Source organism: Vidua chalybeata, chromosome Z (genome assembly GCF_026979565.1).
Source record: "Vidua chalybeata isolate OUT-0048 chromosome Z, bVidCha1 merged haplotype, whole genome shotgun sequence".
NCBI classification, from domain to species: Eukaryota; Metazoa; Chordata; class Aves; order Passeriformes; family Viduidae; genus Vidua; species Vidua chalybeata.
In genome coordinates this window covers 24,712,999-24,778,251 of record NC_071570.1, presented here as the reverse complement: position 1 = coordinate 24,778,251, position 65,253 = coordinate 24,712,999, and the positions used below count along the sequence as shown (strand labels likewise).

General features: G+C 40.9%; 1 long non-coding RNA gene across 1 annotated transcript; it reads left to right on the top strand.

The window, feature by feature from the left end:
- The first annotated feature begins 41,908 nt into the window (after positions 1-41,908).
- Positions 41,909-53,608, top strand: LOC128782546 (uncharacterized). The gene is made up of 3 exons (XR_008428839.1): positions 41,909-41,996; positions 46,750-46,790; positions 53,473-53,608. It is a non-coding gene; the product is annotated as an uncharacterized LOC128782546 (long non-coding RNA).
- Positions 53,609-65,253: the final 11,645 nt, after the last annotated feature.

The following is a 65,253-nucleotide window of genomic DNA, read 5'->3' as shown; positions in this document are numbered from 1 at the left end:
TGTGCCTTGGGACTTGAAGTCTCATCTAGACCCTCAGAGTTCCTCTTGTTCTCCGTGCACAGCACCCTGAGTGCACCCTCACCCAGGACCATATAAGCAGGGTTCATAACTCCCCATAGTACTACGGCTATGATATCCAGTATGTGATGTGCCTTCATCGTATAATGCCCACTGGAGAGGACAGTAGGAAAAATCTGAGAGACTGGAATTTATTTAGCACAATTATGAGTTATTTTCATACAAGCAGTATTTGCTGACAAGCATGTTTTCTGCTGCTGTTGCTTACTTTCTTCCTAAAGTTCATCAGACACAGGACAAACACAAAAAATTGCTTTTGCAGAAGTGATTGGGAGTGTGGGAATGTACACAGACCTCTAAAACTTGTTAGGAACATAGATAAAACCATTCACAGCCATCTTTCTCTTGTATTTTTAGATCAGCATGGGACGTGTCTTGAATTTCAAGAGCCACAGCTGAAGCAAAGTTATTACCTTCCATTAGTTTTGAAAATTTGGGATGAGAAGGTATTGATAAAATTTTATTAGTGACTGATCCCTAACTGATTAATTACTTCAGTTTCAAAAACTGGGAGCTTTGGAGAAGAACAGAGGGATCTTGGAAAGTACTGTTTGAAATGCATAGTCAGAGGGTTGCTGAAGGTGTAGGAGGCTGTTCTCAAATGCAGAACTAGGCTATTGCGTGCATTGGACACGCTTACAGCTTTGTGAAATCTCAGCATCTTTCCAACTAATATGGCACATATAATGAGAAAAGATCATGGTGTCTCTTTACCTTCAACAAAAGCTCATGAAGATTTCTATAACAATTGTGCAATTCCTGTACACTGCTCATTGACCTTTGTATTTGCTTGGCAGAAGTAGCAGCCCTGACTGGAGTAGAGGTGCTGTTCAAATGAAAGCTAATCACAATACTTGTGTGTATGGAAAACTTGAGCACCAGCAGCAAGATATAAAACCCTTGATAGTAGTTTTCAGGCATGAACTCATGCTAGATGTTTAGACTGCACACATGGTCCTGGTGGAGAAAAGCCTTCTATAAAAAATCAACTCCTCAAGACAGGAAAAAAAAAATCACTTCATTCCCCATTCCAGCAGAATGTGAATATCATGTCAGCTTCCTGGACCTGCATGCCAGATATGAGCATGTCACAACTGCTCTGTATCCTGTTTGATGTTGCCTGTCAGAAATGAAAGCCTGTCAGGTCCTCATTTGAGCAGGTATGTGTGAGTGTGTGCAGTGTGTGCATGCACACATATGCAAACTTTTGCTGGACACATGCACACATTGCGTTTTTAAGTCCACCAGAAATGTTTCCAGGGCAGAAAGAAAGCAAGCCATTTTCACTTGAAACACTTGTCTTCATGTGTTTTCATCTTTCTGAATTAAATGCAATTTTGTGAATATTTCATGGTCAGAATCTCATATCAGTGGTCTTCTTTTCCCCAGATATGTTAGCAAGATTCCACAATGTTCAGAAAATTATTTCGCAACATTTAAATATTCTCTTCAGATTATTTTTCCTGTTGACTTCAGTTAAATTTAGATTGTAATTTGCTTTCAAAAAGATGAATTTACCTTTGTCACTGAGGATGAATTTGGGCTCATCAATGCTTCTATACATCAGGGCTCCAGCCCCTTTGAGGAGGCTACAACAAATTCCCTAAATTCAGTGCTTATTAAATAAATGCATTTGTTCCTAAGGAAAGGACACTGAAAAACATGAAAGAAAAGAAAAGAGGGGCAGCAATGAGGAAAGGACATCCACAAGTCATGGTCTCAGGAACTTCCACTGTTACCTGTTGTGGGAAATTAGAAACATGGGATGGCAGCATGTGCTTGCCTCTCTGTAGACACACTTATAAATGTGTGAAAGTGATTTTCTTGAAAGAAGTGCCTGATTAAAGCAGAATATCCCAGGGCTTTTAAAAATAGTTTTAGGCTGGGATTTTCATGGCTCAAGAGAAATAGACAAGTGCACTCTAGATTTTGTGATTCTGATAGGGTAAATTTAAAAAAAAAAAAGGAATTACATTTTTGCTTTTTTGAAAAGAGCATTCCATGTATCCACGCATTAGTTGTGTGAAACCTTCATACTGAATTCACAATATTTTGAACTTAGAAGATGCAACATGTTAGTGCAAAATACATTGTTAATCAGTCTGTCCTTGGCATAATTTATGTATCAGTTGTGGATGCTATACCACACAGGTAACCTCTCAGAAATCATGGCTTTACTAATGTATGTGGATAATTGCAGCCTTTATCTCCTCTGACAGGCATTATGTTGTCAGGCCAGGCAGCAGCTTGCTGATGAACTCATAAAAGAGCAACAATATGTAGTCTCAGATGGCTATGAGATCCAGCCCCACCATGCATTGCCAAGTATTATTTAATAGACTGTTAAACACATTTTGAATTCTAGCTACAATTGTGATTTAAAATTTATTTTACTAATAAACTTTTGTTGCTAGTCTCTCAACTAAAAACTTCAATTTTTGTTTCATCAAGGAAAGAACCAGCACTTCATCTGGGGTTCCTGGAGAAAGGTGTACCAAGATGCAGGGAGCACACCCTGTGTACTCTGCCTCCATCAGGGCAGTGAAGACACATCCCCAAAATACTGTCAGGAAATGGAGGGGCTGGGGCCTGAGACCTGGTCGAGAGCAAAGGACTGGAGGCAGAATATCTGCAAGCGCTGACTTTTCAGTAGGATTTCCCCCAGGCAATCATCCACCTTACTGGAAGCAAATAGCCAAGAAACACACTTAAAGTCCAGGCAAGAACTGAAATATCACACTTGGTTCTAATCTCTTCATAAAGAATAAAATATGCTCTCTGGTCTAATCTAAACATACACATAAATATATCAGTAAATGCAGATGATTAAAGTGGGTGTAATCTTAATACAAATGAGAACTACCATTCTTTGTGCAAAGCCAAACATCCCTGTCATGCTGCAGTTATGTAAGGTTTACCTCACAGTTGGTGGGGGATGAGGGGGGAGAGCATGTGTGAGAGCTATCCACAAAAAAAATTAAACATTTTGTCTGTGTCAAATAAATAATAGCCCAATACTACAGAATGAAGTATGCCTAACTAGCTATCAGAATAGTACTTGAAAACAAACGTCAGAGAAACAGTAGTATATTTCACAATGACAAAGATGGCATGAAGCTCATTTGCTTTAAATAATAAGATGTATTTCTGAATAACACCCTTTCAGCTGCCCGCTGTGCCTATGCAGACTCAGATCAGTGATCATGAACCTATTTTCCCAGGAGGTTACTTTTCAGTAAGTCACTTCTGTGTGAAATGTCACTTGTAAATGAGGAATGGAATCTATTTAGCAATACATTTGATGGGAGATAAATTGCTGGGGGTGTTATTTTGGTGGTTGCTCTCTCTACATAGCTCAGGTAAGAGACAAAGCATGACATATCTCTTAGAGACTCAGTGCAATTAAATGTAAATTATTAAAAGTTTTTTTATATTATCCTGTCTTCTTTTAGAACATGTCTTCAATAGTTCAATTTTTTTTCTCTGAAGTGTTTTGTTACACATCTTCAGTATCTTCCATAGTTTTCTTGATTAACCTTGGGATAATCTATACATGCATGTTCATTGCTGTGTTACTGTTTGTATGCTGGGGGAATTTTCCTCTCCCGTACTCATAATTTTCCACATCACATGTGAATCATCACATCTTCTGCCTCTATTAGCCACTGTTAGCAGCAATAGGTAACACAATTACAGTGTTCAGTGTTTTAAGTAGGATTAAGACTCAAGACCTGCAGTTTCTTCCTTCTGTTTACTGAGTGTGTCCTTGCTGTCCCTGAAGAATTCAGCCTGCCCCTCTGGGTGCCACACAGCATAACTTCTGTGATTCTCAGGTGATGTATCATATAGGTAACATCTTTCATGGGACCAGACTACCCCAATTATTAACCTCTATGACCTATTAAAAACAAAACTAAACCAAAACAAAATCAAAAAACTACACCACACCATCCACCACCCCACCCCTTGCCCCCCCCACCCCCCAAACTTTTAAAAGGTTTATTGTTCTTCTTGTAAAATGTTATCACATTTTAAACTTAGAGATTTTGGGGGAGAGCTTTTCTAGGCTAGAAAACTAATTTCTGGCTAAAAATGTCCCATGTATTGTCTGTAGAAATATGCATTTCCTTCATTCATCTTTATGGCTTGATTTCTATGCCTGTTTCTGCTCTTATTTTGGTCACCAAATCTACTGCTTAAACAAATAATAGTGGGCTCAAACCCTGAAAGTTTCATTTGAAACACTTCTATTTTTAGGCTATTTTTACTATATTTTTTATGCCCATTAATTGATTCAGTTTTGTGTTTCTTTGGATAGAAATGTTTAGTACTTCAGAATGAGTTTCTTTTGCTGAAGCCTTCTTAATCTTAAAAGACAGTTTCCAAAAAACATGAAGGAACAATACTGAAGAGGGTAATTGTGGAGACAGTAGATAGGAGGCTCAGAGTAAAAATGGTTTCAAAATAAATTCTTTAAACCATTGAAGGAAATTGATTGCTCCTCACACTTCGTAATTAACACTTCACTAACCTTTGGGAAAAACAGACCCAGAGCAAGGCAGGATTCATATTCCAAAGACAGAAATAGAAAACATTAATGATTTCCTATAATGTCTCATTTACATTTTTGCTGTATTTCATAACATGCATTGGATATTTCTGTTATAGTTTGCCATTGCAATAATTCTGCCATATTATATTTGGTAATAATTTCTAATAATATAAATAGTATATTATATTTATCTACCTAGATCTGTCTGTGTGCTTGAGTGTGATCCTGCTTGCTCAGGTACTTTTACATGTCTAAACACAATTCTGAAGTCTGGCACATGAGATAGAAAATACATGGTTCATTAAGTAAGTACATATTAAGCTGACTAAAAAAATTCTACCAATCCTTACAAACCTATGTAGTACATATGTTTCTGACACCTGTATTTTTTCTGATTTGTCACATTTGTCCAAACTGATCAACTGAGACAGACAGTAATATCTTTCTTTCATTATCTTTATGGAGCCAAAAGGATTGATATTTCAGTATTCATCCTGTAAACTGGTATGTTTAATATATACTTCACTGAATATATACCTATTTATGAGCAGAGCAGGAGGGCCACTCACCTTTGCTAAATTTCTTCCAGACTGACACTTTATTTACTAAACTCAGACTGAAATGCATAATTAGTTTTCAGTAAGATCTCCCTGACTGTGAATTTTAAAACACTTTGAAATGTACACTCTGGTAATGTTAGCTGATGTGCCTGTACCAATGGGTATATGTTATTCAGCACACAGGTATTTCTGTACAGCTGAACATATTCATGAAATGTACCAGCCTAAACACTACATATATGATTTGCTCAGTGAGGGCATCATTCATGTAGACTTGACTTTCTTTCCTTAACCTGGCATATTTTCTAGGTCTGAGGTGGCTCCTGCCATGTGTCTGAAATGCCTACTGTTTCTATAAACCAGTAATAGTAACATCACTAAGTAAAACGCTTCCTGGCATATATTAGTACAAAAGATTGAACAAGACAAAGCAGTAATAGTGAAACAAAGAGGGCGAAGAAAATCTGTGTATATATAACATCAAAATGGGGCCTGCACTCCAAAAATTTTGTACAAGCTGGCTTCATCTTGGATCCAAATGAACTTGTTCACACATCATATAGTCCTCTACAGAGCCAAGATGAAATGCAAAACAATTTTGAAATGGTCTATTTTTTTGCATTTGCTGTCTAAAAAATCTGTATTGGTCTTACATAGCGAACCTCAATAAAAAAACGTAAGCAACACCCACACCAGATGGAATCAGGTCATTTACCCTCTTTCTTTAAGCAGCACATGGCAAAGGGAGAGCAGTGATTGATTCTGCTTTTGTGTGGCCAATTACATTGACTAATAATGTATCATGAGCAAAAAGGATGGCACTCAGTCTCACCTGTTGAGCATCCAGAACAAAGCAGGTAATTTTGAAGGAAAAGTCAGCAAGAAGAGATAGAAGGAAAGAAAGCAATTGTGCTAGCAAATCCACCTCACTAACCAGAGGACTGAGGATCTTTGGGGCTACATGGCAGTCTTGGCTTTGAATTGATGCCATTTTGGAAAAGATCATCAGGCTGAGCCATCACTGGTCCAAGTTTCTCTGCACTGTTGATAAATAGACTCATTTTTGGCATCAGATCTTCAGGCTTGGTGAGGAGGGAAAGGGGTATTAACTTCATGGATATAGTTAGCAGTCAGCATGCTTTAGGTATGCTTCAGAAGTAGTCTTCCACATTGAACAGAAATGTTTCCACACAAAGTTTCTTCCCAGTGTGATGGGGAAGGGCCCCAGAGGAAGCCTCCCTGTTAAGGTAAGCACCTTGCATATAGCAGCTACCCAAACTCAACATCAGGTATTTCACATTACATGTTTATGTGAAGTTTGTATAAGAATGAAACCTACAGGGTTTATAAGAAATAATTAAATGTACAAATGGGACTTCTAACATCAGATCATAGTGCTAGGAAAGGCCAGGGAGAAATAAAAGCAATAGATGTATTCACTAATTGAATATAAAGACATGAAGCAGAAATGCCTGTCCCAGCATCCAGACAGCACAACCAGTGAGAAGGAAAATAGGAACGTGAAATGCAATTCTGAGTGAAGGGAGCTGGTTTGGAAGCAACCCAGGATGAATGATGTTGGGTTACCCCTGCCTGCCCTCCCTCTAGATATGCCAGCTCCCTGGACTTCCTCCGGCAGGGAGTCACCTTTTATCACCTTGGGTAAATAAGGTGGTGGGAAAGGTCCTTCTTGATAAGAATGGAACTGATGATTTTCTGTTTTCATACCTTTTTCAGTAATTGCCAGCATAATATTTGACCCTTTTTGATAGAAAATAGCATACTTAATATTTTCTTTCATTTGACTCCAGGAAACTGAATACATACTGCTGCTCACTCAGAAGGCATCAAACATGTCAGAAAGAGGTGGATGGCTTGTGAAGTGCTGTGCACTCTCTTCAGATTAGGGCGATTTAGCAACGCTAAGGGCTGTTGTCTACTAACCTGAAAGGCATTGAACACCATGACTGTAAGGAAATCTTCAGGTTTGTCATCATCACGTTGTCTAACAGAAATAAAACTTGTTTTTACATTGCTAAGGGTCTCTGGGCTTTAAAAGCAAAACCAAGAATTTTGCTTGCACATCATGCAGTTCAGAATGAAAATACAAAAATACCAACCCCCAAACTAACCAAAAACACAAAAACAGCCAAAGATATACTGTTCATTGTACTTAAAAAGGATATGTTTGATAAATAGTTTGCACATGTAGAATCACAAATTACAGTCAAGACTGCAGATGTGGCAAAACAGGCCACTTGCCTTTGCTGGGTGCTCCCCAGAGGATCTGGATGTGTACTGTGGAAAGCTGCACTTGTCCTCACCTTCCAGCTGACTTCCAATGTGACCTTGGGCAAGTAACTCATCTGTGCCTCAGATAGCTGGCCATAAAATTGTGCTCTCATTCTACATCTTCGACTGGCCTTGTTTATTTACACAGTATAATAGTCAGAATAGATTCTGTTACTTACTCTGTGCTTGTACAACAAGTAGCAGAGACCCTAACCTTGGCTGGAGGTCACAGGTGACCCACCATGTTGTGAGAAATGTCAGGATGTCAGAAACAAAAATAATGCTAATCTTTCTCTTGTCTCAGCCTCTACATTAAAGAATTTGAAACAGTATACAAAACAGTTCAACAAGACTTTAGATATGCGTGGATGGCATGTTTTTTCCTATGACTTTCTAAATTTATGTCTAACATGGATAATGGAAGACAGTGGACTTGACTTCTCCAGCATATGGGGATATTTTTGCATTCAATTCTTCTGCTTCAACAGCAGATTCATTTTGGCATGACTCCTCAATTACATGGCTTGTCTCAGTTCAAAGAGATGTAAAGAACTAGTACTCCAGGTGCCTGTGCTAAATTTAGAGAGGATATTCAATAATTCAATTCAATAATGTAGTGTCATTTTCTTGTCAAAGGCAGAAAAAGATCTCCAAGTAAAACAGAATGCTGCCAAGCTTGTGTTTGTTAATTCACCTAAAGATGGAGGCAGTGAGTGGCTTCTGGCAGAGGACATCAGTGGGATAGCTGGTGACAAAGTAGTTTGCAGCTCCAGAGAAACAAGTCCCACCACTAAATAAGGAATGCTTACATGTAGACACACATAAATTGCTTAGTTTTGGAACTTTTACTGAAGTGGTCACTGCACTGTGTTTCTTAGCATAGGTAGCAAAATCCTTTCTCAACTGCAGAGTCCTGCAGAGTCCTGCAGACAGCATGTCCCAAGCTAAGTGCTGTTCCCCTTTTCTGTAAGAGATCTGGCCTAATCTCACAAGGCCAGAGTATGCTTTGCTCTCTAGACCTATGTCATGGTTTGACACTGGCGCAATGCCAGCGCCCTCATGAAAATGCACCTTCCCCAAATAAATGCTGTGAGGTGTTATCAGGAACAGAGCAGAGCAGGCCCAAGCTTAATAACAAAGGGAAAAAAAACTTTATTAAACTACTGCTACTACAGAAAACACATAAACTAAATCCAGGATGAAGACCTTTTAAAACACCCCTCCTCCTCCCAATTCCTAAAACACCCACCATGAAACATCACCCGGGATTCCTGATCAAATTACCACCCTTCAGATAATCAATACTCAAGCTATCAAGGGAGAGGGAAGTCTCTCTTGCACCACAGACCCCCCAGGAAACACAGTTGCCACCTCCTGTGTTTCCCTGTCACACATGGCAACCGCCCGGAGAAAATCTGCCAGTGTGACACTCTCCTTTCCATGTCACAGTGCTCTCACCACCGTGCATGGACAGACTGCCCATAGGGCTCCTTTAAGGATGCTTTGCCACGGACCCAAAGATACAACAGTTCAGTTTCTCATCCTGGGACTACAGTCCCCCCCATTTTCCCCTGGGGCCAAGGGTCCAAGAACAGAGATCATCTTCTTTCCTGAAGACAGAGGGCATCACCATTCCCTCCTCAGCTTTCTTCTGTTCTTGCCATTCTTGTGCTTTTAGAAGCTGAAGCACGTCTCCTTGGGTCACCACTGCATCCCCCTAAAATGCAGTCTCTATTGCAGGAGATTTTGGTTCAGTCCATGGCTAACAAGAAAAGTCCAGCCAAAAGCTACTTCATCATCTCCTCCCACCTAAATATTTCTTCTTCTAACATGTCAGGTCCTGGACTGTCTCTCTTCCACTACAAATCAAGGAGGAGTAATATTTTTCAAAGCCCTCATTTCCTGGAAAGGGTTAAAAGTTCAGACTCCCTGGACGGCTGATATCTCGGTCCAGCGTTCCGTCTCCCATGCTGGGCATCATCCCCTCCCCTTTCTCCTTCTCCTCTGCCGGCAAATTTCCAGGTGCTGCCAGGCTCTCTGTCACTTTCCCTCTGTGGGGGGGGAACAAAGGCATCTCCACTTCTCTCCACCCTTCCGTCCGCAGGAGCTGGCTCGGTTCCAGACCCTCAGCCCCTCGGCCTACCTGGACAAGGCCGTGTGGCTTCCCCTCCCCCACCCAGCCCATGGCTGGGCAGGGAACAGTCTGCACTCTCTGACGACCGGAACCAAAGAGACAGCTCCCCTGGGAGTTCTTGCTTTTAACCCCCTGTGTTCTCAGAGGCGTGTCCATACTTTGAGTGGTCACTCCAGGTGCCAATATCCAAACCTGACCACTGATTGGTTTGACCCAACTTCCTGGAAAAAAATTCACTTCCATGTCAAACCACGACAACCTACTTTTGCCCCCTCACCTCTGAGAGCATGAGACAAACCTTGAGATGCGTCCACTCTTGTTTCTTCTACAAATTCAATTACTAAATTGAATTAAATAAAACAATTATTTTCCCTAAGGGTAATTTTTTCATTACCTGTAAATTTACCCTTTATTAAGGGTAAATTTATATTACCAGAAGGAGTTGTTCCTTCAGAGCATCCCTAGGTCAATCTCAAAGTTACAACAGGCCATGCCAGACTCATCAGGGAAGGCAAAGCTTTTAACTTTCCTCTGTATCAAAATAGTGGTACTCTGCCCTGTAGCAGGACCACACAACAGAAGCAGGGAGAGACACAGGCATGCTCAGGGACCAGATTTGCATTAGGGGAAATAAGGATTAACTTTACCCTCATGCCACAGAAGCAGCAAGGAAATGCTGGAAAGGCTGGAAAGCAAAGAACAACAGGAGGTGGGCCAGATCTCTTCAATATAAAAAATAGCTTTGAAAATGTATTGAAAACAGTATAACTGGGTTCACTGCAGTGGGTAGTTGAAATGTCCACGTTGTAGGTTTTGTGTCATGCAAGCTCAAACATGCAAAGCAGCTTAGTTGGAGATGCTGAGGATTTTCACCAGGTATAAGCTGCCAGTAGTGTTTACCATGCACTTTCTGCAAAGTCTGCTGATCTTTCTCTCTCTCTGATCTGCAGTAGAGAGTTGAGCTTTGCAGCTATGATGAAAATTCCTCTCCCTTTTGGGATAATGATCAAAACCCCACCCAAATTCAGCAGACACATCCACCCATCCCAAGCAGACCAGCTCTGTGCAGAAAACATGTTTGCTCTGTTTGTGAATGAAACCAGGCAGAGGCAGGGGAAGACCCGATGAAACCCATTCCTCTCTTCTTGCACGGTCCCCCTTCTGCTGTCCCTGAAGCTGACAGGAGAACTCCACTAGAGCTCCTGCTCCTACTGTGGGCGTATCCTGCCTCAGGGAAACCACTTCTCTCTAAGCCAAGCCCCCTGCTCTTTAGCATGGCCATGGTTTCATGGGAGCCAGTCAGTGTGCAGCCTGCTCTATGCCCATGAACATACCTCTCCACCCAGATGCTCAGCCTCGCTTAGCTTTAGCTTCACTGGACTTTGAATATTGCAATGCCAGGCTTCCCAGCAACATCTGGATGTCCAGTGTTTGCTACCAGCTGTACGTTATACAGTGTGATGCTGTGGCGAAGATATTTTAGAACCAATAAGGTCTGTCCTGGAGGGCAAACTTCACCTTTACAAGTGGCCACTTACAGAGCAGGATGCCATGTCAAAGAAAAATCAAAGAAGGTTCTCTTTCAAAAAAATTCAGGGAAACAAAAATACAATGGAAACATAGAAATGCTAAAGCAGGTCACTGTGGGTTCAACTCCGGCAGACATAAGACATCAACGTATCAGAAGGAAACCCCAGGAAAAGCAGTGCAGGCAGCAGGGCTGCAGACAGCCTTGCCAGGGGTCATAGGGTGCCCCCACCCCTGTCATTTTTCCCCACAGGCATCTGACTCATTTGGCAACAAGAGGAGGAAGCAGCTCCAGGCCCAGGCAGGCATCCAGGGAGCCCTGTCTGTTTGCAGCCAGAGGCTAAAGCTCATTGAATTATTGTGTGAAGCTGAAAGGCAGTTATTCTTCTGTCTTTATTTTTTAAGACAAGGAAAGCATGGGTCTACAAGCTGAACACTGCTGTGCCATGTTGACAGCATTTCTTGTCCATGACCTCAGTATTTGCTCATTCTGACATCACTGTCAGGAGCAATATAACTCAGGCTGGTGTCCTGTGGAATGCTCCCTGGGCAAATTTACAAGAGAATGAGAGCCAGAAGATGTGCCCTTCTGGACAGCAAGCCACTATGTACTTACCTTTCAAAACAGACTGTGAATAGTAATGAGGGAGGTTTGGAACATTCCCTCTTGTCCACTAAAAAGTCCACTGCTGATCACTTCCATTGCACTGAGAAATGAGGGCTTAAACCCTGAGGCCTTCACAGCATTTTCAGCAGACTTTTGAGGAAGAACATTCTAGTATAGAGGTAGTCAAAGAATTTCAGAGCAATATCCATCTTCTGCAGAATTAAAATTCTGTGTTCAACATAACATTTTGCTGGGCAAAAGATATACTGGTTGAAAAAGAAGGCAGAAATGGCTTCATAAAAGTCAATAATTGTTGGGTTTTGTTTTTTTTTTTCTGAAATGAAAGGTTTGGCCTGAACTCTGGATCTCCCTTTAAATCCCAGGAATAGCCTTGTCGTCTTAAATAAATCCCATCTTCTCATAGAAATTTCCATTCTTGTACAAGTGAATGTTATGTCAGCTAAGAAATGAGCACACCAGAAGCCAGACTGAACTGATCCATACAGTACAACAAACATACTGCCTGAGCACATGTGCTAGTTAGCAGATCAGCATTCATGCTATTCATAGGAACTGCCCCGCGCTCTTTGTTATCAAGCACTGAACCCAGTTCAGTACTGTACCTGTGTTTCAGACAATGTGAGATCGCTAATTGGATTTTGATGACATTCAACTGAAAAATCAGGCAGTCTAGGTCCCAAGGACTGCATCCTGGCCAAGGATGCCATACCAATTTATGCTGGTGCTACGTTACAGTTGTGTCTTCTTCCCTGTGAGCAAAAGGCAGATACCATAAACTACATGTAGAAGCCAATGAGGAGAGGAGCCTAAATTGTGGCAGGGCATCTCTGTTGCAATTATTTGACATCACTCTGCAACAAGAAAGGGCTAGTAATGGAGGCAAAGACCTCTCCAGCCACTACTGCTTAGGGATACATGCTTGTGACTTGATTACTTCCTTTTTTTATTTATTGATCCATCCTCAAGATGTCTTTTCTCCACAGTTACCTCCAGCAAAAATGTACAGACAAGTAAAGCATATAAACAGTGTCCTAGATGACTATTCAAAGGTGTAGCAAACACATGACTGCCATTCAACTAGATGCCCTTCATCCAGATCACTGGTTATGATATTAAGGATGAGAAAGGCATGGAATTCCAAAATTTCTGTGATCTTTCATCCTATTTTCAAGCTTCCAAAGACTTACAACACTCTACCAAGTTATTTACAATCTCCTTCTAAGTGGGCAAACTTTTTGTGGTTAGGCACAGCATGTGATCTGCAACATGATTTCTTCAAACAGGATCCAAGACCTATACATTGACTTATTCTATACTGCTGTTGTTATTGCAAAATGAAAAAAGATAATCATCAGTCAGGTTATAGTGGCTTCAAAACTGTACAATTATTATCTACTTATGTAGCTCAGTGGAGGAATTTTATTAGGGAGCTTTATCCACATACATATTCTGCCTAAAGGGTTGTGTTCAAAAAGAAATTTTGCTTTTACATCTCTGCAGCATGTACTCAGAAGTCATTTGCTACTCAGTATAACTATAAAAAAGCCCATGTAAAAATTCAAAGGTGAAATTTCTTGAAAATTATCAGCTAAAGCAGCTGATATATTTTCCTGATGCTGTATTTTTTTTTGCCATGCTTGTTATACCCCAGCAGTACTGCAGCACTGTTAAAAGGCAAAAGCTATAGTCTTCCTATAGTGTTAGTTTTTTATTGACTGTGGTGGGAGTGATGTTTGAAATTAAGTGGGGTCTTAGATAAATAAGAATAGTGAAGAATTTCATCATGGGGCTTAGGGGCATGTGACACATTTGCTTTGCATAGGTTCCCAGTGGGAGCTTAGGGAATAAGGGCAAAACTTCCTCCCTGCCTGCTCATTCATACCACAGCGAGGCAGACAAGGACTCAGTTATCTGAGGCTGACCTCAGGCACAAGATAAGTTGTAAGAGATATTTCTGGGCAGGAAAACAGAAATGGGTTTAAACAAACACCCTGTTGTTTTGCCAGTGTTGAACTGGGTGCAGAAAAAATCCACTTCCCACATGAAGTTGATCTACTATACAAAGGAACAGCTCTGGTTCTCATCATTCCAGCATAGCACAAATTCTGCCACCTGTGATAAAATAAGAAAGAAATTTCACTTCAGTTAATTTCTCTTCTCTCCTGTAAAAGGTAGTTATGAGCCTCCTTCCTATGAAATATGGTTTCATAAGAGGCTTTCATACATTACTTTGATTCTACTGTGAGTTTTTGTGTAAAAGGATAAGGACAGCACAACCCTTCTTTCCTGCCTGCATGCTGGCATTATTACCAAACAGGTCATCAACAGGTCACCAACAAGGGGAGTGCTGGCAGAGCAGGCTGGGCTGTTTCTCACTCCTGTTCAATGGATGAGGAGGTTTGGAACATGACACACTAATTGGTTCCAGAGCCATCTTTGCTCCTGGGTGGATGGGATGCTAGAACAATGGGACAAGGAGTAATTCCTTCATTTTCAAACTTTTAACAATGCTATAGCTTTCTCCAAGGCAAAAATAAAATCTTATCACCTTCCCCAAACTGCAACTCCAGAAAAAAAATTTATCTAGGTCTTTTTCTAACATTGTATATTCATTTCCATTTGTCTTTTACCTTTTTACTGCAATGAAATAAACAAGACTCTGCTTCAAAACAAAAAAGAAAGGTTTGTGTTTTTTTTCACTTGACAAATTGATGATAAACACTATTTCTAGGGGAGAAAACAGCCCAGAGATCTCCTTTCTGTGATCTCTCTGCAATGCACCAGTGAAGGTCATCAACACATTGCAGTCCTGTGGTAACATCCAGTTGTCCTCCCCCAGTAAATCCCACTTCTCTGAAGTCCTAGAGGTTCACTTCTGGTACTGGGTACAAGATCAGTTGATGTGAAGCCATTCATTCCTCACTATGTGATTGATCATGGCTGGCACAGGACCTGGCTTCATTTCTCTGGCAGAAAGTAAACTTTAAAACAGGTTATTAACTAATCAGTAAGTCTGGAACTGGAAATAGGGAACGTTTGAGCATGAATTTTCAGATGGATGTCACTGATGCTTGGCCTTGTAACATTTCTCAGTTCTGCCTACATGGCTATTTATACAGCACCTCAGCCTACTGTGCTTATGGTAATTGTACACAAAGCAGTCAAGCTGAATTGCTGTCCTTAACTTCCAGAACACTTTGAGGATACCATTTTACAGTATTTGAATTAGTAGTCCTGGCTCAGATTTGGCTGATTAAGGGTGGCTTTCATTTTCCTTACCTTAATGGTCATCTGTGGCTTCAGGGTTGAATTACATTTTATTGTTTCACATCTGAAGGGAGCAAGTGAGCAACCTGGAGAAAAAAGAAAAAGAACTGAGAGGTCTGCGTCTACAGCCAGCACCAGTGCCCTCCACAGAGACAGGAATCAGACATCCCAACTTGGTTCATTCCCACATCAATCCAGATGGAGGTGTTAAAACATGGCACCTGCTTCTGAGCTGCAGTGGAAAGTTTAAAACTTACTGAAGTTCAGAAGTGGCAGAGACAAAAGCACATCTGCCCTCTCCATGTGTTGCCCAGCCCAAGCACCTCTGTGTGTCAGTGCAGATGTGGTTGCCACCAATAACTCCCATATATTTCATCCAAGTGGATTCAGTCCTGGCAATCCCCAGGAACAATCCTGACAGCTGACATTCTTCCTTAGCTTTTGCCATTTGCCTGATGGTGAGACACGAGAGTGCATGAATATCTTTGGGATGCCCAGCAACCTTCAGTGTAACTTGAACATAATGAAAAGTCTATTTTGCAACATGGTACAGTTACTGAGTGGCTGAAATTTTTCATGCAAATTTCATTGCTGTAGACTTTCAGGGCTATTGCTCTGCTTATTTTAAAATGTGAAAACAGTTTCAAAGATACTACTGTAGCTCTTTGCAAAAGCCCTGCTGCCACTGCTGTCTGTACTTTCATTCATTCCTCATCTACTGTGATTGCCTTATTCATCTGTTTCATGTCAGGCATTTCACACAATTCAGTATCTTTTAAAACAGCTAGAATTTGCTCTGCAATTATGTGTAATGTTCATTTCTTAATCCAAAATAACTGTAGCCTTCATGGGATCAGATTTCTGCACATTGCTTTCTATTAATATACGATCTAGCTGTTGCTGATGCAGTCACACTTCTAGGAGAAGCAGAATTTGCAGAATCCACTGATCATCTGTGCGCATGAAACAAGAATCAGGCTGATTAATACACTTTGGGCTGCTGCCCTCTGGGATACAAGCGAGCAAAGCTTTCATGACTGAGGAATTTGCACATGCACTATTCAATCCACAATAAAGGAAACTGCTTTGAAATAGCAGCTCTCACTCTATGGAACTTAGTGTAGCAGAAAGATTTCCTTGAAACCTGTGAGGATTGAGGAGTATAAGAAGAATCAGCCCTAAGAACAGTCAGAGATTAAACATTGGTAAGAGGACTGTCTGTTGAATTCTTATAAACTGCTTCCACATAGAAACAAAAGAAAAAATATCAAGATCTGCTCAGACCTGAAAACCTTTTCACACTTCGGAGATGCACAGCAAACTCTTCAACTTTTTTTCTTCCCTGCTTACCTCTCTTTAAAGGAGCAGAGCTCATCGCAGCAGTATGTTTTAAATGTTTTAAGGATTTTTTTCCTACAGTGTACAGACATCTCTTGCTGTAGCTATAGCTGCTTGTGACAAGCACACCAATGCTTTTACTGCAGAACGGGGGCACGTCACAGAATCAATGTCCATGAGCAAAGCAACTCTCCAAAAGCACACTTATGACTTTCATCTTCAAACAGACATTTTGTTCAGGTTGAGTCCAGCTGGAACTGACTCTATGGTGACTCCAAGTCACCAGGACACTAGTAAAAGCCCAGGCTTGAAAATAAGCTGTTTTTCTATGAACCAGTGCATGAAATAAAACCTCCTTCCAAACAGAAAAGATCACATTTGCAAATGATTCTGAATGATATCTTTGATTCTGAAACAAGGATAGCAAGGCTTTCTCTTCAGATTTCTAGTAAGTTCAGTACTGCAAAAAAATTACACTAATTTATTGTACTTTAAATGCAGTTTTCCAATGCCAGTAACAAGGTGATTGCATGGCAAGGGCAATCTGAAGCAGCCCTATATATACAGGTTGCACATAAAGTTCATGTTGGCCTCATTTGGTGGTGTTGCCACAAGCCATAGAAATCCCTGTAGTAGCAAAGTCTGAAAGCCATAGCTATAGCTATGAGTTCTTTGCAAAGCAGAATGAAAGCAGATGTTTCAAATAAGACTAAGTCCATGTTTAAACTGTGTCAAATGTAAAACAATATGAAAACACAAAGAAACCCCTCCTGGACTGCAGTAATCAAACCCCTGGTGTCACCAGGACTGTAGAGTCAGCAAAATTCCATGACAGTTGGACTAATGCCAACACTTTGTGCAAGTCTCACTTCTGAGTTCAGGTGGTTTTCCTCAAATGACTTAGGTGAGAAGAATAAATATCTGCAAAGCTTGCAAAATTCATGCAGTGTTGTTTGACAAATTTGCTTTCATGTTTCCTTTCATTTGCTCAGATTAGACGAGGGAAGAAGAGGGGTCACCTGGTGATTCTTGGCCTACCTCCTAGCTGAGCACTGGGAGCACAGATGCTGTCCTTTTCAAATTGAAGATCTGCTCCTCCTACAGCATGCTGGGTTTGGTGGACTTCCAGTTTCCTGTGGTGGTGATGCACAAACTGATTTCCCTATTCCAAATCTCCAGAGGTAGTGAAGAAGAACCAGATCATCTGACAAGTAGAATTACATGATGGGGGAGACCAGTGACTATAAAAAAGTTATTTGATTAGAAGGAGAGTCATGTTTTCAGGAATGAACAAGATGTATCAAGCAAGCAGAAAAAAAATTCCTCAGGAAAGCATTTGAGACACCTTAGACATATTTGACCTATGCCCAAGGAATATTCTGGAACTTTAAGAAAACTGTGTTTCTTGTACTGGCTAAGACACTCAAGAAGCAGGTTAGAAAGTCTTGACAAGCCCTTCCATTATATGCTTCAGTAAGACTAAGTTTCTGATAAAAGAAAAATAAAAAGAAAAAAGAAAGAAGAAAATAAAAACAAAGGAGAAAATAGAACAATTTAAAGGTGTTTCCTCTGTTCTAGGTGAAATAAAAGGACCCCTCAAAATGACAGCCTGAAAATGAAAGTGTTGACTAGAATTTCCTGGCTGGGTCGTGATCATGGAGTGTTCACCAGCCTTCTCAGTTCTTCCATGTGAGATATGAGACAACCAAACCACGTTGCCCATGGGAAACTTTACCCTATTCTTTCTACTCTCTCAGGCATCTTCAGGAGAGTTATTTTTGCCTTGGCAAAAATACTATCTGAGAGGCACCAAGAAGAGGCATCAGACAGCTGCTGGATCTCCTAGATGGTGCCTGGGCTCACTTTCAGAAGAGTCAGAGGGGATTTACTGGCAACAAGACCTCAACCACACTCAGGTTGCCAGATGTGCCTTTGGCTAGGAGGGACTTTATTGTGGTACCTGGTTTTCTGGTGAACAGGTTCTACCTTTCCCTGCAAATGTCAGGCAGTTGGACAGTTAAGGAACATGCAGTAAAATCAGGACATGAAATACAGTCCTTCCTTACCAGTACACCTAACAATTAGTAATTTCTGTAATATGCTGCCACAGGGGTCTGGGATAGATGTCATCAGCATGGTGGGAAATGTTTTAGATGGATAGATTGACTGCAGTTCTACAACAGGATATAGACAGGATGGCTCAAAGATATCTTCACCGACGTATCTCCTACCAGAGTCACTGAAGGAGAAGAGAGGGAGGGCTAAGGCTTATACATGCACCCCATAAACTTCTCCTATCACTGTGGCAGGACAAAGACTTCAGGCAGGATCTGCCAACCAGATCCCACCAGGAAATCCTTCCACCCTTTATGCATCCTCATGTCTCTGTGCAGTAAGGCTTAGCACACCTGGGTCTCAGATGGGCTGCTGGAAGTTTTTTTTTGTTTGTTTGTTTTAAGACAATAGCTTCCATGTACCTCACATGCACCCTCTTAATCCTCTTATGGCACAGTAACATATTAGGCATTGATTTGCAAGCAGAGAATTGAGAAAATGAGAGTGAATCTCTCACCCGAGGACATGCAAGCACTCTGCAGTTTCGCTTAGAATTGAACACTGGTATCATTATTTAAGTGCCCCATTTTTCAGACAATTTCAACTAAAGGGATATTCTAGAGGTAGGCTGGATGCAGTGTGTAAGGTACACTAGAAAGAGGGGAGATGTTCTGTAAGCTCCAACACCACATGATTGTACTACACACACTGAAAGCCATGTACTCTGACATTCAGGACAATCAGTTGTGCATCCCCAGCCAACAACGTGCTGTTCTAGAGGGAATCCCCATCGACTTCAGATGCCACATCATAGCACATTTTCTCTAACAGAGAAATTTTCTGGTGCCTGAGCAGAAAGAGCACAGAGCCGCTGTAGATATTAATCTTCAAAATTATGCTATGAAGATATTTACAGTGCTGTGTCATGGCAATGATGCACCATTTGCTTCCTCAGAAAATGTAACATCTCTGCTGTGCTCACCACAGGGCTCACTGGCTGGGCACACTCAGATGTGACTCAGGACTGTCTGACTCAGCAGCTCTCCAGACAGCAGGTCATATGCCAAAGGACTGTCACTCTGCACTCTTACATGGCAATACAGAAGCAATGCAAGTAATCAACATATGAGCTGTTATCACTCAGCTATTAATCACCTGGGTGCATAGAGCTCCCAGGATAAGATATAAATTGTGGTTCAGCAGAAAAATGTATGCTCCACTTTTTGGCTTTTGAATTTGTGATCTTTTGAAATCTGTCTTCCCTCACTCACCTTACCCTGCAGTAATTTTTTAGCCTTGTGCTTTAGAAGGATGATGCTGCCTGGCAGGGTGTCAGGAGCCCATTTGCCTAGCTGTGTGAACCTTTATGGCACTGACATTGGGCGGATCTTGTCTTGTGGGACCATCAAGTACACATCTGATCCCTCTGAGTGAATATAGCATGCTTACCTTGGTCTTCTAGGAGCAGGCATCATTTTGGGTGTCTTCCTCAAAAATGAGTCACCACTGTCCTATGCAATATCAGATCTCTGGAATCTGTGGAGATGGACAGCCATCTGTGGAGATGGCACCCAAACTCACAAGCCCTTTGTCAGAGTTTATGGTAGTGCTGACTCATTTGCCTGCACAATATCTGCATCAAGAGATGTGGGGAGAAGTTCAACCAGTCCCAGACATGTTTCCTATTGAAGGCAGTTTTCAGAAACCTTTATAATTCCACTAGGCTGGGTTCTTTTGCATAAGTATCACTGATATCTTAATGCCTTCACCTTCTAACAACTTTCCTTGCTATCTCTTCATTTATTTGTTCAGCATTAACCATTAATTTGTTCAAATACTCGTCAGTGTAACTGCACAGCTGAATCTCTGTAGTCTTTTGTTTACCCTGCCTAGATTTATTTCATACAGAAGATTGGCACAAATCCCAAAAGACACAAAACTAATGGTGACAATTCCTTGCCTGTCCAAGTTATAAAGGAAGAAAACCTGGCATGTAGATGACACTGGGTGAGACTGTTTACAGTAAGTGTGTGCTTCAGTCTGGTGATTTAATGTAAAACTGTGATAAACACAAACAGAATTAATTTTTTTGTAACAGTGAGGCTTCAATTGCAATATTCTTGTCAAGGATAGCTATTCTACCCAGCAGTGCAACAACTACACCAGTCCTATGGTCCTAAGAAATTAGTGGAATATTTTACCTCCCTTAGCTCAATTCCTTCTGAGAACTATGCTACAAATATTATGTCCTTCCTTACTTGCAATTATTTCCAAAGATAACCTTATCTTCACATGTAAGTAGCTTTAAGTAAGTCAGAAATCAAAGAGAAAATGTCACAGGGTTGCTGTAGATAAAGCTGCCTACACATAAGAGACTTACAGACTAAATGGCAAGAAAGATGTGGTGTTGATTATTGTTACCATATAAGAAAAATTGTAACAACCAGATTAAAATTCATCAGAGTGATATGTCATCAAATGCAGAACTATTCTCCACTGAGGCATAAACATTAGCTACTACAATGATGACAACCTATTTCTAGTGATTTTTGAATACCTAATGTCATTCAGTCAAACCACGACATAAATATAGCAAAAAATGGCTGATATCCAGCTCAAATATCAAAATAATGCACCCCAAGGCAAACCCAAAGCTCTGCTGGGCTTTACTGTTGCTAGCAAAGGCGATGATATTTCCTAGTGCAATGGACAAAAGAGAAAATATGTGGGCACTTCCTGCATGTTCCCATGCTTGGCTGTGTTCCTAGTTCACCAGTGCATCCCAGCTTGGAAAGGGCAATTGCAAAGCTCATCATCTACTTTTTGAAGATCAGAAATCTTTCCACTGCCAGCTCCTCCTATTTTCTGCATCCTGTCAGAGCTGCCAAGCCATTGCTGAAGGTGCCGAGATGCTCAGCAGGAATAACAGATGGGGAGCAGCTCCAACCCCACCAAGCACAGGGATGTCGGCTGCTTGGGTGGAGCAGGGGTTGCAGGGGGCAAAGAGGGTTGCTGCAAGGAGCAGCAGCTGATCCTGGCAGAGTGCTCCTGCCATCAAAACATCTAGGGCATAATGTGAGATCTTAGTAATGACACAGTTATTATCTATCAGCTCCATGTTACTGTCTTATTTTTTAACATGGAAAAGCAGGCAATGCATTTTTCTGGTTTAAAAGAGAGAATATATTCATCTATTCAAAAACAATTCACCATATTTTCCCCCTTTTATTGACTGCCGACTGTAAGAGACTGCATGAAGTCAGCATCCGTACCAAGAAAGAGGATAACAGTCCTACAATGAATTGTGTTTTTTTTAGTTCTCCATCTGAAAGTGAATACCAACACGTGATGGCATAAAAACTCACCACTCACATCAACATAGAGTAGTCACTTCAAATAGTGCTGTGAAAAAATGCAGCACTATCAGAAATAGAAATTAATTTCAGTTGAATAGTTCTTGATGTAAACTATGCAGATCTCGATCTTCAAAGATAAAGTAGAGAGTACATGTTTGGGCCATAGATAGGATGTCTTAGCCCTTGCCTGGCTCTTCAGTCACCATCCCACAATTCCCAAGGGGCCACAGTCCACCATCCACTGGCTCTGGTGTGGAGTCATCCATGGGCTGAAGCTGGATCTCTGCTCCCCCTTGGACCACCATGGGCTGCAGGGGCACAGCTGCCTCACCATGGTCTGCACCAGGAGCTGCAGGGGAATCTCTGCTCCAGTGCCTGGAACATCTCCTGTGCCCTCCTACTTTACTAACCTTAGTGTCTGCAGAGCTGTTTCTCTCCTCTCATTCCTCTCTCTGCCTGTCACACAAGGTTTTACCCTTCTCAAATAGATTATTTTGGAGGATCTACCTCCATTGCTGATGTGCTCTTCTTTGGCCAGCAGCAGGTCCATTTGAGAGTCAGGTGGCGCTGGCTCTGTTGGACATGGGAAACACTCCTGGCATCTTCTCACAGAAGCCACCCCTCTTTGCCCCCTCCTACTACCAAATCCTTGCCACACAAACGAAATACACATAAAGAGCAATCATTTCTCAAAGATGCATGTGACTGTCTGAAATACTCTGTAGGAGGTGATCCAGGCAGGACTGCACTACAGTTTCTATTTCCTCCTTCAACTGGAACTATTAAAACATTATTTGAAAAATCAAAGGAGTGGTAATTTAAATATGTCAGGGAGTCAAGATAAGTCAATGAACCATATAATTTTCTGCAAACATAAACTGAAGGGGATAAAGCTAAAAACAACTATTTGAATTTGTGAAAGCAGACAAAGCAAAACCAACTGAGCAAGGAAGAACTGCCGGCAACATTGAAAATAGGACAGAAGTTTTAGCATCTGATAGCATTCAATTTCAATTAATGTACAGTATTTAATTTCAATTACTATACTAATACAAGTTGTAGGATCTTGGGCATAAAAAGTTAAAGAAAACAAGACTTTTTGCTGAACAGAGATTTTGTAATAAATGTGTTTGCATATCTGTAACTTGTGCCTCTGCAGTTCTTCCAGTGTTACTAATAGCTAAGTCACTCCTTCTGCTTTGAACACATCTGGCTATATCTAATCCCACACATTTCCTCAATTGCTAGGAGCTTAGAAGAGTACTTCAAGATCAACCTGAAGACATCTGTCAGCATCAGCAAATAATGAAGAAATATTTCAAAATACAGTTTTGTGAGCAATAGCAGTTATTTTAATAAGGAAAATACTGCAAGGTCATAGTCTTGTGGTCACTTAGTTTGGAGTAATTCATCAATACAGTGTCACCAAACTGTCAAAGTAGTGAATATTCAAAATATTATTCACCTTGTGCCTATGTGTGATATGTGCACACAGTCTTTCAGTGCAAACTGAACAGGTAGTAGAAAAACAACCATTTCTAAGTCTCATGGCTGTAAATACAGATATTAACTTGCAGTATGGGACTACTGAAATAGATTACAAAAGTGCTAATTTTTGTGACTTAAAAAAAACATAGCTAACAAAATCATTATTGGATTTATTATGGATATAATCCAGGCAATGAATAGAACAGCATGCTATGGACCCAGGGCTAGGTTCTGTCCTTTAAACATCCTTAGAAACCAGGCAAAGGAAAATAATAAATTTGCTTAATAAAATGGAACTTTGACATGTTCCATTAAATTCTTGCTTCAGGAACTTTGGATGGTTAGTTTGGGTACTTATGTCTACCATTGATCAAAAAATTGACTTTTAATTTTAATCAAATATCTAATTTTCTTTATTTCTGGAAATACAGAATTACAGGAGCTTTATTTCCCTAGTACGTTCTAGCCTCCCTACATTGTATTAAGATGAGATGAGAACAAATTCTTGGAGACAGCTTTTGTAAATAAAGCCAGCAATTCTGTTTCAAACTTTTATGTGTCATTCAAATGATAGAAGTAAAGAAGTATTTTTTATCCCTCACTGAAAATATTTTATTAATGAGAAAAAATAGTAATTTAAAATTTGCATTTAGATTTAATTCTTTGGTTCTGAATGATACCCTGTCACAAGACTAACTTTAAATGTAAGAGTAGTCCTCTAAATTAAATTATTCACTTTTCTAAATTAGATATGCACATAAATAATGACTCTACATTATAGGAACCAAAGAAATTAAAACAATCACTGACAATCAATCCAGTCTCCATACAAGCTACAGGCAGATTCTGCATCTTTTTTTCCACTTTTGTTACAATTCTAAAAGTTATTTTTCATTTATGAATAAATTCTAATAGCAATACATTAAACAGATGCAAAAATGGTGAAAGAACAAATTATCAAGTGCCATTTCCATTTTCTTTTGTTGTCCAAAAATGGTATCTTCCTTAAAAATAAAAAAAAACCTGCCCACCATTCAAAGGAAAAACATTTAACTACAACCCTATTAAGCAGAAATAAAAATCCAAAGGTGGAAATTTCCAACTATCTCTGGTCATGCTTTGCCATGGTAGATGATCTGTATTATATAGAACATGTTCCTCATGAGCTCAAGCTTCCTGTTAGGTTTTCTTTAATCAGGGTATCACAGTTATTTCAAATTTCTTTGTTTCTGAAAGGGGATTAGTTTTACAAGGATCTGCATTAGAAATCTTACATTACAGGTCTTTCATTATATATATTTCAAAAAGTCTTCAGGAAGAAAAATGTATTTTTCTCCTATTTGTTCCATATTTTATCTTTTGCACAAAAAACACAGCCATATGTAAAAACTGACTGTGACTCCAAAATTCTGCATTTAACTAACAGAAAAAGGATTCAAAGGTCAGCCAGCTACAATATATACTGAAATGGAGTCAAAACAATGACACTGTCAGAAAAAGTAATAGAATATTGATGTCCCTTCTATTAGTGTAACAAGAAGATAAAGAAAGTGATGAATTATCATCATGTGTCCTTGGAAGAATACAGTAAGCAAATGCAGAGTCCTGCTTCTAGATCTCTTCTGTTGCTTCTTAGTGCTGATAAAATATTAGTTCTTGGACCAAGCCCCAGGACTAGAGGCAAAACATCAGCACACTGATAGCACACAGAGCAGTTTCAGTTCTAAGGCTATTTTAAGGGTACCTCATAAAGAAACCATCTGTGATCTCCACACATATGCTGGTGGATTACCAGTCTTATGCCTCACTATAAAATGGTGGGGGAGAGCTAAGACCCATTTCTGACTTACCTTTATTACTATCTTCATCATCACAGGTCTGCCTTTTTTTCTTAATGGCTGTAAGCAAGTGTTTACCTTTAGGCTTCTAAACTGATTTTGTGAGCCCATAATGCTCTGCCTTGCCACCACCAGTCTTTACAGGCCAGCTTACTACTGGGCTGATTCTCATGGCATGATCCTATGATTCAGCAAATGGACACAGATACTGCCCCTAGCCCATATTGCTGGTGGTCAGTGCTGGTCATGAATGTACCCTGTTCATGGCAATAACCCCTAACTTGCTTTCTCCCTAGGGTTGCAGGGCAGATGGGTAGCAGTTAGTGAGAAGGAGAGGGTAATTGAGTGGGAAATCAGGCAAAAGCCTGTAAAAATCTGGGAGAAAAGCTTAGCTGGAAGGCTAATGTTTATTATGACTGCTGTTCTTGCCAGTGAACATAATGCACAGATTTAGGCTAGAATAAATGAACAGAATGCAAATCAAAAAACTAAAACAGTCAGGGAAAGCCACAGACAGGAATATATGCTTCATGAGCACTGATTCATCTCATTTATTCGTTAAAATATTTCTTCTCCAGAAGGCACACACCTATGTACTGCTTGCTGCCTTCAGTTAATGTATCCCAAGACTCTGCTCCTTCAGATAAGCTGGCAGTGCTTTTAAGGAAGAGCTAAGCATCCCACAGCATACTCCAACTGTAACACACAATGAAGGCTGCCCACAGGTATAGCAAGGTGATAAAACAAGACAGCCCAGTCCCCAGCAGAACCACAGCAAGAAGAAAACAAGATATAAACCAGAGGAGGCCAAATACCCCAAGCTGCACCAAAATAGCAAGGAAAAAAAAGTGATTATGGACTTAAGTCAAGGTGAAAATAAGATAGTGCTGCCAAAGGGCTGGGTTAAAGAAACCAGTTTGGTCAGGTGGGAGAGAGAAGGAGCAGGAAAGCACAGCAGGGAGAGAGCAAAGTAGGAGAGGGATTTTGTGGCACCATAATACATTGCCACTGTTTCAATTTTTGCACAGCAAAAATTTGTCTTATTTTTCTGTTTTCAGCCTTTGAGACAAGTGGGAATCTTAAAAACTTGTGTTTTTTAAATATTAAATGTTAAGTCAGTAAATGCACAGCACTAAACCTACTGGAATGGTAGTAGGGTGGTCTCCAAGGCCTTTTCTGTACCTTCCCAAGGGTGACACAGTATATGGTGCTGAAGAGTATCTCAGTCCTCTTCAGTGCCAGCTTGTTCATTACTGCAGTCACTGTGATGCATCTTTCCTCTGGTCTACAACCAGTACTTATTAGCAATTACTCCTGTAAAAACTGGGAAAGGGTAGGCAACGTGTAATGGAATTAATACTGGTCCCACCATTCCTTGAGATTGCAGACCACTCTCTAGTTTATGAAAAGACATAGGCAGAGCACAAAGTAAGAGCAAATAAGTGTAAAGAGCTTTAGAAGCAAAAGCTATTTGATCTCCTAAACTACAAAGAATTGAAATGTGATCTAAGTGTTGCTTTTCTTTAATATATGTTTGCAAATGGAAGATTATGATGCTGTTAATGCAGGTCCATGAAATGTATTGTATTCTTTCTTCTACTATACCAAGCATCCAGAAATAATATAGTATTTTCCATTTTAAACATAATGAGCCAAATTTTCAAGTGATATCAAAAGGTAATTTTCAAAAATATATGGAACAATTACATGGCTGATTTTTGTTCAGTTATCTTGGCAGTGCCTACATAACAGGTAATTTGTCTTCCAGATGGCAATTATGTATCACACAGATACAGAAATGCAACTGATCTTACACAGACTGTAGCTCTTAGGGATTTGGTGCCTTTCTGATAAGTAAAAACAATGGGCACAATGACATCCTGCTTCCCTACTCCTTCATTACTATTAAATCCATACACAACTTTAACATTTTAAATATTTTCTGAAATCATGTTTGGCTCCAGCAGTTCCTGCAAGACTATAATAACAATGCAATCCAGTAGCATTGAGTTCCTCAGAAACTACTGAATTTACTGTCAGGTCAGTCATTCTCATTTATATGTTTCATTCTCATTATTATGTCTGGGTTTTTTTTCTCTCCTTCAAAGAGCTTCTGCAGTTTCTCTTGATACCCATTGATCAGAGTGGTAAAAAGTGCTGCATATCATTGAGCAACATCTTCTGGTACAGTAATTCCATTAGCCTGCAGCTGCTGCTGCAGATGCGGTATATGCACTTCCACAGCAAACAAGCCTTTTTAAAAAAGCTGTGAGGGTGTGTGGTGACAGTAAGATTCCTGCTGCCTGCCTGGGGTAGGTAATGAGATCTAGATAGCCTCTTTGGCCTCTTTGACTTCTCACAAGGCTTCAAGTGCCACCATCTTCATCCCCTCTCTGCACTAGGATGCTACAGGGAGTTTTATGAATCACCTCCTTCTGAGAAATAGCACCTTTCAAGTCATATAAGCAGCCACCAGAAGAGTTTTGGTTTTGCCTTGATTACTCCCTTTTTGCCCCAGGGCTCCTGGAGAAGGCTGTTCAGCCAGACCTCCACCCTGTGAGTCTGCACCACCTCCAGCCTGTCATTTCCCAGAATGATGAACACACAAACCCTCCAGTCTGTGACTGTTTTCTGAGTGCTGGCACAGTCCAGATAAAGGGTCCTCACCTCAAACATGCTTGTCTTCAAACAAGCAGAATTGGCCCATTTTCTGAGGGCAATCATGACTCCATGCATCACCCACAAGGCACTGAGTTGGTCAGTAAGTCAGTTGCCCTTTTTTCCTCCCAGGCAGCTCATTTACAATTTGTCATTTACAATGCAAAGGGGCAAGATGGGGCAAAGGCTCTCACAACTTCTCTACTGTCTGGGAAGCCCATGTATGTCTGTACTTCAAGAGGAAGAGGACAAATACAGAGCCACCATTCCTGGGTAAAGACGGGTTCTGGAGGACTGGGGACAGACACTGGCACAGCCTTGGTGTGGAGCATGGAGCATGCTGCATAAGCTGAGATAAAGTTGAGCCCAGGAATGGGTTCAATTTTGCCCTTTTGGTCAATGAGCACTCAACTCCAGTTATATGAAAGCCTCCTGCAGAATTGACTTGCAGAATTTTAATTTTTACAGAAATTAAATGCATAGATTCAGTGGTGGATTATCAAAGCAAGTGACACACAACACAAATTTGACAAAACCCACTTCTACGCTGGTATTGCAGGAGCTTGGCTGAAAATATTGGTTCTTGCTACAGTATTTTTAAATTGCCTTACTTTATGATCCTTGTTTCACAGAATTGCCACTGTCTTCTAATACTGAAAGGGACAAAATAACATATATTTTTGAAATGTATTTTTACACTGCTATCTAAGGGATATCAAGAGACAGAATGAAATCTGCTGCCCAGCCCCTACAGTACCAGCAATTTGGAGGGCTGACAATTTTCAGGGGCAAAGAAATGCAGAGAAAACAAAGTTTACAAGTTAATAATCAGTGTGGATATGATTGGTAAAATATGCCAAAAGTCTAGTGACCATATTACAAAACAGATCAATTCTTCACTTATGCTGACTGTAGAATCATTCCACATGGTTTTTGACCACTGAGCTTTGGCTCTTGCTGCTGCAGGCCCAAATCTTCTAGAGCACCCATCTATATGGTACCCAAGAGAGAAAGCAGAGGCCTGAAAGGTGGGAGCGAATTTCTTCTCCCAGGTTTAAAAAAAAAAAGAGATTTCTTTACTTGGGTGAAAGGCAGATGTGTGAAACAATGCCTGACAGGGTTGTTCTAAAAACAGGCAGAAGGCTTAAAGAGTCACTTTAATGTGTTTTATGGCTTTTGATTTTTTTTCCTGCATTATCAAATTTTTATAGCACCGGGATTTTGTCAACTGTATGTGATACCAAGACAGGAAGTTCTGCCAAAGATTTTGCTTGAAGGTAGGGGAGGAAAGAAGAGTGTTCTTCAGTTTAATGTCTGTGATGAGCAGTTTATAAGGTCTGAATATTTAAAGTACTTTACATTGTTCCTGCATAATTCCAGCCTTGCTTTGGAAGCAAAGTCATGACTGATCATCTCAGTTGCATTCAAAAGTTCCCATCTCTTGACATCAGCTGACATTTTGTGAATTATTTACAGGGACACTAACGCATACATTACATCTCTCCTAAAAGCTTAACTCTTCAAGGCAAATGTCTAGACTTCCTGTCATTGGAAAATCTCATCCAAAGACAGTATGCAGAAGCCAAATTCACCCTTATAGCCCCTCAAACCTATTGCTGCCATTTTATGATTCTGCAGATTCAGACAATGTAATTAAAGCACACTGAGCCTTTGAAAATTAATGAAATCCAAAGACTGCATTTTTTTTAAGGCAGGAAACTGCCAGGCTCACAATGGAAACTTTTGAAACACAGATACAGGCTCTGCTGTGAACATCCTCAACAGCTGCAAATCCTCAAAACTGCTGTACAGAGAAAATACAGTCCAGTCCAGCAGATCCCCACAGTCATTCTGCTAAATGATTTTCAGGAAATGATGTTGAGCTCCTCTGGGAGATGTGGGCAGCATTACCATCTGAGGCACCGAAATACGTGTGCACAAAAACAACAGAAACCCAAATGCATGCTAAGACATGGCCCTGAGTAAGGATATCTATTCAATGGGGTCAGCAGGGGTTAAGGACTAGGACTTCCATTCACAGAATTACAGAAACACATAGTGGTTAAGGTTGGAAAGGACCACTGGAGGTCATATAGTCCAGCTTCCCTACTCAAGCAGGGTCCTCAGGATTCTGGACTGTATTCAGGTGGAATTGTAGCATCTCCAGGGAAGGAGAATCTGCAGCCTCTCTGCACAATCTGTTCTGGAGCTCAGCCACATGCATAGTAAAGAAGTTGTCCCTCATGTTGAGGTGGGACTTCCTGTTCATCAGTTTCTGCCCTTTGCCTCTCATTCTATTGCTCAGCAATATCAAAGAGGGATTGGCTCCATCCTCTGACACCCTCCCTTCAGGCGCTTACATACATTGATAATAAATTCTCACAGTCTTTTCCAGGCGAATCAGGCCCAGCTCCCCTAGACTTTCGTGGTAAGAAAGATGTTCCGGTCTCTTTATACTGAGGAGCCCAGAACTGGACACAGCACTCCAGGTGTGGCTTCAGCAGGGCTGAGTACAAGGGCAGAATCACCCTCCATGACCAGCTGGCAGTGCTCTTCCTAATGCCCCCCAGGATACCATTGGCCTTCTCGGCCACAAGGACACGCTGCTGACTCAATGACAGCTTGTTGTGCACCAGACCCCCAGGTCCTTCTCTGCAGAGCTGCTCCCCAGCAGGTCAGCCCCAGGTGCCTGAGGCTGTTCCTCCCCAGGTGCAGGACGCTTCATTTGCCTTTGTTGACTTTCAGATAGTTCTTCTCTGCCCATCTCCCCAGCCTGGCAAGGTCCTTCTGAAGGGCTGCACAGCACTCCAGAGTGTTGGCCATTCCTCCCAGTTTTGTGTTCTCAGTGAATTTGCTAAGGAGGCACATTCCACCTTTTACAAGTCAAGGATAAACAAGTTAAACAGTTCTGGTCCCAGTATTGAACCTTGGAGGACCCCACCAGTGACAGGGCTCCAACTGTGCCACTGATTTTGACCCACTGGATTCTGTTGTTTAGCCAGTTCTCAATCCACCTCTCTGTCCACTCATCCAGCCCCCATTTATGAGTTTGTCTATGAGGATATTATGGGAAACATCATGAAAAGACTTTCTAAAGTCCAGGACGTCCATCTGCTACTCTCCCCTCATCCATTCATGTAGTTGGTTCATCCTAGAAGGCAATCAAGTTGGTTAAGCATGACTTCCTTTTGATGAATGCATGCTGACTGCTCCTGGCCACCTTCTTGTCTTCATCTTCAGAGATGGTCACCAGGATGAGCCATTCCTTCACCTTTCTAGGGATTAAGGTGAGGCTGCCTGGCCAGTAGTTCCTTATGTCCCCCTTCTTCCCATTTTTGAAGACTGGGGTGCCATTTGCTTTCTTCGAGTCCTCAGGCACCACTTATCTTTATGACCTTTCAAAGATAATAGTGAGTGAAATAGCAATGAAGCTTCAGTTCCCTCAGCATTTGTGGATGCACCCATCAGAGCCACAAGTCCAAACCTGTGGATGTCAAATTTGACTTAATGGTCTCTAACCCAATTCTTCTCAGCCAAAGGAGGGTATTCCTTCTTCCAAGTCTTCTCCGTGGTCTCCTGAGTCAGGGTTTCCCTAAGGGATAGGCTTGGCAGTAAAGAATGAAGCAAAGAGGCATTCGGTATCTCAGCCTTCTCTACAACCTTGATTGTGAGTGTCCCTGCTCCATTCAGTAGCAGACCCACAATTTCCCTAGCATTTATTTCATTACTGATATATTTGAAGAAGCTCTTCCTCCTGTCCTTAGTCAGATTTAATTGCAGCTATGCCTTGGCCTTCCTCACTGCAATTCTGCATATGTTGACTATATCCATGTATTCATCCTAGGGATCCTGTTCCTGCTTCCACCCTGTGTCTGTGTTTTCCCCGTTCCTTGTTCAACCGTGCAGGTCTTCTGTCCCGTTTTCTCAGTTGCTAGCCTGTGGGGATGAATGTACCTTCCTGAACGTGGAGGAAGGAATCTTCAAATACTAACCAGGTTGTCAGACTGACTTTCCTGCAGGACCACTCCCATGGCATTCGTCCATGAAGTTCCCTGAAGAGGGTGAAATTAGTTCTCCTGAAGTCTAGGGTTGCAATCTGATGTTCTTCATTCTTGCCGGATACTGAACTCCACAATCCACAGTCCCTCAAGCCAAGGCCGCCTCCAGCCTTTCTTGTTAATTAGTATAATATCCAACAGTACACCTTTCCTTGTTGGATCCTTCACAGCCTCTACAAGAAAGTTAACATCAGGGGTGACCTGAAAGGAACCTCAGGGATTGTTATAACAGCCTTGCTGTGTTTTTCCTTCAACTGACAGCAGGGTGGTTGAAGTTGCCCACAAGAACCAGGACTCACGACTGTGAGGCTACTTCCAGATGTCTGCAAAAGAGCTCATCCACATCCTTCTCCTCATCAGAGGGCTTGTAGCAAACACTCACTGCAGTGTCACCTTTTTTAGTCTGCCCTTTAATCCTAATACATAAAATGTCACCTTGCTCATCATCCTCCCCAAGGCAGACCTCCAGCTGCTCCCTGCAGTTCTGTTCATCAGGCTCCAGGCTAAGCCTGTGGGGAGCTGAGTTCCCCACCCCTATTCACAGTAACTGCACTGTAGCATTCAATGTGAATATTAGAATGGTGAAGGGGTTTGCACAGCTCCTTGTGTGTCTCACCAGTATGGATCATAAATACAGACCCAATTGTCTCTGTGCTGCTTTTCTGTAAGAATAAGTGAATATTTTCATAGGAGGAGATTTGCTATTAATATTTGTGCCTGGAAAAGAGAAAATGGATGAGGCTAACGCCCAAGCATGCCTAAGCACATATTTCCCTATTCAATGCAAGACTCAGGCACACAGAAGATTTAACACAGCACATTTAACTTCTTTATGTCATCCAGAAAATCCATGTGCCACCTGGGAACTGGGCAGTGACCTTTTAGATCTTTGTGGATGTACACAACTCTCCCACTTTCAATACAAGTGAAATCCTAGACTGGATGCCCTTGTTTAAGCACATGCCTTAGAAAAAGAATATAGTGGGAATCATTCTGCATTAAATGTAGATAATTCAAAAATTTCTATGCCCTTCATAAGACATGCTGTGCAGAGCAACAGCAGCAAAGGAAAATAGTTACATTGATTTTTTTGGTGATTCAGGAAGGGCTGAGGTTCAGCCTGAGCTGAAACAGTTGCTTTCCCTTGTATTGATGGGCTACTATACCAATAGAACAGACCAAGTTAGGCAGATTGCAAGCCTTATCCCACTGAGGTGAAAGTGAAGGCCATTTAAAAGTATTCTTTATTTAGATAACACTAGTGCTTTGATGAATGCTTGCAGGGATGTAGGAAATCAGTCATGAAGCAGCTATTTGAATCTGTAGGTGTCTAAAGGTGCAGGACAACCCTTTATCCAGATATCCCCTTCCTTTCTTTCTTTTCAAAATGCCTGTTTTCCAGCTGATAGCATTTGCTTAAGTCTCAGCTTCTGACTAAGGGGTTTAGTGGCTGAAAAATTGCCTAAGGGTCAGAATATTCCAGCTCAGTTCATCCTTGGATCACTTCATTAAATCAAGACTGCAGACAGGAACCTGACCTCTCCAAAGTATTTTATGCCTTATAGAGAAATGTAAGTACTGTACTTGATGTATTGTTTAAAAATGTAATTGATTTTAAAGAACTCAGAGTCTCTTGGATGAAGCCACTAATGGCACTGAAAGTTATTATTGCCGTTCTAAAATTTGCTGAAATAAAATTAATGCTATAAAGAGCAAAACCCTACCTAGCAGTCTAACTAGGGTTTTTTGGTGGGTTGTTGTTTTGTTTTTTGTTTTTTGTTTTTTTTTTGTTTGTTTGTTTGTTTGTTTTTTTGGGGGGGGGGGTTGGTTCTTTTTTTTTTTTTTTGTACATCCTGTTCAGAAAACCTACATGAAAAAGTATTAAATTTATGCCCTACAGAATCAGGCAATGTGTTGAGGATATTCTGGCAACTAAAGGGCACATTGTCATATATTCATATGCACACAGAAAAGTGTGTGTGTCTGTGTGGTTGTTACCTCTCACCTAAACATGCATTAAAGAGCACATGGGTGAAACAAGGTAAATGCATGTATAGGTTCAGCACAAGTTGGAGACCAAGCTTTCCATGTCATGTATGCAAAAGAAATCTTATTTGTCTTCATCAGTTTCAGAAGTTTTGCTCCATTTATTCTTCTGCAGGATCAGCAGAAAAACACCTTATGTATAACTATACTACAATATGCAGACATATAAGAAAAAGGGAAATGGCATTAAAGAATCCCAAGCAATTTGGTCAGTAAAGCATGCTGTGATATCTGGCAGTCTTTCAGAGCACTACAGAGCTGGTTTAACTGGTCAGCTACCTGTATAAAACTTCAAAAACATTTTCTGCTATAAACCATATAATCCATAGACCAGCTCTTTTCTGATAGAGCACAAGCTGTGATGGTCCCATATTTTATGCACAGCAAAATCTCCTGTGTTCCTGTAGATCAATCCATCTGGTATAAATTAGAGTCTCGGTGAAGAGAAGTATTGGCTTTTGGGTTTTTTTATTCATCCCAAAGGAAAATATAAATATAATCTTTGTATTTTTTATTCATCACAGAAGAAAGTGTAAATATACTCTGTCTCTTTTAAAACTGAACATGAAAAAAAAATATGGCAATGCACCAAAGGAAAAGCAAAAGCACAGCATTAAAAACAAGCATGAATGTATTTTTTTTTTCCTGCTGTCTGACACAACATACAACCAGAGGCATGTCATATCTTTATTTTCTTTCAACAGCACAACTATATTCTGCATATAAAACTCTGGAGAGAAATTACTATAAACTCCGCGAAGTCCTGCACCAGCCTACTACAAGGCTTTTTAATCTGCAAAAGGGGCTTTTCCCAACATTACACAGCACAAGCTATCATATGCAGATTTAATGGCCCAAGCCCCAGCTGCTGCTACTCATGAGAGCAGGATTTGGGCTGTGTACATGTTACTGTACATGCTGAAGTACCCAGGCAAAACATCACTCCCCTACAGTTGAACTATATAAAGAAGACTCATATCTTGTGCCTTAAAAGAAAAATAAATTTTTGCTGACAAATGCAGCCATGTTTATTCTTTGTTGCAGGACAGAGATTAGCTCAGTTGTTTAAAGCATGATGCTAATAGCACCAAGATTGCAGGTTCAATATGGGCTATTCCCTTAAGAGTTGTGGGTCCCTTCCAAATCAGAATATTCTGTGATCCATGATCTATATCAATGAATTGCTAAACAATGATTTGAAAACAATGTTAAAGGACAGTTTTAAACCAACGCTTTATCCTACAGGTTTTCTAGGCCTAGAAATAGAAAATATTACCTGCAGTTTTATTTTACTCATAGCTTATTTTCTCAGTCCAGCAGCTCCTGAGAAGCACAACATTGATACTGCTGGGGTAAGCTATAGCACTTGAGACATTCCTGGATACTTCACTGATAAATGCAAAGAATCCCCCAATATTATTGATTTTTAAGGCTGGAGACAACATCCCTATTATTAATATATGTGCCAGCATAAAAAAATTATCATCTCAGACATAATTAATGCTAACAACAAATTGGTAGCATTGCCACAGATTGCTAAAAGGTATAACTCAGGATCCTGGAACTGACACAAAGGGCAGAGGCATTGCTTCCCTAGAATGTGTCAACACTGCCACAACATTTCACTGAGGGATTAATGCCTTTTTCCCTTTCAGGAAATGTAATTGCCTGCTCTCAGAGTCTGTCACCCAAACAAAGAGAGTGAATACCACTCCTTGCAGAACAGCCCTCAGAAAGGCTGGCCTGGGACCCATGTGATCCCCAGGGAGCAAGGCTGGCTGAGAACACAGTGAAGCTGGAGTAAACCAAGGGAGTGGGCTCAAGCATTTACCATGCATCCCTTCATGAAACACATGTGGGGGAAAAAGCCCTCTCATGAACATGCAGGTTTCTCAAAATTGTAAGGTTGTCCATGCTAGAAAGCCAAATTTATCCTCAGCTGCATCCAAAGCAGTGTGGGCAGCAAGGCCAGGGAGGGGATTCTGCCCCTCTGCTCTGGTAAGATCCCAGCTGCAGTGCTGCATCCAGCTTGAGGTCCTCAGCATAAAAGGTTATGGACCTTTTGGGGAGAGTCTAAGAGAAGGGCCATGTGTGGATGTGACAGCCTGGTCAGAGAGCGAGAAAACTAGGTAAATTTTCCCAGAATCGGCTTGTGAGACTTTAGGGAGTTGAAGATAAACAATGATCGCTTATTACTATAAACAACATGCAGGTGGTGTTTTCCTACTCTTTGTTTTCTTGTTTTTCTCAAAGATTGTTTATAAGAAAGTTGTTTTGTTAATTAGCCATCAGGTGAAATGTATTGATTAATTGACCAATTGGGTCTATCTGTGTCGGAACAATGTATAAAAGAGGATCCGAATTAAAGACATGGGGTGCTGTGCAAACCAGCCTTCTGGTGAGTCTGTGTTGTTTCTTACTCAACAGTGATAGCCATGAAGATGATCAGAGGGATGGAGCACCTCTTCTAGGAGGACAGACTGAGAGACTTGGGATCTTTCAACCTTGAGGAGAACAGGTTCTGAGGGAACTTTCTAACAGCCTTCCAGTACCTAAAGTGGGCTATAAGAGAGCTGGAGAGGGACTTTTTACAAGGGCAGGTAGTGACAGAGCAAGGTGGAATGGTTCAAACTGAAAGAAGAGGAGATTTTGATTGGATATCACTGGAAAAAAAAAAAATTACTGTGAGAGTACTGAGACATTGGAACAGGTTGCCCGGAGAAATTGTGGATGCTCCATCCCTTGAAGTGTTCAAGGCCAAGTTGAATGGAGGCCTGAGCAACCTGGAAGTGGCTTGAGCAACCTAGTGGAAGATGTCCCTGCCAATAGTGGGGGATTAAAACAAGGTGATCTCTAAGGTCCCTGCCAATCCAACCCTTTCTGTGATTCTCTGCAATTGTTTTTCTGAAGATTATAAAACCAGATAGGGTCAGCAAGAAGTGCAACCAAAGTAAAAATGTACTAAAAATTGTAGAATGTAATTTTAGGTATGAAAAGATATATTTCTGTCTGTATGTGTCTCATAGTTAGGATAGTTAGGATTTCCTCCCCACTGCTTGTGGTAATTACACACACATATAGCGAGTTGCAGAGCTCAAGGAAAGCTGCATTTCTTCACACTACTCTCTGCTGACTAGGGTTTTGCAGGTTTTTTGTGTCAGTGTCTGACAAACAGCGTTGCAATTGCCCAGGATTCTGGTGAGAGCAGCAGAATACTTCTGCAATGTCACTCAGTGTGGCCAGGAATGGTTTTAATTTTATGGATGAACATTTAACTTATGCAGTGCCCTTTAAATCAATGTACTAGGTACACGCATTAATAATTAATATTTAAATGCAGTATAAAATGTGACAATGCTGCACATTGTTTGGCCCACTGTATTGACTTTTGCAGATAGAAACAGAAACACAAATAACCCAGAAGCTGAGAAGAAAAAAAAGAACCAAATATGTTGCTGTGGGGAAAATATATAGAAAACGTGAAAAAATAAGTGTATGAAAGAATGGATTAAAACCTGAAATACAAAACATTTATTTCTGTGTAAATATAGCATTTGGAAAGTGCTTGTACAATGCAATAGCAGAATTTCCCTTACGGATCTATGCGTGTTGAAGAAGAAAGGCAAAAAACAGCTTGTGGTAAGGTGGGGTGAATGTCAGCAATAACCAGGTTCACTGCAGAGAAGTACACCTAGCAGTTTAGAGTCTTTTGTTTTAATAAGCCTCTGAATCTGGAATTTCCACAAGTGCTTTCAAATTAGCTATGTACCTTCCTTGTTGTATGAGAACAGCCTGTGTGTGCATCTATTACCCACATGATGAATGTCAAAAAAGCCAAAATGCAAATTCAAGCTGCAGCCAATTAAAACTGGACTGGAAGACGTGTCAGGGGAATGTGGAGCAGCCGCAGCTCTCTGCTTGTTACTGGTGAACTCATGGTCTATGCTTTCAGCTGCAGACTTGCACACATCCCCCACCCCCAACAAGTCGCAAAGCAAACACAACATGCACTGAGAGCTTGCCTCACCAGGCGTCACCAGGGACCTGGTTTGCCAAGTGCTGCACTGGGAGAGAGTGCAGACCCCAGTACAGCTGAAATGTGAGATCATTTCTGGACAAGACAGTCCCAACCAATGAGTCCTCCCCACCTGCTTGAATGCATAGCTCTGCGAGAAAAATAGTGTAAAAACCTGCTCGTACTGAGACAAAACAAAATCAAGCAGCTTAAACCACCTTAGAGTCAATGTGGTTGTTTCTGTCTTGAACCCTGTAACCCTGTCATTGACCCCCTGCAATCCTGTCATTGACCCCCTGCATCACCACTCACCTTCATTTTCATGCTTAACACTTGCAAGCAGGATCTGTTTTGAAACAGTGAATTACTGGGAGACAGAAAGCTTTGCCCCAGTCAAGAAATCAAATAGTCGTATCCCTCAGCTATAATACAATTTACTTCCCACAAAGTTAATAATCCTTCCATGTAAAATTATACATACAAACTTCCCATATTGTCTTTCCTTACCTTATCCCCAGGCATCACATAATATTTGCAACCCCAAAGAGATAAAACATTGCAGCTGCTCCAAAATGTTCAGAAGTTAACTCACAAGAGTCACTGTGGTCTTTACAGGTCTTGTTCTGGAGCTTTTAGTTACACTAAATTGTTCACAGACGAACAAAAGTATGATAGCAAGACTGCAGAAAAGAGGAACAGCAAACATGAACAAATCACTCTAAGACAACACAGTAAGCAGCAATTTATTTCAAGAATGGTTTAAATGAAAAATCTTCTCTGCTCCAGACATAATATTTGATCTAGACAGTATTTTGAATTTGGATCACAATAGGTGGAAGAAGCAACCTTTAGGGAATAAACAACCCTTTCCCTATGGATATTTCATATCAGCATCTCTTCCTCTACACCTGTATTTTGCAATAGTCCAAGTTGTGTTGTACAAGTGGCTTTTCTGAGAAAGGAAATTGCATTGGATAAACAGTCAGAAGCATCCAGGGGAAATCCAGGCAGATTTCATGCCCCTGCTTTACGATTCAATGTTCCCAGGAAGCAGGCTACTGGTGCCCAACCTTGTGGCACAGAGGCACTGATGTCTCATGTTCAGTGACAGCTGTAAAAGTAAAATTTGCATCTCTTTCACTCACAACAGCCAAGAGGAATTTAGGTACAAATTGATAAAGGCATGCTAAACTTCTTACTGGAAGCAAATACATCATTGCTGTTTGCTCATACCAGCCCCTACCTTCATAAAAGATCATCACACATTCACATCAATATATCCAGCTACAGCAAATGTTTCTGCACATTTGTAATGCTGGGCATTGCTGCTTTACAGGTGTAGTAGAAAGTCAAATAAAGGAGTACTGGGCCAAATAAAGAGGCCAGAAGTAGAAGTTGGAGGTTGCTGAGAAGGGACAGTGAGAAGACAATGAGATCTTCCTTCCTGGACACTACCAGTGGGTGCAAGAGGGGTTACTCACTGCCTCAGAGACATTTCAACAAAAGTATCACTTTCTCTATCCTTCATGAAACTTTGACACTTCCCTTGCTCAGGAATAAGCACTGTTTTTTGAGTGGACCATGGTGGTGCCGTGGGTGGTGCTCCCATCTTTGGCCTGTCCTAACTGAAATGGAAGATGAGAGTGTTCACAATGAGATGAGAGCAAAACCAGAAGACATCACCCATGTACACCTGCAAAGCTAAGGCTTCAATTTACTCAGTACTCTGGGTGGATGCTCCTGGGGTGGAAAAATGTTATTTTTTATTGTCTGCAATAATAATGTTTCCACTCCAATCTCCACACCTTTCAGGATTGATTTGGCTATAAAAGACACTATCTGGCCCTGCTCTCTTCCCACAGCTTCTCTGCAATTTAAGGACTCTGCTGTGTGGCCTCCAGTGCAGTCCCTTGCTGGAACCAGCAGCAGCAGGCCTGGGGTAGGGACAGTCTGCCAGGTCTTACCAGGTCCACCATCATGATGTGATGCTGGGGTTCTAGAGGAAGGAGGAAATTAATGACACAAGGGCTTCTTGACAACCAGCAGCTATGAAACGAAGTACATTGCTGTAGAACCATGGAAAGCATTTCATTCACTGTCTGTATGAAACCTGTATTGCCATTTTCCCAGGGCAAAAGCTGTTTTTATGACTTTTGAAGCTCCAAAATGTCACACAAATAATGCATTGATTCTAGGTATGTAGGTTTTGTGTGGGGTAGAGTTAATTTTCTTCACAGGGGCTGGTATGAGGCTGTGTTTTGGTCTTGTGTTGAAAACAGGTTGATAATGTAGAAATGTTTTTGTTGCTGCTGAGCAATGCTCAGCCTGCTCAGCAGGCTTTTCTGCTTTTTCTACTGACACTCTGGCAGGGAAGCTGGGGGTGCTTGGGAGGTTGGGAAGAGACAGAACCAGGACAGGTGACCCAAACTGACCAAAGGGATATTCCAGACCATTGTGACATCATGCTTAGGATATAAAGAGGAAAGAAGAAGAAAGGAGAGGACATTTGGAGTGACAGAGTTTTATCTTCAAAAGTAACATTATGTCAGATGGGGCCCTGCTCTCCCGGAGATGGCTGAACACCTGCCTGCTCATGGGAAGCACTGAATAAATTCCTTGTTTTTTTTCTGTTTGCATGTGCAGCTTTTGCTTTCCGTCAACCCATGAGTTTTCCAGTTTTCATCCTTCTGATCCTCTCCCCAAGAGGAGAGGATTGGCTGCGGGTGGAGGAGTGAGCAGCTGCGTGGGCTTGGCTACTGGTTGGGGCTAAACCATGATACTGGGTCAACTACTGGCTAGATACCCTCTTCCATGGGACTTTGCTGGTGCCCTACCCTGGACCATTAGCAAAGCAGTGACACAGGCAAGCTTCCTGCTGCACACAGAGACAGAGGTTTTAACTGACAAGTTTGTTGTGTTCAGTTATTGTTTCCATTGATGCTTTTACAGATCCTAAGTTAATATATTTTTCTCTTGTCTAGTACAATAACCTGTATTAAGTTTTTTCATGCAAATCAAGCATCTATTTATTTCCCTCTGCATGTCCTGCCTTTAACAACAGATTGATAATGAGAACATATAGACAGACAGAAAACATATGATTAGGCCTTCATCCCAGAGGACATTGTAGTATCTGTCCCGATTTTCCTCCCTTTATTTCTGTCCTTAAGCAAGGATATCTCCTTTCTCAAGGGTAAAGAAAATAGAAAGGAGAAGCAGAGGAAAAGGCTGGCTTCCTGAAATTTGGCCCATTTGAGAGTTTTGATACTTAAGCTATTATAAAAATAATTTCTTCTACTCACATACAAGGCTACAGTCACACATAGTTGCTTGTCTTGGCTACTACATCTTACTGATCTCCCAAACTGTCCTAAAATGAGGCCATGGTGTGTGGCATCTCTTGGCTGAACATGCCTGAGCACTCACACTTTGGGAGCATCATGTTTTAAATACACCCTAGTGTCCATAAAAGGGAAAAAAATAGTTTCCTGACATGACAGTGAAGCCTCAGAAGGAAATTCTTTGAAGGAAGAATTTGAAGGCAGAGGAAAGGTTAATGAAATGTGTGAGGCAACAGAATTTTTTATTTGTCTCCAGTGCTAGTTGGGTATTTCCACTGAAGCAAATAAAGAAAATTAAAAATTAATAAAGCATTCGATACCAGACATTGAATCAAAATTGTGGTGCTGGAGCAATGTTGTCTGGATAATGAAACATTACACAAGCTAAAGATCTGATTGCTGTTGGGGTAGAACGTGGATTTCGTAGAAAACTTCTCTCTGCAGAGCTGCTCCTTTTGTTCACAGTTTGCCTAATTCGGCACTTTTGTTAGTGGGAAAACAGTCTCATACCCTCATTGTTGCTATTTTAATGAACAAGCTTGCACTCCTCAGAGGGCTGGGGGATAGAGAACATACACTTATCACTGCATAATGAGGCATGGTGACTTCAACAGGAGTGATGCATGGCCCAGTAACCCTTGCTACTCATGGCTCATGTCTCCAGTAGCATCCAAGGGCAAGCGCCAGCCAGGGAATCACACCTGCCCTAAATATTCAGGGATGGGCCAATCTGTGCCTGGGTACAGGAGCTGCTGCCTCCCCAGTGTGAGTAATGCAAGACACCTCTTTCCTGCTGCACATTGCTGGAGTTCTGCCATGGATCTGTGCAAGTACAGCAGCCCTTGCAGATTAGAAACTTATTCAAAAATGTAAGATGAGAGTTCAGATTTCCTGGTGCTTCTGTGTTCCCAGAGGGCAAGGAAGATACCTAAAAACTAAATACATGGCTCAGTAAGACAGAAGAATTGAGAAATACAAAGCCAAGTTTGATGGGAATGTATAATTGTTTGGCACCTGCTACTAAGGTTTTTCACACCAGGAGAAAAAGGAGGAAGAAGAACATGGTGGGGAACACCTTCAATCTGGAAACACATAAATCATAGAGCTAAGTGGTTCACAAAACCACCTTTCTTTAATGATGTTGACAAGAAATCAAGGACTTATCTAAAATAATAACTTACAAACAGTTTGTAACAAAAGCTGTTCAAAATTGTTTTGCTGTGTTTCATCCAGCTAATGAGCCTAAATCACTGCTTTGGCCATGGCAAGGGTTAGACTCAGATTGCTGTTGCAAATTCATCCATTTAATAATTTCAAAAACAGTTTCCCAACACTGTTGCAAATTACTGACATAATTCCTGCATTTCTCCAGTGTGGAGCATAATCTTCATTTTCAGAGCCAAGTAGTGCTGCTCAGAACCAGTAATCAGAAGCCACAGCAGTTCATCTCAAACCCCACAGCCTTGCTATCACTGCCCTCTGCCTTGGGGACCTCCACTGGATGAACCAGTGAGACAGCTGGAGCTGGAGAGCAGAAAGATGGTGTTTCCAGTGTCACATTGTGTGTTGTCCTGATTTCCTGTGCAGGCACCACAAAGCTTATCAGATGGTCACAGAAAGGAGAGATAACACACACACACACCTGCTCCTCATTGCCAAACAACAGGAAAACCCAAAGTGCAGATGTTTAGCTCAGGGGACACTTGCCAGACTCACAGATTGGAATTGTAGGGGGTTTTGGGGTCCCAAGACTGAGAAACAGTGAAACACTGCTAATATTCACATGAGTTCAGATTAAATGAGGGCCAAATATAGAGTGGGATCATTCACAACAGAGACCCAAACCTGCTGATAATACATGGACTCCAATATTTCTGGCAGTAATTTCATTCTCTGTGTTTTATATAAGATGAAATCTTATGAAAATGGAAACCTTATGGAAAATAACTGAAAACAAGTGATGGCTGAAAAGAAAGCAGGGTAGATTTTCTGCTTCTTCCCTCCTACATGTATATAAAGAATGGCATACTTTAAATTGTGAAACCATTTCTTAAGCAGTTTATCTCAAAAAACTCATTATGCAGCTTAAAAAAGAGAATATTTTCATTATAGTGACCTTCTTTAGAACTGCTTTGAAAATTACTGGAAAAAAAGCATTATCCAGGAGCTACATGTTCCTCCACCCCAAAGGGAAAGAGCTTCACAGGATCCAAAACAATAACTGAACTACATTGTGAATGATAAAAACTATCATTATGTTAAAACATTTAATTAAAAAAAAGCCATGATATTGGCAATGTTATAAGCTTTCATTATGCAGGGCACACACCAGCTTCCCATATCAAACAGGATTATAAAAAGCTTTATTTTCTGGAAAGGTTAATTTATGATTGCCCATATCAGAACCTTTTCATGTGTGTCTCAAAGCTGCTTCATTCATTGCTGAATACTGGTTTAGATCAGAAACTCATCCACTATCGCCATTTTCAAGCTCCCACTCCAAACAATTGTAATAAAAAGCAATGCAAAACCATCTTAGATTCTGCTTTAAGAGACTGATTTTTGGATATATTTAACATGCTCATATTAACTGAAGCTTATTTTAACTGAAGTTACTTCAGGATCTTCACTAGGTAATCAAGTCATAACCCCTGTTACTGGCAATGCAGTTGTTATAAGATGCTTGCCTTGGCCATGAGGCAGACATGAGGGAATGTGTGAAAGTATTTGTTGTACATCCATCTTCAGCTTTGCAGGAATTGTGCATTAACAAAATCACATTTTCTTCAATACTTGAGAATTAAACACTAGCAACCCTACTGGCAAAAATGACTAATTATCAGATTAGTTAAAAAAAAAAAACAGAATGCCATTATTAATGTATCTGATCACACAGAAATGCTCAAACTGAATATATGGTTCTCTCTACTAAACCTCTGTATAAAGACTGCCTTCATAAACATTTCTCAGTGCTTCATTCAATATTTCTACCATACAAAGAACTAATTAGTATTCTCACAGATGTAAAATATTTAGAATACTTTTTAACTTCTGCAGAATGTTATTTTTGTACAGACATAATTATAATGAAATATTTTTGCTTACTTATTTTACTACATGCTAAACATAGCTGGTTTTGAACTCCAAAAAGTAAACCACTTCAAAAGTCCATTTGAAAACATTAGTGCTACAACCAAAATATAAAACTTGTTCATATTTTTCTTGTCCTGAAGTATTTAAAGCTGAGCTTCAATTGGCAAATGAGTCACCCCTTGTCTTGGGTCACTGTCTCCTATTTAGTTGATTTATTTCTTAGGATGGAAACTCTTCACTGACAAGAAACTGAGTCTTAGAGCAGAGCTAAATAACACATCTGAAATGAAAACTGCTGTTGAGATTTTTGAGGCATTGTACCTCTGCCAATGCATCTGTAATGCTCATAATGGAAAGATATGAAGAGGACAAGACTTACGGGGTGGGTCAGTGTGATTTATGGGTGCTAGGGTCCTGTGGATATGGGCATGCAGTTGAAATGACTCGGAAAGAAGGCTGCCAGGCAGGAGCAGGCATGACTGTGACATTGCTGCAGCCAGCTGCCTCCAGCAGGTTCATGAGCTTCCAGACAGCTTCCCAGAGGTTGGTTATTTCCCAGATGCAGCAGTCAGAGAGCAAGGGAAAGCTGGAACCACAGAGGCTCACTGTATTGCATCACTGTCCTGTTAAACTGCTGTCATACTGCTGGACTGTAAAGGCAAATTTGAAGCAGAGGGGATGGATTTGTAGCTTGTGTGGGGGTCTCTGGTGAGATTTAGTAGCTGAGGACATACTTTTGTCCTTTTGACGTTTTTCTCTTTTGTATGGAAATAGCTTCAATCTCAAAAAAAAAAAAAACCTCCAAAAAAACCCCAAAACCAAAAACCACCACCAAAACAAAACTATCCAAACCAAAAACCAAAAAGGCAGCACCCCAATATCTGAAAAGTATTTTCCAAATAGTTCTTGCCTGCCTAAAACAAATCTCTGAGAACTAATCTGTATAATTCCACCTTTTGGCATCTCAGGCTTTTGTATCCTGTACATTTATTCTAATTTACTTACTGCTTGCATCAAGCCAGTATTAGTCTGGTATGCTTAATGTAGAGAACAGAGAGAGTGAGAATCACCTAATGTTAAACATAAGCTCTATTTATGTTTTTTCAAGTGATGAAGTTAATCTGCGGGTACATCTTGAGTGTGACAGTCACTAATCTGCCACAGCAGTTCAAACCAGCCCTTTTAAAGAAGATATTCTACACCTAGAAGGTGCAGAGAAGTGATTCTACACAGATCTATGAAGATAACAATAACTGCCATAAGGCTTTATGGAAACTTCTCAACCATAAGGCACAATGAAAATGGAGCAGATGATAAAAGACATTCCAGCCTTGCTTCTAGCAAAGCTTGTGAATGGGTTTTTGCTAAGACATGTGAAAATGCAGATGATGGCAAAGTGACTCAGAAAGTCTGGATTATAACGCTATTCATATTCTTACCCTTGGTGATAAATTAAGTACGTTTTATTCAAGATTTTCACACAGCTGTACTATATATTTTGATCATAAAAAATTCACATATAGCCTCCATATAGTACTCCCTCTTAGCAGAGGATAAAACTGGAGTCTCATCTCACATGTACACAGTTATCTATATAGGCACAGTTTGTCTAAAATGCTGAAAATAACCAAATTTTGCCTATCTGGGTTTTATTACAGAATTAAAAATAAACAATCCCAGGATTTGGTAGGATTTTTGATTGCTGTTTTGGGGTTTTTTTTTTTGAGACCAGAGTGCTGCATTATGATTTTTTTTAACTGTAAAGAGTGTGCTACAGCCAAACAACTTGAATCTTGACAACAGATTATGTTTTGCAGATGATTTTGGAACACAGCATGAAAAACACTATCTATTTAGAGATTAATAGAAAAGTAGAGTGAAATTTACCTCTAGATAATTGTTCCATTTAGTTGATAAACTATACAGCAAAATACACCATAGATAGTCATAATTTAATCCTAAAGACTGTAACATATTCTGAATTACTTTTATTCATCTGCCAGAAGTGTTTCAGAATGATAAAAAATTCATTTTGTCAAATGTGAACATGCCTGAGTACCAAAGCATTCTCTCACAAGACAGTTATGGCTTCTTCCTGCTGCTGAAAGGCTAAGCATGCCTATCAGCTATTATATTTTACTTCTGAATACCAGATCAATTGGAAAATTCTGACTTTGCATGCATTAACGTACACAAACCATGCACTCCTTGAAGAAGAAGTTGGGGCCCAAAGGTTGCTTCAGCACATTGATTTGTTCCAGAGTTAACAAAGTATTTGTTTGGGAACATCTCATCAAGTGGAAACTGGGAAAGTGATTTCACTCCATCATATACCCAATCTCAGGCCTGATTGCATTTTATGAACAGAATTAGCAATCAAAACAGGTTACTCTTGCTTTATTCTATCCCATTTTTTATTTTGTAGAAAAAGATGCTGGCCTTCCAATGTCTCAAGTTTGCCATGAGGTATGGTAGCACTAGTTTATATCCATAATATTGTAGGCTGAGAAACACAGTAGTGTTTGTGTATGCATCTTTTAAGACCTTTGCACCATTTGTATCCATCAAAGTTCAATTTTAAATAGTAATATGAAAATCACAATGACTGAACTTTCATTTTTGAAGTGTAGAAATTATACTTCAGTAAAGATGTATTTTAGGACAGACAGCAAGGAAGAATTAAGAATTCTTATTAGAACCAGAGACATGTAAAATATATGCACTTAAAATTACAGACTGTCCTCTTCCCTGTTCCTGTACCATCTTCTCTACTAAACACCTAGGACAGATGTAGTCTGAATTCAATCAATCCACAGTAGGAAAGCAAAATTCCCTCTCCATTTTAAAGGGATCAGGCTGTGATCACCTTCCTTCCCCAAGAAGCGTCAGGCTTTACCCTGTTTCCGCGGCTGGGGTACATGGCCTTTCCTCCACACAGCAGACTGCAACTGCACAGGCTCCCTGAGCTGTGGATGCTTACCCTTTCTCCTCTCCTAAACCATGCTGCTAGGCTGGAATTGCTGGGATGTTTGCAAACCTTTGTCTTGGAATATTTCATGTTCTGTAGAGATCTTCTCTATATCAGATGGCATGTTCCCATTTTCCCCCAAACCCTGTGGAATAACACCTTACTTTGAAATGGAAAATGCTGCACTGGTTGTACAGACACTGTACTGGGCAATGACTGGTTTCCAATAACTGGAACTGGTAAAAAATATTGCCCAGTACAGTGTCTGGGCAGAAAATATTGTTTACCTGAAAGAGAGCCCAATAGACTTTTAACTACAGTTGTGGATCTGGCTTATGTGCTTTGAAGTGCTCAGCTGGCACCTATATTTTTCTCCCATGTGAAGAATCAGTAAAATTGTACCCTCTGCAAACTTTACTCCTTGAGTCTTGCCATAATTTTTTCTTTAACTGTGATCTTTCCAAAGGCAAAACTGCACTTGTCAGAAGCCTGTGAGAGGCAAATACTGCTCTACACATCTTCTAGACTGAACACAAGAGAGGACACTTCTTGTTGTTACCAGACATAATTAATTAATTTGTGAATTTTAGAGACAAATTTTCCTATGCAAATCTTATTATGACAGGCTCCTTCTTTCCATTATTTAGGAGATTGTTTCCAATGGGCCAGCAGCAATTCTCACTGCCACAGCAATCACAGCCACAGTCAGTCATGTATCTTCACAGACTGAATTTTAAGAACATGTCCCTGAAGGGAATGTCTTTGAATAGCTTAGTCAGAATTGTATTTAGCAACTCTCTTTTGACCCTGGAACAGAGAGGGCTTGAGTCAGCAAGTCTGCAGTGACTGTGTTTCTACAGACTTCTTCACTCAAAGAAAAGTAATGGATGGCCTGATGTTTGAGATATTTAATTATGGCATTCAAACATCTCTCCTCATTTATCGGCAAACAGCCTAGCAAAGACCACAGCTGATGTAGCAGTTGCCTTATTTGCTTTCTCTAAAGTTAAAGCAGAAATCTAGGCTTTCCTTTCCTGCTTTCTATATAGTGGCATTTTGAAAAAGCTGTTCTGGCAGAACCTCACAGCATATCAATAAATTCTTTTCCTTAGAGGTATCTGTTACACCTAATTGAAAATTTAATTTTACAGATAAAATATACTTCTGAAACATGAGGTGGAGGGCCCTTGATGCTGGGGACTTTTCTTCTCTGTTGCTTTTCCCTACAATCCAGGAACAAGAACATCACTGTGCTAAATCCAACTACTACAGCCAAGCACAAGCTGTTGTTTTTGTTTGGTTGGGTTTTTTGTTTTGGGTTTTTTTGTGGGGTTGGTTTATTTCTTTGTTTGTTTGTTTGTTTTATGGTGTCCCTTGTATTTTGAGCTACACTACTCCCCAGCACTGCAGGATATATTCCCACAAAATAGCTACCAGCTCCTGCGTCCCTTGGAAATTGAAAACCAAGCTGTGATTCAGCAAAATAAAAAAACTGGAAAATAATATAATATGCAACCGAGAGTAAACCACAAATAACTCAAAATCCAAAGGACAATAAATGTGGAAGAAAATCACTACTTTTCTATGGAAGAATATTCTTCATTAGAATGGTGTCATCCATCACTAGCTGTTACAGAAGTTAAAGTAAAAACAGCTCCAAACACATCAATATCTCAAATTATACTGTATTATTCTTTCTTCCTATACACACAACAAGCTTAAAATAGATAACTTTATTAGTGCTTGATTTTTACAATGCCTTGTTCCTGTCAGCCCAAGATTTCACTCTCTAAAAGCTTTTTAAAAGGCAGGCTTCATTTGAGCCTGGCTTTGGTCAAACCGACAGCTACTTTGTGAAATTCCCAAGCTGGTGACTTTAGTCCTTTCCCAATTTCAGACAGCTTCTAGGTAATGAGAGTTTTAACCTTCCCCTTATCTGGCCACCTTAGTGAAGCAGGAGGGACCATCAACAGAGAGGACTCGTGCAGGGTGCATGGTTTACCTTTCCTCTTACAGGTCGGTTAAGAAAACTCTGAGCCTATAGTGAACCCTGGAGGGAGCAGAGAGGAAATATTTTTGATTGCGCTGATTAATTTCTGAGGACCCTAAGGAAGCCAAAAGGGTTTCCACACAAACTGGGAGGTGCCTGGTTAGACCAGCCTGCTATTCCCAGCCATAAGCTTCTTCCACTGATTTCTTGCATGAAAACCAGCACAGACCTCACTCCATGCAGCAAAGCATGAACTTACTCCCATACATTATCTAATTAGTCTCAGTGGAGAGTGAATCTCAAAATGTCAGCTCCTGCAAGTCATGCTGACCTATATCAGCTAAGAATCTGCCTTCTAAAGGTTCTCAAGAGGACATTAAATGGATTCCAGTATGACATTCTCCATCACAGCTGCATGTTCAAGGAGAGCTCTAGTGTAAAGGGTGAATGGGGAAGTTAGTGCAAGGTTGCAAACACTAAGTGCTTCAATGTCTAAACATCATCTCCTAGGATACTTCTATTTCAGCAGTACCCAAGTCGGAACTGTGAGACACAGTTTCTCACCTATATGCAGAGCAATCTGCAACACGGTGCACACAACCCCTGCTTTTGTTCACTTTCTTTTTAGTTATTATTTTTTCCTTAGAGTTTTGGGTAATGAACTCAAAGATGAGAGAAACACCCTACTCTATCCAGAAATGGCAAAACAAAATCAAGAGCACAGGGAAAGCATTTACAAGATTGTTCCATTATTTTTTGACATAATGTTCCAGAATGAGTCTCATCTCAGACCGTCTCCATGCCACCCTGGGGTGACACATAGCTTCCACCAGCCTCCATTTTGTAATAGCAGTGGCCATAGCCAGATACCCAAGTCAACAGCTATTGCTGTTGAAAGCCACAGCTGGGCTCCTGTCCCTACTGCCCAGCTGAGTCTCTTTGGATAACTGTTCTTCAGAGTTTGCTAGACTGTCAGGTTTTGCTCCTGCCCACATGCAGAACAGCCATGTTCTTTTGGATTATTCTCAGAAGCATTGAAAAAGGACTCTGCTGCTGTGGTTTCCTTATAAAACATACGCCTTGTCAGGAGCTGGTGCAGGCAATGTTACATTTGCTGTAACATCTCCCATGATTTCATCATTTCAGACAAACATCACCCAGAAGTTCTCTCTAGCTTCTCTAAAGCACAGGTAGCAAGACTGAGCTGCGCCTGCAACTCTCATCCACCCTGAGTAATAGGATGGGGAAAAGGAAAGGAAGCCCTCCCTTCCTTCCCACCTGGGCCCTCGTCTGCCTCAAGCTCAGTAACACACTCAGCTGCTTCTTGGTGTGCCCACAGCAAAACTGCTATTCTACATCCATGGGAGATGGAACTAAATCAGAGCCCAAACCCAGAGCTGAATCCCCCAGGACCATGGTGTATACTGGTCTGAGGGCTTTCTTCCATGTGCCACCAAGGCTGAAGACACTCTGCTGCAAGCTAATCCTAAAAGAAATTCTATTCTGCTTCTAAAATCAGCTAATTTCTCCTCCTTGACTAGAGAAATGAAGGCAATTATACAATTTTTAGAAAGAGAGAGCAAAAAGGAATTTCGATGCCCCAGGGAGCAATGCTAAAGCAGATGGTAAGATGTGCTGCAGGGAGAGATAACCAGAAGGATTATAACAGCAAACCATGAGCCCTGACTATTCTCAAATAACTACTGAAGTAGAAGGATCTGTCTGAAATCCAGTGACATACAGACTAAGGCTGAAATTTATGAAAGCAATGCTTTGTTGATGCTTCCACAAGGAACATAGACACACCAACCACCAGAAAAAAACAAGTCTTGGCTGCATAGATTCAATAGGCTACATTTAAAAGGATTTTTGGTGTCAGGTTCAAACAACCAGTTTAAAAAACTGGAGACCTATTACCTCAACAGCTTGTGGGAAATTAGCCTGGATAATGTCCACTTACGTTAACACTTGCACAATGCCCTTGTGAAATGCAGAATGCCCGCCCAAAACCACCTGGACACTTGTGTGGGGGAGCAGCAGCAGCAGATGCTTTTCTCTTTAAGATCCAAAGGCTCAAAGCATTAGCAGCTAAGCTTTGCCTGGGTTTCATTTAAATAAAAGAGTGAGGGTGATTTTTACGGGAATCGTGCCCTCTGTTGATGCAGGTGAAACACTTTACTGAGATGGTGTTGCTGGCTGAGGTATGGCTGCCTCAGTAAGACATGATCATATCTAGGAAAAGGTTGGTTTTGCTTGTTTATATTGATTTTTAATTATATTTTTCAAATAAGCCCATAGCAGACATCACCTGAAAAGGTCTTCATAGAAATGCATTAACCTGAAGAAGTTTTTCTGGTCACTACTTATTTGTTTTTCCCCTGGGATGAGTGTGAGAAGAGCAGGCCCATGTGTCCACCTCCCTCTGGTGACTATACACCTGAGATAAGAATAACTGTCTTGAGCAAACAGAAGCAGACAAGGCCATGCACTGCCATGTGAGTGACTTGCACCATTTGCAGGATTTCAGTGCCTGAGTTAAAAAACAGAGCAAGAATTAGAAGACTAATAACAAATTAAATTTATATCACAAATTAAGGCTTCACAAAGTATCTGCATTTCCTCATTTGTCCTTTCAGATATTTGTCTTTTCCAAATCATACTTCTAACAAATATTGTCTCCCCCAAAAAGTCAGAGGAGACAATGAAACTGTTCAAATGTACCATGTCATATTCAGCATACAGAATATGCCAACATAGCAATACAGAATACACATGAATTTTCCTTTAAGAGTGTTCTTTAAGCAAGGCTTTCTAAGCAAGTATTTTATCCTCCTGGTGTATAAGACTGTATTACATTAGCTCAGGTTAGATGTACAATTAAATCATTGGGACGGCCTCTCCAAGCACTCTTTTTGGCCTTCTACTCTGTAGGCTTTTCTAACAAGACCCAAGTGCTGTGTTCATTAGGGAGATTTCTAATGGCATTCACCCCAAACCTTTCTAAAGTCTCACTGCTCCATTCTGGTTTTGGATCCCTTTATTCTACACACCTCTATATCCTTTTTCATGTTTGTCATGCTTGCTGGAGCTGAAAGCTACCCTTCCCAGCAACCAGCCATAGATGCATTATTTTATATCCTATGATATGTATATTTTATATTTTCATTAAAAAAAAAAAACAAACCACATTACAAGCAGTGATTTCAAACCTTGGTGCAATTCTTGGATGCGAATTTCAAGCAGATTGGCTGCAGGGTATGTGCACAGACACATACTTGGGTGGAAAAAATCTGGAGTTCTGTAAAGACTTGCTATTTCCATCTGAGATGTGAATATGTTATCAGAGATCAAGACATAAAGCTTGGGAAACAGCTAGTGCGGTTCAGACTTACATACTTAAAGCCAGGAAATCTGGCATCTGCCCAACAACAATACTGGCTGGTTCTCAACAGGAATGGAAAAGTCTCATAAGGATCAAGGAAACTTTGGAAATGTTAATTAAATGTTAAAGTTAAGATTTTAAGTCAATGCACTTGGCCTGACCCCCTGTTTGCATTGCTGCCTCTGCCTAGCAAGAGACAACCATCTGTCATGCAGCTGTACCAGCTTTCCCAGGACTCACCACTTCTCCACAGGGAGACAATATTCATCACCCAGTGCCCACATGTAGTCCCTGAAAGGGATGGGGGAGACAAATACCTTTCCCTCCTTCTTTTCTTGCCCGCCTTATCTTGGGGTGGCTGGGACAGCTGTCCCACAGCCTGAGGACAAGCCCTGCTCACCCTGCTCAGGCAAGAAACATTAACATGGAGAGTGTTTCCAGGCTCTGGTCATATTACTGAAGATTTACCATAAACCAAAGGGAAAAGGAATATCAATTCCCAACTCTTAGAGCCACCAATATATACATATGGGGAGACCTTATGGCATTTCAGTACTTAAAGGGGAGCTGTAAGAAAGATGAACTCAAACTTTTTAGCAAGGTCTGTTGTGATAGGACAAGGGATCATGATTTTAAAATGAAGGAGGTTCAATTTAGATGAAATTTAAGAAATTTTTTACAATGAGCGTGGTAAAACACTGGCACAGGTTGCCCAGAGAGGTGTCCCTAGTCATGGCAGGGGGTTGGACTAAATGATTTTTAAATGATTAATTCCAACCCTAACCCTTCTGCGATTCTATGATTACAGACACAAATGTATCCTGTGATGACGGATTTGCTGAGCGCAAATAATGAAATCCAAATGGAAAAGGATCCAAATGGAAAAGTCCACCATTGCAAAGAGACATTGCGGTGCCACTGAGAGCCCCATTGCAAAAGGATTATCTTGCTCAAATATCACAGGTGTTTTTGGAGGTGGTACAGGAGCACATTAGCAAGAAGATTGCTCTTAGAAGAGAATAATAGATGCACAGTTTCTTACTTTCTTGCTCAGCTTGTCAAGGTTGTGTACTTTATCTAAAAACAGATATAATCAAATAGTATATTCACCCCCAATTGTTATTACAGAGCCCACTTACATTTGTTTAGAATAGATAATTGTAATATACCATGCTACATTGTGCTCCATTAAACATATCTACAGTCATTGTCATCACCTCACAGATACACATACTGCTTTATTTAAGACATAGGAGGAATGCATAAAGGGAGAGTGTGCTAGAGACAAAACAGGCTTCTCTGTTAAGCCTTTGCCTAAGAGGAGTCTGATCAAACACGCTTTCCCATGTTCTGTATTAACTGGTTGACCTTGAATAGTAAGATAGTCTCTGGGAGTTTAAAAATCACATTGAATAATTAGTCCTAATTTATCAACTTACCTCATTAATATATTCATTCATTTCATAGATTGGTAGAAAAATCTGGAGGTTTCTAATCCAAATCCCTGCTTGAAACAGAGCTGATACCAAAATTACATTAGATCTTTCATGGCCCCACCCAAAAAGGTTTTGTGTATCTCCAAGGACAGATCCCCCAAAGCATCCCTCAACAGCCTATTTTAGTGTAAAGACAGTCAAAATGAGGAACCCTTTCCTAGTACATGATCAGAATTTCCCTTGGTGCAAATTGTGTCCTTTTATCCTTATATCTTGAAAAAGGCTCTGTATCCAGAGCCTTTACTGGCTCTATAACTCTTAACTCTTATTAGGTACCTGAAAACAGCAGCTAGATCTCCATCACTAGATCCCTTTTCAGGCTTTTTACTCCCTGGTGAATGCGGTTCACCTCCCAGGAAAGCCAAATTCAGATGTGTTATGCTGCTCCTGGCCTCCTGCAGAGTGCTTACTGAGGTGAGAGGAAATACATTTTCATTCATCTAAACCATCATTTTTAAGCCAATTCCTAATTACAGCTGACTATCAGGAAGATTGATTTTAAAAATCAACTTTTTTCCTCAATAACCATGATTCCTATTCTGGTCCCACATCAGGAGTGGCAAAATAACCGGAGCACAAACCACAGTTATTTTTGCTGCTTCTAGCACAACCAAGCCCAGGAAACAGAGTTTCTCTAGGGACAGGACCACCCTGTGAGTCTGCCAGGCCAAGGTGTTGTGGTTGTAGATGGAAAAAACAGGAGTCTTCCATGGTATGGGCTTTTCAGAACAGCTTGTGCTTTTTCTATGCCAGTACTGATCTAGTCCTCCTTTTGATTGCCTCACATTAGGAAGACACTGAGAAAAAAAACCTGGGCACTTGACTCATTAGCATTTTGGAGAAAGGACTGCCTTTCTTACACTTCCAGTACACCAAGCAAACTGCCAGATCTTAAACAAGGGATTCATAAATAAGTAACTGTGTTACTATGTGTATAAGAAAATACTATATAAATAATATAAATACTAATATAATATATAAATATAATATAAATAATAATAAATATAAATACTATATAAAAAATCCTCAAACTTGTCTTGCATTCGGAGCCATCAATGGCTCAGCACTCCTCTCAAAAGAAATCCTGTTAATTTTAACATTGAGTTATGAACACAGGCCTCTTCCCTGTTTAACTTAGGACAGATGAGGCATCTCTGCATCAGCTGTTCACACTGCTGCCTGTGTTATAAATGCCAGGGCGATCAGATTTCTCCTGCTTTTTTAGATATTTCCACTGTAATTTCCTAAAATGATAAAAACATTTAAAAATTACACATTAGTATTACTAGTGGTAATCCTTCTTAAAAGGAGATAAAAAACTGACTAAACTGCTTTTGAGATAGCTCTGTTCCAACCCCTTCTGTTTGCATTGTCTGCACTATTTGCTGACCATGCAAGTGGGTGAGCGCATTGAGAATGACTACGTGCAGGGGGCCCTGTCCTGCCCCTGCTTGCATGGGGCTGGGCTGGCTTCCTGTGCCTACACACTCCTGGGAGGCATGAGGAATAGCCATATGCCCCTGTTGCACTTACATCAGGGGCTTCCCACCCTCACACCCTGAATAATTACTCATATTATTCTTTGCAAAGGAAATCATTTCTTGGAATGACAATAACATACATCTATGCTTTATTCGGCACATGATAGGAAAAATCAGGCTTTTCAAAATGGGAATGAATTAATCTCATAACCACTGTAGCTCTTTCTTTCAGTTGAGCTTTTTTTTAAGCACAAATGGGTCCTAAACCATTAGCCTATCATACAACAGTGCAGCACAGACAACACTGTAGGTAACCACAGTGTGTACTTGTGGCCAAGAAGGCAGTGGTGTCCTGGGGGCCATTAGGAAGAGCACTGCCAACTGGTCATAGAAGGTGATCCTCCCCGCTTCTTCAGCCCTGCTGAGGCCACACCTGGAGTGCTGTGTCCAGCTCTGGGCTCCTCAGGACAAGAGAGACATGGAGCTCCTGGAGCAAATGCAGTGAAGAACTACAAAGATGATTAAAAAACACAAGCATCTGTTTTTACAGAAAGAACTGAGGGAACTGGGCATGTCCAGCCTCAAGAGATGTTTGAGAGGGGACATCATCCAGGCCTGTAAGTATCTGAAGGGTGAGAGGCAAGAGGAGGGAACCAGCCTCTTCTGGGTGGTGCTGAGCACTAGAAGAGGCAACAGGCAGAAACTGATGGACAAGAAGTTCCACCTGAACATGAGAAAGAACTTTATTGTGCAAGTGACCAAAAACTGGAACTGATTGCCCAGAAAGGCTGTGGAGTCTCCATTACTGAGGATACTCCAAAACTGCCCGGACGCAATCCTGTGTCATGCACCCTGGGAGGCCCTTCTTGAGCAGGGAGGTTGGACCAGATGACCAGTGATCTGTTTCTACCTGACCTGTTCCTGGGATTCTATGATTCTATAACCTTTCAAAAATATTTGTTTTCCAACATCACCATCCACTCATGTTTTGTGGTGTAAGCACCCACTTATGTAACAAATAAACATGCTCATGTGTTAGTATTTTTTCTTAAGCCATCAAAGATCTTGAAGAATTAGGCCAAATTCTAAATTCTGGTCTCAAAAACCCATGAAGTTACAGGTCCAGTTAGAATTTTACTTCAGTTTGCATTTGAGATTGGTCTGTATCCTAAGATCTGTTGCAGCTGAAATTTCTACTTTTCCTCTAACTGGCCCTTATTACAGCACTTTGGTCAACACAGGGGCAGGTTGCTTGATGAGGCTGTGAAATACTCACATCCATCTGTGAAAAGGTCTGGAGAAACCCATGGTTGGTGTTGAGCAGGGATTTGACCACAGACCCCTGGTGTTCTCCAACCTGAAGTCTGCTGTGGCTCTCAACATCTCCTTCCGATTTCCCCAGTTCTAGCTTGATTCCCAAAGGAAGTTCTGTAGTTTCCTCTGATATGCACTGAAATCAGCATCACTTGTTCTTTTGTGTGGTGTCCCATCAGCATGTGCCCAAACTCTGTAGCAAAGGCAAATCAGCAACTTCTGGAGATGGCAGGACTCAGTATCCTTGTTGTCAGCTTTTTGGTCAACACAGATGGTGGTCAGGGGTAAGACAACAAGCAGAACTATTTGCTTTTGGGGTTTTTTTTAGTGTGGGAGGAATTTTTATTTTTAAAAAATAACGTTGTCTTGATGACTGCATTAGACTAGATTTCAAGGAAGAAAAATATCATCTTCAAGCTGTAACAACCCAGGGTCTAAGCTTGCTTCTTGCTTTCATTGTGGTCAGAGCTCAGCCTGGAGCTGAGGGCAGAGACCTCCCCTATCTTCATGCTCTCTGGCTTTGCTTCTCTTTCTTTCCCCTTTATACAGCTTCAGACACTCACACACATGTTACTGAAACTGTTATGGTTGTCATAATACTCCTTTCCTGCTCAACTACCTCTGCCGTTTACCCTTTCAAGCTCCCCATTAATAACCCTCTCCATCATGACCCTATTGTAGTCTCCATCATCAAAGATACTGCTAAAGGCTGTGCTTTACCCTGCAGAAATCAAGGAGCTCTTCTTCTCACACTCACATGCCACTGTCTCTGGTTATTCTTTTTGGTCTTCATTTTCCACGGCCTCCACTCCCTTTATAAAGTTGCCATGACAAGAAATGCAGATAGTGTTTGATCTGAAGCTGTGCCACTCAGTCTGTTCCTGTAATGGAACTAGGGTCTTCTCAACAGTGATATTCAGGGGAAAAAAACATCCCTTTATTTCCCCTGGACAACTAGAACCTGTAGAACAGATGTTTCAGTGAGCTACACACAGTGATGCTTAGTTCAGAAAACAGTAATTATGGTCTAGCTGTATGAAATATGCATAGTAATTAACTATGATAGCTCTTTACGGACTAAAGTAACTGGGGCATATTACGGTGCTTTTTATTTGTTTTCCTAATCATCAGTCAAGTCCTGGATAAGGTGAAAAATCAGCTTTCTGTTAAACTATTCAGTTCGTTTTCTATGCAGCTTTATTGAGCAGCCAGCATTAAAATTGCATTCCTTAACTATGCTTTAGATAAGAGCACCAAAAAAAAAAAAAAGATACTCAAATTATTACATTTTGCAAAAGAACTTTAATTGCTACAAAAACATGTTGTTACTTAATTTGGTAGCAGCAGAAATACCTGCAACTCCATATTATTCAGTTTACAGTTACATTTCAAAAAATTGAGGGTGTCATTTACGTAACCATACTAACAAGGAGACATTCAAAAGTGGTTTAAAAGGGCCAATTATTAGATATATTTCAAAATGAAGTATTAGTTTCCATGGGCCTACATGCTGCTGGTGGCCATCTGTTCAGCAACAACCACCTCTAACATGCAAGCTAGCTACTTGTAAAATGGCAGTGGTGCTTATTTGGGAATCTTCCAGCAGTGATGGAAGTGATGCAGTTTCAGTGTGATTCCATACAAGCTAAGCTTAAGGTTCCTTTTGTCTTCTTTAGAATTTGTCACATGCAGAATTAATTCCACATTCTTTTATTACTTGAAGTCCAAGTAAGGATTCAGAGATGCTGAGTGGGGCAGTTCTGTTACAAAAAGTCTATCTCTCTAGAATCATAGAATCATTTATGTTGGAAAATACTTTTAAGATCAGCAAATCCAATCATAAAGCCAGCACTGCCAGGTCAACCCCTGCATCATTTCCCTGGGTGCCACATCTACATGTCTTTCAAATAATTCCAGCCATAGTGACCTTTTCCCAGGCACCTTGTTCCAATGCTTGACGGCCCATTTTGTGTAGAAATTTTTCCAAATATCCAATCTAACCTTCCCTGGCACAGATTAAGGCCATTTCTTCTAGTCCTTTCACTTGTTACCTGGGAGAGGACAGCAGCCTCATGGAGCCTCCTTTCAGGCAGTTGTAGAGAGTGGTAAGGTTCCCCTGAGCCTGCTTTTCTCTAGGCTGAGCGTCCCCAGCTCCCTCAGCCCTCCTCCTAGGACTGGTGTTCCAGACCCTTCCCAGCTCCATGGCCTTTCTCTGGTCTTGTTCCAGAACCTCAATGTTTTACTTAGAGCTAGGGACCCAAAACTGAACACAGGATTTGAGGTGTGGCCTCACCAGTGCTGAGTACAGGGGGACAATCCTGCCCTGCTCCTGCTGGCCACATTATTGCTGCTACAGGCCAGGGTGCCACTGGCATCCTTTAGCTAGCGATATGTTTTACAGAGAACAATGGAGACTAAAGAGGAATAAGTCTTTGGTGCAATGAAGCTGTGTTTGATTTTTGGTGTTTTGATAGCAATCTGAGCAGAGCTTATCTCAGTGATAAGCTACCCAATCTCATGGTATCATTTAAGCTAAATGAGAAAGTTGAACAGTTCAAAAGGGTACTAGTGATAACAATGGGGTACTGCATAGAAATTCTTCAGCATAACCACCACCATAACACCAAGTTAGATGGTGCTTTCTGCCATCTGGTTTAGTGGAAGATGTCCCTACCTCTGGCAGGGTACTGGAAACAGACTATCTTTAAGGTTATTTTTAACCCAAGCCATTCCGTGGTTCTTTGATAACCAGAGGTCATAAACTCTGGCCCCTCATTTTGATTCTCATAAATACAGGCTGGAAAGACATAGATATTTTTCTGCATTGAGCACAAATGACTGCAGCATTTGCTTTTGTTCTCCCTGGCTGCACACAGCTCTTGGGAGCCTGGCTGTGGCGTAGCTTCCACGTGCTGCCAGGGTTTTCTGCTGTGGGTTCCCGGACACAGCTCCGTGTCCTGGACGCGTGGGCTGGCCAGCCACTGTAACCGTGCACTAGGGATCTGGCAAAGAAGTAAGGAATTTGTCCATTTACTCCGTGCTGGGTAGGAACGGTTTATTGGTCACACATGGTGTGGTTCGATGAAAAGACGCAACCGCTCCCGACACTCGCATGGGAGAAAATGGCGCCTGGGTGCCGGCGGGGTAGGGTTTTATGGAGGGGTGAGGCAAGAGGATCCACGGCCTCCTGTCCAATGGGGCGGCTGCCGTGGCAGTGACGTCAGCAACAGCGACCAACCGAGACGGGGCTGGGGCGGTTCCCGGGTCCCTGGGCTAATGGGGATGAGGCATCAGGGAGATTGGCGGGGAACTCTCTGGCAAGGATGGGGAGTGTCTGCAGGAGTGATTGGGGTAAGCTCCAATAGCACGCAGAGAGGAGCGAACAACCACAGGAGGGGAAACACGGGGGGTGTGCGGGATTACAGAACTTGGTTATCTAACATAAATTAAAAACCCCTAATATAAACCCGAACCCCAGGATACAACAATGACCACAAAAGCACAAGTAATCAATTCTGTGTGCATACAGATCACAAAAACGCCTGAGGAATGCCTTTTGTAGGCTATAAACCACAGACCTCTATGACTATTGACATCCTTTTGAAACCTTAATCAAGGAATATTATCACTGCATTTGCTGCCTTTCTAAATATGGATTATTCTCCTCACTCTGGAAGAGAACTCTTTGGCAAGAAATGTACCAAGTGTTTACTAAGACCACACCACCCTTGTACAAAGATATCGTATATAATCCACAGATATGAGGAAGATTAATTATTGACATCCTTTTGAAACCTTAATCAAGGAATATTATCACTGCATTTGCTGCCTTTCTAAATATGGATTATTCTCCTCACTCTGGAAGAGAACTCTTTGGCAAGAAATGTACCAAGTGTTTACTAAGACCACACCACCCTTGTACAAAGATATCGTATATAATCCACAGATATGAGGAAGATTAATTCTGTTCATCATAGCACAGACTTGTAAAGCCACAAGTATATCCCTTATTTAAGGAGAAAGATGTGACTTTCTGATCTGACTGTGCCTTATCCAGGCTCACAGCATACATCTCTTTTTTCTATCATATTAAATATACAGGGTGAGTACTATCATTGTGGTAATAGGTTACTTCAATCTAACCACAGAACTGTAAATACAACATGTATTTATAAAGTACTGGAAAGGTGTGCAGATTAGCTCAGAGCAGTGCAACATTTAAATGGTGTTATTGTTCACACTTAATGTAACACCTAACATTTTAGTTGTGCCAGAATTACAGCCACAGCCTGCTACTGCCATTCAGTGGGAGTTACTGATATGACACTGGAACAGCACACAGAGCAGGGTGCCAGCATTGCCAGATAGGCAGAGATTCTGAGAGAGAGGTCCATGTCTATTTCAAGGTTTTGAAGAAGTTTTAAAAGATACCAAAAAAACACCACGGTATGTGATAAGGTCTATTGCAAACAAAGAGAGTGTCCTACCACCAAGAGGTTTTCTGTCTCCCAAGCTTTCCTTGCCAGAGGGCTGCTTGTGACCCTCATTTCTTGAAAGCCAGGAGAGTGCATGTTTCTCTGTTGGTATGGTAGCAAGGCCCCACAATTAACCAAACTTTTTTGTTTAAACTTAATTGGTCTCAAGAAGGTCCTACAGCAATGAAAAAAACCTGTGGCTTTCTTTTTATCTTACCCTCAGTAATGCTGTAGATCAAACACTGCTTATTTCCAAAACACCACAAATGTCATGGAGAAAAATATTTTTAAAAGTTGGATTCTCCAGCATGTAACAGAAGCCCCACTACATACAACAGTTCTTTCAAAACCCACTTGCAATAAAGGGTTTGCAAATCAAAGCTGCTGCAAAGTACACAAAGCTGTGCAAGAAGATTGGGGAAGAGGGTACTTCTGCGACTGGGAAAGGTACCCTTGCAGTTAATCCATATCACAACAAATTATCAAATGATTGCCACACTCTTCCTAGGTTTGCCTTCACCTGGAGCTAATGTTAGTGCACAACTTTGTGTCAGGTTAAAAAATGATTTTGCAAGAGCTGTTGTTTATCAAGACAGTCAAGACAATCACAGAGGACAAAGATGTTTCCTAATGAGCATGTGCTGTATATCACAGCAAACTGCAAGTGGTGATACATTGCTCTGGTGATGAATGCCCCCACTCACTTACTCATTTGAGTAAGTGCCCAGCAAGGCACTGGCCTCATTGGTGGGGGTGTCAGGATGGTGAGAGATGGTCCTTGCCTTGCCTTGCCTTGCCCTTCTCTCTTTTATAATGATTATACTATGCTGCCTATAAATGAATTTCTACTATATTCTGCAAGCACATGGCACTGGCCTCATCAAAAATATACATCTTAGGTATTGAAATCATTCTAGTTTGAGGTCAATTTATCCTAGCTTCATGTGTAAGTTTTTCTACAAGCAGCAACTTACCTTCAACAGGACAGTAACTTCCTTAGAAGTTCTGTATGTCAGCCTAAAGATTTCCACACATGTAAGTCTCAGCAAAATAAGCATTTAAAAGTTTACCCTGCACGCAAAGGTACATTATTAAAATCATGCTTCCACCTGTGCTAAATGTGAGCCTGTGTTAACCTAAGGAGGTCTAGGAGAGAGTGTTAGCAGTATTATTGCTATTTCAGCAGCTTTTTTAAATGGAGTAGCAATGTAGAGCGTGAAACAGGTACTGTCCCCTCTTCCCATCCCACTGCTCTCCTCATCAGGCAAAACCATCAGCAAGTAGAAACCAGCTTCTGGATGGGCAGTGATGCTTCATGCCTGTCCATTTCAACTACAAGGCATTCTGCTTTGCATTGATCTTGATCTTGTAAAACACATTGCTAGGTGTGCAGCTAACACATGGTTAGCTTTTGCAAAAGAAGGCAAAATCCCTAAATCACTTATCCATTGCATGGATAATTCTCCCCCAGGAAAGAGAGAAAGATTGACAAACCATGACCTCACAAGTTAGCATGTATATCACTGCAGCAGTATCATGAACATTTTTAGACTCCTCAGGCAAAAGACTGAGGGAAGATACTCTTTTCCAGAAAGTTTGGGATCCGAAACGCCTGACTTTCAGAGCCTGTGTGCAATTCTGCCTTATATCCACAGGTGTCAGTGAAAGACCAGCACTTCTGACATTTGTGAGGCAAAAAACCACTGCATTGGCTTGAAACATAGAAGTTTAACATAGCTTAACTCCATGACTGTAGGATCATCACCTGGAAAACACAGTTTTAAAAAGACTTCAAGGGACATTTCCTGGAAAGTTCAGAAAAAGCATTCCTAGAATGAATCAGGCTGAACAATTCAGCAGAACAGTTCCTTTCCACACTGATCTAATCCTTTCCTTTGTAGCATAAAATTCCATCTCTTTTCATTTAATTCCACAGGATAGACACCTCCCATTTCCCCATCCCTTAGCTCCTTCCCTGTTCTAAATTCCTAATGTGTTCTCCCTTCATTTCCCTGGACTCTGCAGGTCTAGGCTCACGTAATCTGTCAGCATTGGATAGCTCTGCCTCATTTGTACTTTTCCATTCCAATTCCATCCAGCCACCTAGTGCCTGCTGCAGCCCTTCAAATTAAGGCTTCCCAAACTAGTGTTGCTCCTCTGAGTGCTACAGGAGGAGTGAAGGAGACGGGAAACCCCTTAGATGTAGTTGTTTCACAGTCCTCACACCCATCCCAAGTTCATGGTATACCTGACTCTTGCACTCAAGAAGGCAAGATGGGTCTTAAGGAGAGCTGTTGTGGCAAAGAGAGAGAACTGGTCCTGGTAGCTGTCCCCAGGGACATGTGATCAGCTAACAGCTGCACTCTCCATGGGGTCTGCCTGTGCAAAATGCTGTGCTATTTGCATCTTTGTGATCTCCATTCAGGCAGGGCTCCTTCAGGAGATGCAGTATAGGACATCCCCTTGCAGGAACTACCTGGCACCATTTGGGGATAAACACCTCCTACACATGAGTTACAGATATAAAGCATCTCTTTGCTGTGAGGGAGAAAAAGGTGCCTAATCCTTCCCTAGGAGATCACTGCTCTGTATGTGAGCATACCTCTAGCTGTGTGAGCAAGTATTTCTGACAGGAACACACTGTGGTGTAAAGTCACCCTCCCTTGTCAAAACAGACTACAGATCAAGCCGGAAGACTGCTACATGGCTTCTCCAGTCATTTCATGATGCAGCTGAGAGCGACCTTGGCTTCAGATGAGAGCAGTGCTGCTACCAGCTGCTGAGGCTGGCACAGTCCCAGCCAAGCCAGGACAGGAGGGAGCTCCTTGGGCCAGTACATTCAGCTGCAGGATGAGTCTGAGCTGCTTTGCCTGTGACAGACCTGTCTGGAAGGGATGACGGTGCAGCTCTTCCAGCTAGCCAGGAGCTAGGATTGCAGTGCTTGCCAGTCTGTGGCTTTTCAGAGGTTTTAGCATTGCAGTTCTAGAAAAACTAATAAAAGGCATGTAAGCATCCTCACCCATTCTGTGAAAACTCTCACTTCTGTGAAATCTTACTTTCCTTGATTTAACTTTTTAAATTTAACTTTTATAAGGAATGCAGAGATTTTGAGAATTAGGAAAGAACTGAGATGGATGTTACCATGAAAAATTGCAACTGTAATGCTGTTAGCATGTTAATTGGGAAGAATAATTATGTATATGGTAGTTTCTGAAGTGTGAAACTTCTACCTTGCAGAAGGGGATAAGGTGCAATGCTTCAGTCATGCAGGTTGCTTAAAGAAATGAGAAGAAAGTCCTATAGAAAAACATGGGAAATTGTTCCCTGAATGGAGGAAATAGTATACTAAGAAAATTTCCTGTTGTGCAATAAAAGTGAACATAAATTCTTGATTTAAAAAAAAATAAATATAATATATAAATGTATTTATAAATGCAAATATAAATATTATGCCACTGTGAAAAATAATGTTTAAATCTGAAGCATGGTAAAAGTTTCCCAACAAAAATGACTGTTCATGAGATTTTATGTCAAGTGTAAGCAGATGTAGAAATACATTCTGCTAACTACTATATCTTTTGAAAACTCTACTTAACTTCCAACTGTTCAAAAATCCTTCTGATGTAACTGGAAGAGCAACCAAACCAATATTACAGTCTGCACAGACTTATATTAATCTGCACTATTTATTGTCAGTGAAGTAGTTTCATGCCTAATGATTTACAAACAGTTCTGATTATTGAAAATCTCTCCAGCTGCCACATCATAATCTCTAGAGCATCTACACAGAATTCAAGGGAAAATTCATAATTAATGTATTGTA